The sequence below is a fragment of the Schistocerca nitens genome, chromosome 1 (genome assembly GCF_023898315.1).
Source record: "Schistocerca nitens isolate TAMUIC-IGC-003100 chromosome 1, iqSchNite1.1, whole genome shotgun sequence".
NCBI lineage: Eukaryota > Metazoa > Arthropoda > Insecta > Orthoptera > Acrididae > Schistocerca > Schistocerca nitens.
In genome coordinates this window covers 448,433,989-448,506,077 of record NC_064614.1, presented here as the reverse complement: position 1 = coordinate 448,506,077, position 72,089 = coordinate 448,433,989, and positions in this window count along the sequence as shown.

Genomic DNA, 72,089 nt, shown 5'->3' with positions numbered 1-72,089 from the left:
ACGAGCGTCTTAACCTTCACATACAAAATAGTGATACGCGTTTCCGCAAATTTATTGATGATCAAAATAAAGTCAAACGTCAAGTCATGGAAACAATCACTGCACAGAGACAAGAAGACAAACGTAAAATGTTTGCGAAGGCAAAAACGTATATAGACAACAATATTGCTATAGTGTCCGACGAAATTAATTCCGTCAAACAGTTGAACGCGGAATTAGGTAATGAGATTTCGAATCTTAAATCAAAAACAGATACACACGCAGTAGATATTCAATCAGTGACCGATAGACTCGAACAGTTAGAACTAACACAGGATTCCGATGTTAGAAAACTGAACGAAACTACACGTAGATTGCAAAAACAGATTAAGATCACTGACACTAAAACCGAAGATCAGGTTAAAATACTGACTGAAAAATGTGATGAATTGGCCAGTCGTATTGACATCATTGAAAATACTAATGACAGTAAATCAGACGATACTACACCGGTTTCATTTAATCAAACACCGGAATTTCAAAATTTACAGCAGACAATTAATGAAATCGATTCGTCTAATAACACGTTGCGTAGAAAACTGTCAAGTTTACAACAAGAAGTAACAGAGATGAAAAGTATTTCAGTTAATAACACATCACAGCAGACGCCACTTTTCGAACATTTGCCAGACTCACGCAGCGCGTGTAATTTGAATAATCTACAGAGAGTACGGGACTTAGATTCCGAACAACCACAGTTCAACAGATTCTCTTACAATCCTGAACCTGTTCCATCACACAGAGACGATAATTTCGATTACAAACATTTTCTGTCAGTAAGAAAGTTTAAAGTGTTTAAAAACGACAGAACACAGATTCACCCGCTAGATTGGATTCAACAGTTTAGCTTTGCTTTTCCACCGTCTTGGCCTGTTACACACAAACTGGAATTTATTTGCAGCTTTTTGGAAGGCGAACCGGCAACTCGTATGAGGCCGATCGCGAGACAATGTTATTCAGTAGAGGAATTTCAGAATGCTTTTCTGTCAGCGTACTGGTCGAAAACGACACAGCGGGGAATTAAAGATCAGTTAATTAGCTTACCAAATTATGAAAACACAAATTTTCCCAGTGTGACGCAATTTTTTCAGCATATGGTCCAACAAAATCAGTATTTAAGTGAACCGTATAGTGAATCTGCACTCATTCAATTATGTATCTCTAAATTACCACGGTCATTAAGAGTGTCACTTCTAACAGGTCAACAAAAAGAAAACATTTCGGCATTCAGAGATCTGCTGCAGCTTTTAGAAGTGCAGCAATCTGACTATTCCTTTGTAAACAAAAATTTTTCGTATAACAACCAGGGTCAGCAGGCTTACAGTAATCATGATCAGACACGTAATTTCAATAGGAGAGGTAACAGGCGGTTTAGGACCGACAACCATCAAAACTTTAATAACAGACAAGATTCCAATTATCAATATCGTCAGAATTTTCAGCAACAGGAGCCATATTTTAGTAACAACAGAGGTTTTTCACAACAGCAACAAAACCAGCCGGTTAGCATACCTAACCAACAATGGAATGCACAAGGTCAACCAGGCTTTAATGTTTCGCCGCGTGCACGTGTAGTTCATGATACAACAAATAGTAACGCACGGCAGCAAAGGAACAGCTACGTACAGAAAACACAGTATTTCAATTCCTATCGCAATGCACCGTATAGGAATGACTATTACGACAGACGTAAAAATAATGACGACAATTTTCAGCGTACATCTAACAACAGTCGGTCATACCAACAGCAGAATTATCGACAAGAACCTATTCTCATGAATGAACCCGACAGTAGGTACCATCCAGAGCGTAACACGTCTGGAAGAAATAATAGAACAGTTCAAATAGTAGAAATGCCACGGAATCCCCCTGATAATAATAACACGTCAGATAGAATCTGACTAGATACTGTACAGGACGCATCTTCCAATAACACAAGCACTACTTTTGACACGCAAAATGTTGTTCACGAAAATGTAATTACTTTCGACGACATCCGAGACACTCTTTTACAGGAAAGACCAGTTGTTCAGAAAACTATTTCACATCCTGTCATCGAAATTAAAATTGGTTCATCGAAATTTTCAGCAGTAATTGATTCTGGTTCACCTATGTCAGTCATTAATGAGGAAACTTTTCACGAGTGTAACAAAGAGAATACGTATCCTACATTACCTTTAGGCAAAACGAAAGTAAAAGGAGCAGTATCGAGTAAAGGAGTAGACGTTAAATTACAGACGCATTTATCATTTTGTATTGCAGGTCATACATTTCATTCAAATTTTTGGATTGTTCCTTTATTGACAACAGACGTTATTTTAGGCATGAACTTTCTGGTACAACACGACGCAGTGGTCGATTTTCAAAATTCTTATTTAATGTTGAAGGACGAAAATGTACAATTAGCTTTAGAGTTTCAGCACTCATTATCGACAGAAGAGGAAACAATTAATCGCACAGAGGTCATTTCCGTGCTACGTAACATAGACTGTAATCCCACATTGTTCACGGATACGTACGTACACAACTATAATACTCCAGACGAAACTGACTACGACGTAATGCAGATGATTACTGACAAAGTTAAACAGAGCAGTGCAAATACAGATGACGAACGAACGCAATTACACAAAATTCTTTCAGAGCAAGCTCCAGTTTTCGATAACATTCCTGGTACTATGTCCGGCTTTATGTATGAATTTCAAGTCAAACAGCACGACACATTTAAAGCTAAGCATTATCCTATTCCGTATATTCACAGAGAACAAGTTAAAAAAGAGTTGCAGGATATGCTTGACCAAGGTATTATAGAACCGGCAGTTAGTCCGTACATAAACCCGCTGCATATTGTTAAGAAAAAAGATGGGTCACTTCGCCTTGTACTTGATTCACGTCACATCAATGACATAATTATTAATGAAACAGATCGACCACAGACTTTAGAAGAACTGCTACAGAAATTTCACGGTACAGCTATTTATTCCACATTAGATCTGAAATCGGGATTTTGGCAAGTTCAACTTCATCCGAATTGTAGAAAGTATACAGCTTTTCTCTGTTTTGGTGACTGTTATCAATTTTGCAAATTACCATTCGGCTTAACTATTTCTTCTGCTGCTTTTATTCGCGGTTTGAACACAATACTTCCGACAGAACTTAAAGACAGAATTACGACGTACGTAGACGACATTCTTATTGCAGAAGCTAACTGGTCTGAACATAATCTGATTTTAGAACGACTATTGCAAACTTTCCATGCACAAGGACTTACAGTGAATCTCAGTAAATCGCATTTTGGTAAAACTTCTATAAAATTTCTTGGACACGTAATTTCAGCAGAAGGCATTGCGCCTGATCCAGAAAAACTCCAAGCTCTACGTGACATTACTGTTCCTACGACGAAGAAGCAATTACGCAGTTTTTTGGGCTTAATTAACTTTTTTCGCAAATTTATTCATCACTCTGCTTTAGACACACCTAGATTATGCCAATTAACAGGTAAAAATACTATTTGGTCATGGGATAAGCAAGCACATTCTGAATTCGTGAACCTGAAACATGCTTTGTTGAATGCTCCACTTTTATCGCACCCAGATCTTACCAGAAATTTTTCTATTGCCACCGACAGTTCTAACACAGCTTTAGGCGTACACATTTTTCAGGAAATTGAAGAAGATGGCTCAACAGTAATTAAAAACATCGCATTTGCAAGCCGCATTTTGTCACCTGCTGAACGAAATTATTCCGTTACTGAACTAGAAACATTATGTGTTGTATGGGCTTTTACGAGATTTAGGCATTTTCTTTATGGAAGACACACGACCGTTTACACAGATCACAGAGCTATTCAATTCTTACTTTCGGCTAAATTCACTCACGACAGGTTAAGTAGATGGAAACTTTATTTGCAGGAATTTAATTTTACGATTGTTCACATTCCCGGCACACAAAATGTAATAGCAGACGCACTTTCACGTTCTCTCAGCAACAATCAGCAAGACGTAGCAACCAACTTCTGCAAAGCAAATTTCAGCGTCATGTACATTCAGCAAGTTGCATTTGAAAATTTTATTTCATCGTCATTACAAGACATAGCAAAAGAGCAAAGCAAAGACAATGTGTGGAAAGAAATTAAACACCTTTGGGAAGATAAGAATAATGTTACGATTAGGAACCACTACACTGTACGCAATGACATTCTGTTTCGCCGCTCTCATCCAGACAGCAACAATTGGTTATTATGCATTCCTGACGAACTGGTTAACAAATTAATCTGGTACACTCATTTAAGTTACGCACATTACGGAGCCAGAAAATGTTTTCTTATACTGAGACAGAACTGTTATTTTTCAAACATGGAAAAACGTATACGACGAGTTTTAGCGTCATGTAAAATTTGCCAGAAAGCTAAGTCCGACACCACTTCACACATTCCTCCATTATATCCCATTATACCTGTTAAATTAAGACATATGGCCGCAGTAGACATTTTTGGTCCAATTCCGAGAACTAACAGAGGTTTTTGCTACATCTTTGTCGCTGTTGAACTCACTTCAAAATTTGTTACTTTCACTCCGTTACGTAAAGCTACTGCCAAAACTGTTTCGAAAGCATTTGTAAAGCATTTCTTATTTCATGTAGGACATGTGATGAAAGTAATTTCTGACAATGGATCACAATTTCGTTCTACTATATGGACACGCATGTTACGAGCTAGAAACATTTCTCCGATCTATATATCCAAGTACCACGCTTCTTCGAACCCTTGTGAACGATTAATGAAAGAAATTGGTAAACTGTGTAGAATATACTGCCACAAAAGACATGTTAATTGGGACACACACATACACTCATTCCAAGATGTAATTAATTCCATTCCAAATGAATCTACTATGCTATCTCCGTCTGTTATACTGAAAAACGTTGAACCACCAAACAAAATCAAAGAGTTAGTAAATTTTCCTAGATCACGTCGACTAAGACACCACGAAATAATTGACATTGCGCTGAACAACATCAAACGTGCCGCAGAGCGCCGGAGAAGACAGCAAAAACAGGTTTGTAGACGCCGAGACTTTCACGTTGGACAGAAGATATTAGTACGTACACACTATTTATCCAGCAAATTAAAAGGTAAGTGCAGTAAATTTGAACTTCTATACGCAGGTCCATATCGGATTCGCAGCATTCCTCACCCTAATGTTGTACACGTCGAAACTTTGAGAACCAGGAAAAGTAAGGGGAACCATCATGTGTCAAACATTAAACCCTTTATCGAATGAAACCACTTTACGATGTAACATGCTATGAGGCCGTTTACACATTTTATGACCACTTATGCAATTATATTCACATGACTAATTACTGATGATTATCGTATTTTTTCTTGGCAAGTGCCCGGCAAGGTAAGGTTAGCAGGTCGCTCTTCTTGTCGTTACACACTAGACCGTGCATTTTTTCAGATGAACTTACGCATTTTATGAATAATTATGTAATCCTCTGTAATGACGCATTAATTTTATCAAATTCTCTCTCCATTGAAGTCTTCAATTAACAAGCTGAACACAACGAATATCACATTTTGTCTTTCTTATGTATGTACGATGTTTTCATGTTTTGTTTATATGCATTGTGAACTAGTTAAGGTATAACACACACCATTTGACTTTGACATTTTGCCTTGTGATATCTCAACATCGTGACTGTTTTACATTTTCCTTTTTTGCTGCTGCATTACGATATTCTCTGTACACTTTTTGCCTTTAAACACTGTCTATGCTTTGAGATATTATGTTTTCTGTCATGTTATGTTGTATGCTTAATTGAGTCACCATTAACCAGTCACTATTTAATGGGTATATGATTTAAATGCAAGACATTAATCTTTGTTCATCAATTTCAGAAAGAAATGATGTGTTAAGGAAATAAATTAAACAGAAATGGGAATTTCACCTACGGAATAAACGAAAGAAGATGCAATAAACTAATGAGGACGAGTAAATGGATCAGGATTAACAAGCATTAACAAGAATATACTATACACATCGCAGAATAGCAGTCTTAACTAATTTTTTCTTTCAGAAGACAAAGCGATTGATGCAAGCTGTCAGACAGAACTACAAATCTTAGTTTTAAGTGATGTAATATGCTAGGTATAAGGAATAGTTATGTGATGAATAATGAAGTGATTTTTGCAGATGATAATTAATGCTGACGAAGAATAATGATGAAGAATATGGTACTATGAATAATGAAGTTTTTGTTTACAGGTGATGATAATGATGAAGTTATGATGATATGAATAATGAAGTTTTTTCTTTACAGATGAGGATAATGTTGAAGTTATGTATTTATGCTATGTAGTTATTTAAGTATTTGTTGCAGTTTGCTTTGACAGCAGGTGTTATATTGCATAGTAAGATGACTGAAGGTTTTGGAAAGGACAGCTATGGAAAACATTTTTTATACACATTTCACTACCTGTTAATTCGAAGTTCACTACTTTTCAGCATAGTCTGCGTTTCTTCTTTCAGCTCAATAATCCATTTTGTATTTTTCTTTCAGGAGAAGCTTTTTATGATACTTACTAAACTTGTTACCTATTATACCTGTTCTAGTACTTGCATTTTTTTTTTACCCACTTGTGTCTATCATTTATAAATGTGATAACCTTGCTACAGCTGACTCATGACGAATGACGTTACACAATCTTTTCATTTATAGGAACAACCTAGAAGCAATTTTTTCTCTTATTTCTTCTTGCTTTCCCTTATAATTACCCAAAGCAATGCATTGCTAGCAGAAAAAACAAAATGTATTAACAGTCCCAGATAATGTCACTAGTTTATGATAATTCTGAATAACACTGATCAGCTCTGAATAGTATGTCACTTGAATAATGACTTCTTAATGATACCAAAACATAATTGCCACTATCTATTGTAATGAGAGCACTTATTATGCCCATGCTTATTAATGCTACTAATGTTTTGTACTATTCAATACTTGCTGGCCACTGAGTGCCCATAATTAATGTAACTTATAATGCCCATGCTTATTAATGCTACTAATGTTTTGTACTATTCAATACTTGCTGGCCACTGAGTGCCCATAATTAATGTAATTACTTATTATGCCCATGATTATTAAGGCTATGACTGTAATTAACTGATTTTTCTAATAATGATTTCTTAATGATATGAATAATACTGAATGATGAATAATGTTTTGTACTATTCAATACTTGCTGGCCACTAAGTGCCCATAATTAATGTAACTTATAATGCCCATGCTTATTAATGCTACTAATGTTTTGTACTATTCAATACTTGCTGGCCACTGAGTGCCCATAATTAATGTAATTACTTATTATGCCCATGATTATTAAGGCTATGATTGTAATTAACTGATTTCTAATAATGATTTCTTAATGATATGAAGAATACTGAATGATGAATAATGTTTTGTACTATTCAATACTTGCTGGCCACTGAGTGCCCATAATTAATGTAATTACTTATTATGCCCATGATTATTAAGGCTATGATTGTAATTAACTGATTTCTAATAATGATTTCTTAATGATATGAAGAATACTGAATGATGAATAATGTTTTGTACTATTCAATACTTGCTGGCCACTGAGTGCCCATAATTAATGTAATTACTTATTATGCCCATGATTATTAAGGCTATGATTGTAATTAACTGATTTCTAATAATGATTTCTTAATGATATGAAGAATACTGAATGATGAATAATGTTTTATACTATTCAATACTTGCTGGCCACTGAGTGCCCATAATTAATGTAATTACTTATAATGCCCATGCTTATTAATGCTATGATTGTAATTAACATTTTTCTAATGATGATTTCTTAATGATATGAATAATACTGAATGATGACTAATGTTTAATACTATTCAATACTTGCTGGCCACTGAGTGCCTATAATTAAGACTTTTTATGAACATGTTCTGTAATATTAAAATACATGGTACAGAAATGTTCAATGACTAGAGTATGGATACCGCAAACTACTTATGTAATCACTAATCAAGACTTGTGTGTTAGTTAATGTCCTTCACCTTCTGAGCTAACTACCCTGAATTACTGTAATATCCATTTGTCCTATACATCCTCCTACTCATGGAGCACTATATTTGGTTTTGCACTAATTCTACGTTGGTGTGCCTCTTAAGAGCGTGGTGTTGACACGACATGCTGTCCACCACCGTAAGCGAAGAAGACGTTATTATGGTCCCACTGTTTGGTGTACCTGATGTACTGCCAAATGATAGCATGGAATGATACCACGACGTTTCACTGTCTTGATACGCTGATAAATACTTCTGGGAACGGAACTGCAGATTGTATCACTTAGTTGTGATTCTGTGGAAAGATATGGACTTTCAGACAGCTATGTGCAAACTAAAGTGCTATAACCATGATGCAATCCTTTCCTTTCCTATCCTAATAGTGAAAAACATTTTTAGCTAACATCATTTATGTTCATGGCCTATACATTTTTTTTTCGATTTATTGAACTCCAGTGCGAGTACACTTGTGTCACTTGTCGACATGATTTTTGCCATTTGTTGTCAAAATACTAAAGACATTTTCGATTTGTTTTGAAGTGCAGTATGTGTGCACTCTTGTCATCTCTATTGTATATACTTTTTGTGATTTGATGATTATTTATCCTTGTGTTTATTTGTTATGAAAATGTTCAAAAGCTTTTCAGTGCATGTGCACTTATGTGAATATGTTTTCAACTGAACTCCAGTGCCTCTGCACTCTTCCCAATTTACGATATGATTTGTGTTCATTCTGTATACCTTTTACGATTTATGTCACTTGTTACTCATTGTATATACATTTCGTTTTTTTTTTTTTTACTGATATGTTCTCCACTGCAGTGCATGTGCACTCATGACACTTGTCAACATGATTTTTTTTTGCCTGTTATGAAACTGCTAAAGAATTTTTCAGTGTGTGTGCATTTTATTATCTGTCAAATAATTTGTATATACATTTTTCCTGATTTGTTTTGTACTTATATTTTGTCTTGTCTGTAATGTTTTGTAATTGGTGCATGCGCACAACATTTAATTCATGTATTACATCCAAATATTTTGTAAATGTTAATTAATTAAAGGAAAAATTTGTTACGATGGCAAGTCCAAATGACTCACCATCGCTGCCAAATTTTTGCCCCCCCAGTGGAGGGTTATGAAACACGTATGTTGTGCGGCAGCGATGCTGAGACATTGTAGAATCTCTGACCAGAGCAGTTGCGCTCGACTCGCAGTAGCGAGCAGTCAGTCAGTCAGTGTGCAGTAGTCAGTCCTCAGTAGTGCTTATGAAACACGTATGTTGTGCGGCAGCGATGCTGAGACATTGTAGAATCTCTGACCAGAGCAGTTGCGCTCGACTCGCAGTAGCGAGCAGTCAGTCAGTCTGTCGAGCAGTCAGTCAGTCTGTAGTAGTCAGTCCTCAGTAGTGCTAGGAGTCTGTGAGTAGTGGTATCCCAGAGCAGACGGCGGGCGTCGGCACAGCAATGGTCGAGATTCAGGATGAGGTATAATTTTATTAAATAAGTATTCATGCAGCTTTGCGCTCATCACATAATCTAATCTATATTCGTTGTAATTAATTTTCAAATCGCCCCAATAATAATCTGATTTCAAAGCAATTTTTAACTAAACAATGATTCGAATTCCTTCCATTTCCTTTAAAGAAAATTTTCAGTTAACTTCAAAAAAAAATTAATTATTGCGATGCATCTCCTCGTGGCGCAGAATAAGAGCAGATATTTCACATGCAGTTATACTAAGGTAAGAAATTAATCCTGATTTCGAACAGGGCCACAATGACCGAGATTTCGGTTAAATTGAGTTTTGATTAACAGTGTACTTTCATTGTCATGGGATCATGTTTCATTATTTTATGGGAACTTGCACTTGAGTCAGATAGCGAGCTTTTATTTAATTGTCATTGTCATTAATATTTTGTGGGAAGCTTACACTTAGCTGTGGCTTCATTTCTAATAAATATAGTCTTTCGAATTTGTTGTGGGGAGGTTACAGTATCACATACACTGAAGCACCAAAGAAACTGGTATAGACAAGCGTATTCACATATGGAGATATGTAAACAGGCAGAATACGGCGCTGCGGTCGGCAACGCCTATAAAAGACAAATGTCTGGCGCAGTTGTTAGATCGGTTACTGTTGCCGCAATGGCAGGTTATCAAGAGTTAAGCGAGTTTGAGTGTGGTGTTACAGTAGGCGCACGAGCGATGGGGCTCAGTATCTCCGATGTAGCGATGAAGTGGACATTTTCCAGCATGACCATACCGTGAATATCAGGAATCCGGTAAAACATCAAATCTACGACATCGCAGCGGCCGGAAAAAGATCCTGCAAGAACGGGACCAACGATGAATGAAGATAATCGTTCAACGTGACAGAAGTGCAAGCTTTCCGCGAATTGCTACAGATTTGAATCCTGGGCCATCAATAAGTGTCACCGTGCGAACTATTCAGCGAAACATCATCAATATGCGCTTTCGGAGCCGAAGGCCCCCTCGTGTACCCTTGATGACTGTACGACACAAAGCTTTACGCCTCGCCTGGGCCCTGCAGCACAGCCCTGCGGGATTCATGGTGTCAGTCCCCTCCACCACTGCTTCAGACATTAGTCGAGTCCATGCCATGTCGTGTTGCAGCACTTCTGCGTGCTCGCGTAGGCCGTAAACAATATTAGGCAGGTGTACCAGTTTCTTTGGCTCCTCAGTGTTCAAAAATGGCTCTGAGCACTATGGGACTTAACTTCTGAGGTCATCAGTCCCCTAGAACCTAGAACTACTTAAACCTAACTAACCTAAGGACATCACACACATCCATGCCCGAGGCAGGATTCGAACCTGAGACCGTAGCAGTCGCGCGGTTCCGGACTGCGCGCCTAGAACCGCTAGACCACCGCGGCCGGCGCTCCTCAGTGTATTAGCTTTCAGTCATCTGACACCATGCAGACTTGTGTAACTGTTAATTTTCTACTCAGCAGTGAAGCAAATGGTGCGGGTAATCATAAATTTGCACGAAGTACTGAAAGGGTTGACTAGCTATGAGATTAAATGCGAAGGTATAATAAATCCCTGATTTTATTAACAATAATTGACTGTCTTTAAACGTTGAGAAGCAGTTCAATTAGAAGCGTACTCCAGATGCAACAAAAGCTAAGAATAAACGAAGAAAAATAAAATTGGAGTGTCTTACAGGTGGCAAAATTTAGGGTAGGATGGAACGTGATGGTAAGTTCACTTTTCAAGCTTAGTCTGCACTGGGACAGACAAAGCTCATTGACACACTCTTAAACAGTTCCCAGTACACACGCAAGGGGTATCTACACAGAAACGAAAGGAAAGGAAGAAATCACCTACACAATCCATGTTGTTGTATTGCAATTGGAAATAAACATGTGTTTCTGCAGTCTCCCCATTTCGATTGACAGTGAAAAGTTGGAGAAGCTTTCGCTATCTTTCAGTTTTTAAAGCCTAAGGTTGCTCAAGGAGCAACAGAAAGGGAGAGGCGGGAAACCAAAGGTGATCAGTTACCAAACTGAAGTGGAAGACGTAATTATGGACATAATGAAAATGCACTGGAGATGGTCGAGAAATTTAGGAAGGCAAATGGATCACCGATTGGCTATGGAAGCTCTTCGCTGGTTTCCACGAGATTAGGAAAGGCCGAGATGACGAAGATGATGGAAGATGAGTAGATTACAAAACTTGCAGGAGTAACATGGGTATGAATAGCTGAAGAGTGTATTGCACGGAAAATACGACAACAGGCAGTATTAATACAACAGGATGTCAGTTATCGGATGATGATGATAATTATGATAGGGAGATAATCAGTAGATTTGAAAGGATGATGTGAAATCCGACTACAAACATAATTTGTGATGAATTGTTCAGGGATGGATAGGTAGCAAGTTAGAGTTATTGACACCCTAGGAGCCAGAAGTCAGTACGACTTAATCCAGGTCTAGTACATACTTCTAATGTGCAAAAGTTTCAAATCACCGCACATTCCGCTGCGGTGTGAAAATGTATTCTGAAAATAATAATAAAAGAGTAAATAGTTTTTTTATAAGTACATCAAAACTTACAAGTACGATAACTCCACTGCAAAGAAGGCTGTATACATGGAAGAGACGTGGAAACACCGAAATGTTTCAGATTGATTATATAATGATAAGACAGCGATTTAGGGACCAGGTTTTAAATTGTAAGTCATTCCCAGGGGCAGATGTGGTCTTTGACCACAATTTACTGGTTGTGAGCTGTAGATTAAAACTGAAGAAACTGCGAAAAGGTAGGAATTTAAGGAGGTGAGACCAGGGTAGACTGAAAGAACCATGAGTTCAGAGGGAGCATTAGGGAACTATTGACAAGAACAGTTGAAAGGAATACAATAGAAGAAGAATGAGTAGCTTTGAGAGATGGAACAGTGAAGGCAGCAGATGATCAAGTAGGTATACAGACGAGGGCTAGTAGAAATTCTTGGGTAACACAAGAGATACTGAATTTGATCGATGAAGGGGAAAATATAAAAATGCAGTAAATGAAGCAGGCGAAAAGGAATACAAAAGTCTCAAAAATTAGATCTACAGGAAGTGCATAATGGCTAAGCAGGAATGGCAAGAGGACAAAAGTAAAGACGCAGAAGCTTATATCACTAGGGGTAAGATAGATGATTCGTACAGGAAAATTAAAGGGGCCTTTGCAGAAAAGAGAACCACCCGTACGAATATCAAGAGCTCAGATGGAAAACCAGACCTAAGCAAAGAAGAACAAGCAGAAGGGTGGAGGGAGTATATAGAGGGTCTACGCAAGGGTGATGTACTTTATGGCAATATTATGGAAGTAGAAGAGGACGTAGAAGAAGATGAGATGGGAGATACGATACTGAATGAAGATTTTGACAGAGCACTGAAGGACCTAGGTCGAAACAAGGCACCGGGAGTAGAAAACATTTCGTTAGAACTATTGACAAAACTCTTCCATCTGGTGAGCGAGATGTATGAGACGAGCGAAATACCGTCAGACTTCAAGAACAATATAATAATTCAAATTCAAAAGAAAGCAGGTGCTGACAGGTGTGAAAATTACCGAACTATCAGTTTAATAAGCCACGGCTGCAAAATACTAACACGAATTCATTACAGACGAATGGAAAAACTGGTAGAAACCGATCTCGGGGAAGATCTGTTTGGATTCCGTAGAAATGTAGGAACACGCGAGGCAATACTGAGCCTACCACTTATATTAGAAAATAGCTTAAGGAAAGGCAAACCTACGTTTATAGCATTTGTAGACTCGGAAAAAGTTTTTGACAACGTGGACTGGAATACTCTCTTTCAAATTCTGAAAGTGGCAGGGGTAAAATACGGGGAGCGGAAGGCAGTTTACAATTTGTACAGAAACCAGATGGCAGTTGTACTGGTTGAGGGGCACGAAGTGAAGCAATGTTTGAAGAGTGAGTGAGACACGGTTGTAGTCTTTCCTCGATGTTATTCAATCTGTATATTGAGCAAGCAGTACAGGAAACAAAATAAAAATTTGGAGTAGGAATTAAAATCTAGGGAGAGGGAATAAAAGTTTTGAGGTTTGCCGATGAAACTGTAATTCTGTCAGAGACAGCAAAGGACTTGGAAGAGCAGCTGAACGGAATGGACAGTGTCTTGAAAGGAGGATATAAGATGAACATCAACAAAAGCAAAACGAGGATAATGGAATGTAGTCGAATTAAATCAGGTGATGCTGAGGGAACTAGACTAGGAAATGAGTCACTTAAAGTAGTAGATGAGGGTTGCTATTTGGGCAGCAAAATAACTTATGATGGCCGAAGTAGAGAGGATATGAAATGTAGACTGCCAATGGCAAGGAAAGCGTTTCTAAAGAAGAGAAATGTGTTAACATGGAGTATAGATTTAAGTGTCAGGAAGCAGTTTTTGAAGGTAAATATCTGGAGCTCAAAATGGTTCAAATGGTTCTGAGCACTATGGGACTCAACTGCTGTGGTTATCAGTCCCCTAGAACTTAGAACTACTTAAACCTAACTAACCTAAGGACATCACACACATCCATGCCCGAGGCAGGATTCGAACCTGCGACCGTAGCAGTCGCACGGTTCCGGACTGCGCGCCTAGAACCGCGAGACCACCGCGGCCGGCAAGTATCTGGAGTGTAGCCATGTATGGACGATAAGCAGTTTAGAGAGGAAGAGAATAGAAGCTTTTGAAATGCGATGATACAGAAGAATGCTGAAGATTAGATGGGCAGATTACGTAACTAATGAGGAGGTACTGCATAGAATTTGGGAGAAGAGGAATTTGTGGTACAACCTGTCTAGAAGAAGGGATCTTTTGGTAGAACACTTTCTGGGGCATCAAGTGATCATCGATTTAGTACTGGAGGGAAGCATGGAGGGTAAAAATCGTAGAGGGAGGCCAAGAGATGAATACACTAAGCAGATTCAGAAGGATGTAGGTTGCAGTAGGTACTGAGAGATGAAGAAGCTTGCACAGGATAGAGTAGCATGGAGAGCTGCATCAAACCAGTCTCAGGACTGAAGACCACAACAACAACAACAACATCTGCGTCGTTTACAAATGTCAGAAATGTAATGAAATGTGAGCTATCCAGGTTTAGCGTATTCTTAAAGAAGACATACATTACTAATGGGAGCACACCAAAAAAGCTGCTGTTTGATGAAAATATAGTCTTCTATGGTAAAATGATAAGTTTAGAGATGAGAGTAGAAGTACCGTTTTTCGAGATTATTGAAATTTTTTATGGGTGGAGAGCTGAAATTTGCGAACGACGAGAAGAAAGTGCAGACTATGGCAAGTATGAAAGTGCTGGATGCTATGGCGTAGCGATCAATGTCAGATTCTGTTGAACCGGCCTCTAGAGATGGAAATGCGGATTGTTTCTAGTACATGAAGAGATCACGCAGAAATAAAATGGAGTGCTTGGAAATTTTGGGAGATTTCTACTTTCAACAGGGCAGGCAGTGACAGCTCGTTAGCGCACTACTCCTCACAGGTTTTCTGAACACTTTACGCTGCCCCGACCACTCGCTGAATAAACTCTACACAAGTCTGAAAAAGAACAAAGAAAGTAAAGCTAAAAGGTGTGCAGTATTTATTCGAGAACGAATGAACACTAGCACAAATTGCTGAGCGTTTAAATAGGGAAGAGGCATGCTCTATAAATACTGACGGATTTCTTGGGTTTTATATAACTGCGTGAATACTTTCGTCCAGACTAAAAGCGTTACACGAGTAAAGCCTGTTGTTACATTTTGTATTATGTTTTGATTAAGGTTTTTCGTGTCGGACGACACATACTTATTATGATTGTACAGCTATTGGATTTATTATATTAGCAACTGCTCATTTCTGAGGAATAAAGATGGATCCAGAACACTGACGTCTACTTGTGTCGACATATGCTCCTGGTGGTAAATAATTCATCAAATCGCATTTATTCTGCAAACATAACCTTTCCGCGCTGCGCTTGGCTTGTGACGGTACGCAACACGCGTTGTTTGTATTGAAGGCACCTGTCACACTGTATGTGAGCACCCGCACATTTATTTTTCTCTGTGCTCGACTACCGATGGCCAATTACCTGTGCTCGCTAGACCGAAGAAACTCTAACCGAACGATCTCGGCCTCGTGTCTTACCGAGGACACGGGTGACGTTTTTTATCGCCCTTCGGCGATGCGAAGTCCTTTAACTTTTTATATCGGAGGTGCCTCTGTAAAATTCCGGCCGTATAAAGGTAGAATCTAGCCGTTGTGTAGATGCTCAGTGTGGTCTGCCACGCAACTGCGTGTCAAAATCACCAAGAGAGTGTTTGCAAAGTGAATTGTACGGAGAAGAGATAAGAAATAATTAAAGAAACATTTGCACAGAAATAAAACAAAATTAAAATATGAGGTTAGTTATTGTTTATGTAATTGGGGTTCTTTCAGCATGTACTGGAACACTTTCAAATGGCGGCTTTAGGAAGGGATGCCCAAGCAACTGTACAGGGCTATTACAAATGATTGAAGCGATTTCATAAATTCACTGCAGCTCCATTCATTGACATATAGTCACGACACACTACAGATACGTAGAAAAACTCATAAAGTTTTGTTCGGCTGAAGCCGCACTTCAGGTTTCTGCCCCCAGAGCACTCGAGAGCGCAATGAGACAAAATGGCGACAGGAGCCGAGAAAGCGTATGTCGTGCTTGAAATGCAGTCACATCAGTCAGTCACAACAGTGCAACGACACCTCAGGACGAAGTTCAACAAAGATCCACCAACTGCTAACTCCATTCGGCGATGGTATGCGCAGTTTAAAGCTTCTGGATGCCTCTGTAAGGGGAAATCAACGGGTCGGCCTGCAGTGAGCGAAGAAACGGTTGAACGCGTGCGGGCAAGTTTCACGCGTAGCCCGCGGAAGTCGACGAATAAAGCAAACAGGGAGCTAAACGTACCACAGCCGACGGTTTGGAAAATCTTACGGAAAAGGCTAAAGCAGAAGCCTTACCGTTTACAAATGCTACAAGCCCTGACACGCGATGACAAAGTCAAACGCTTTGAATTTTCGGCGCGGTTGCAACAGCTCATGGTAGATGATGCGTTCAGTGCGAAACTTGTTTTGAGTGATGCAGCAACATTTTTTCTTAATGGTGAAGTGAACAGACACAATGTGCGAATCTGGGCGGTAGAGAATCCTCACGGATTCGTGCAGCAAATTCGCAATTCACCAAAAGTTAACGTGTTTTGTGCAATCTCACGGTTTAAAGTTTACGGCCCCTTTTTCTTCTGCGAAAAAAACGTTACAGGACACGTGTATCTGGACATGCTGGAAAATTGGCTCATGCCACAACTGGAGACCGACAGCGCAGACTTCATCTTTCAACAGGATGGTGCTCCACCGCACTTCCATCATGATGTTCGGCATTTCTTAAACAGGAGATTGTAAAACCGATGGATCGGTCGTGGTGGAGATCATGATCAGGAATTCATGTCATGGCCTCCACGCTCTCCCGACGTAACCCCATGCGATTTCTTTCTGTGAGGTTATGTGAAAGATTCAGTGTTTAAACCTCCTCTACCAAGAAACGTGCCAGAACTGCGAGCTCGCATCAACGACGCCTTCGAACTCATTGATGGGGACATGCTGCGCCGAGTATGAGAGGAACTTGATTATCGGCTTGATGTCTGCCGAATCACTAAAGGGGCACATATCGAACATTTTTGAATGCCTAAAAAAACTTTTTGAGTTTTTGTATGTGTGTGCAAAGCATTGTGAAAATATCTCAAATAATAATGTTATTGTAGAGCTGTGAAATCGCTTCAATCATTTGTAATAACCCTGTATTTGTTGAATACGATGTGTGACGATCAGGATACGTGACCAAACGACCCAAGCATGCCACTACATTGTCTAATAAAATAAAATATTTCAGACATGACATTTGTCCCATTTAGATCACCAGTCTGAATGAAATGAGTCAAATGTGTTCGCCACGTGAAGACACTCGGTCACAGCGACAACAACAACTATAAGATCGTTTCCAAAGTCACCCAGCTGTGAAGTTTCCTCAAGGATCTCGACAGTGCGATCCGCTTCGCACTTTTAAGTATATTTGAGTATTATTTAGGAATTATAATATTGCCGTCGAAGTTCATACACTTACTCAAGGAATTTGTGATTAATAATAGGAGCTCACTTAAAATGAATTGCAGAATTCACTCACAAAATAACAGACAATTTACAGAAAAGTGTGTGTTACTCTGGAAAAAACATCCAACAGATACGAAAAATGAGACACACAGATTATAGATTTTCCAATCCAAATTAAAACTGTTCCTAACAAAATACTCTTTTTATTAGATAGCAGAGTGCTTCACAAAAGTTTAGAGTCAAACAAAATGTGTATAAATGACACAGGAGACTTGGAGAAATGCATGATACACACTGTGCTGTCTTACAATAGATTTATTCAAAACCGGTTTGGATCAGAGTCCATCTTTACAGTGGAAAAATATCTATTGTGACAACTTCACGTGTCATATATGCTATTTAAACAGAAGAGTATACGCCACTGCTGACTTGAAAATGTTATAAAATGATACTTAACGTCATAATACCAACTTAAGCAAGCAGAAAACGTTGGAAACATGTAACAGCAGTAAGTGTACGCATCATTGATCAGGCACAAGTTGGTATTATGGCGTTAAGTATTATTTTATCACATTTTCAAGTCAGCAATGGCGTATACTTTTCTGGTTAAATAGCATGTACAACATGTAAAGTTGTCACAACAGATATTTTCCATTGTAAAGGTGGTGCATGATCGAAACCGATTGCTAATAAATATATTGTATATATTGTGAGATAACAGAGTGTGTATCATGCGTTTCTCCAAGTATATCGATGCTGTTGACAGTTGCCTGAAAAAAGTTTACGCAGGTAGAGCCACATACTGTTTGTATAACTGTGGCAAATTACAAAGCTTATCCTTTTCGTTTTTAATCGTCTTCCTGTGAAGTACATATAACTATATTTGTTACATGGCCAAATATCTATCAGATGAAAATTATAAGGCCCAGTTATCGTAAATCAATGTGCCACGAACGTTACGTTTGCGACGACACAGCCTAGTCATTCTGTGTGTTGTAATCGCTGTTCCACGTATTTTATCACACTTCTGCCATCGTTTAACTCGATGGAGTTTACCTTACGTTATTTTCCTGTTGCTATGGATAGGATGGGTATGGCCCAAAATGATTCATGCACAAGGTTTCTCGAACGGAAAGCTACCATAAGCGATGACATGTGTTGTAGTTGATTGGCAACTGAAATAGGTACTTCGAAGACCGGTTGCGTAGGGTGGTTGTGAACATAACAAGCTGCACACTCTCTAGTGACATCGACGTCGACGGAGCATTACATTTCCCTACTTCTCCATTTCTTAACAAGCTTCGCCCCTAAAGGACGTGGAAATGCCGTTCATATTTTGCGGACACATTGCAGCCTTGCAGGGCAGAATGTCGGAGCCGCGTCTCTCATATCTAGTTACAGATATTCTCACATTTGCATCTCACTCAGTGAGGATAATGATTCTGTTATGTCAAAACGGCTCCACGCATGACTAGTACTTGTCCTCCATAAATCCCGTGCAAGCCTTACGACTGGCTTGAGGCATTAGCAACATTAGCGAACGCCGTTTTCTGTTATAGCCGCCATTAATCTCCCTCAAAGTTCAACAACATTTATCTCTCCAGAATTACAAAGCAGGTATGGTAAAACGCCTCCGTTCTCACGGTAGATGTGTCCATTATTTATGTTGCTCCACGATCTTCATCACGTTACGGGAATTACGTCAGTCTCCGAGAACTGCGCAGTACATCACTTAAGTTACCAAACGACAGCTGCTAAAACGAGAAAGCGTGTTACAGGCTGTGTTATGCTGCTTTAGAAGTTAACGGTCCAGATTACGTGATGTACTCTGAATTAACAGAATCGGAGATGCAAACTTTTTGTTTTAGGTAGCGCTCTGAGAAAAGTGCCTACCCGTAGGCAACAATTTCAAAGAAATCTGAAGGTTTCTTTAAAAATTTTCCGAAAGGAATTTGATTAAATTCGAAACTGCATGTAAACCACTTTTAGAGTGAAACAAATAGGATTATCCGCCGATTAGTTTGAAAGCGTTGCAAGCACGACTGTCAAAGGATTTCTCCGGTTCCGGAAGTAGAAATACAAGTGTTTTCACAGAGAGGCACGTTAATTCTATGGTTCTAGTCCTCCACTAAAGTCCAACAGCTCTAAAGGGATGTCAGGCTCTCTATGGCGTATCTGTTGCAATACCGCGAGGATGAGAAACTTAATAAAACCGAAGACCGCAGAAATATCGAAGTAGTTCCCAGCGCTCACATTCGTGATCACAATAAGAGATGATGATTTACGCGAAATAGACAAGTTATTGACAGTAGTATTGTAAATGAAAACAGTAACTGATATTTAAGCGAAGTACCTATCGTATCAACAGTTTTTTGTTTCTCAGATTTTGTAGTACTTAAAATAGATTTCTTCTTCTGTTATTTCCGTTGACAAGTATTACGAAGATTCCCGTCGTATTTGATGCTAAACTGTAGGCGGGAATTTAACTAGATCCATAAACAAACGGAAAACATTTCGGTGAGGAAATGCGAGAACGTCAGGTTAAAACAACCGTACCACAACAAAGGTCAAAAATTAATTATGATTGTAGTGTTGATCACGCTGCTAAATATTGCATTTTCGGGCAACAACAAAGTTATATTATGTGGCAGGTGTCATTAGAGCACAGTTAATAAAGTCATTTCTTGAAATAAGGGATAAACTAGGCACTCATCTTTTCGTGTTTCCCACGCTGGTCTCGTGAACTCATGCCTCAATCGTCGAAAATCTAGGTAGTGATGTTTCCAAGCTCGGATATTCAAAAGTTTTATAGATGTGTTTCACAAACCATTCTTGAAGATTAAACTTTTGCAAGTTAGGACAATGGTGATGTAAAAACGTAATCAGCACTCCGAATTTAAGTTACACTTCTTTTTTTATTACTTCTTTTGCAATATCACGTAACTCGTTCCAAAACATCACTTCACAATATAAAACATACTTGAAAATATCTTCCACACTGTTAAAGTTCACATTTCATAAACTGACTACAATTTGCGTCTTTTTAATATGACGACCAAAGCTTGACTCTCCAATAACCGCTTACGCGCCCAAAAATAAGAGTTACAAGCACGTCAAAGATCATAGTGACAAAAGAAAGAATACACATAAGAATAAAATCATTGCAATATATCCATATCGATGTATTGAAGTACCTCTACATCAATGAAATCAAATCTGAATATTGTCACAGATATATGTTAACTATTTTACAGAAACACAGTAGAATATTACTGGTATCGAGAGGTTGAGGTGAGGTGCCGTACTGGTTACGTAATACAAGTACCATTACAAGGTGCAGTGCAAAAGATCAACGTGGTAACCTGTCAAGGTTTCATTTCACCCCGTAATCCTGCTAGTTTGCTGTGTTTCACATAATAATTGCAAGATGTGTGCTGTTTGAAATACTTTTGAAGTCTATGATCGGATCACGCCGAGATTCGAAGAAGATTTTAGTCATCTATATTTGTTTCCCGCCGTGAACCGGAACACTGACCAACCTGAATGATATTTTCGAAAGTTTTTTCGTTCATCTACGTTATTGTAACGCTTAGAGCCAATAACAAGCGGTTTGAAGAACTAATTACAGATATGTGGATGAATGTTGGACAAATGTCGAAGTTGTACCTTCGCTATTGACGTAGGTGTTGTAATGTCAAGCCCATGCTTTGGGTGTCTGCAATTCTGTTTTAATTAAACGCACATTGAGACTTTAATTTTTAGAATTTTTATTCGTCTGGGGTTAGTTTATAACCAAAGGGTTCAACTGACTCATTTAGCTCAGTGGCAGGCTGGTTATTGAAAGCTGACTGAAACGTGTTACTGCGCACATGCAGTTCTGAAAGAGAGATGATAGTGATGGGAAACGAAAATGTGTGGCATCAGGCAATGAAACTTTAATATTTATAATCATATGTGTTTAAACATTGCAAATTAATATAAACAACACTAGAGAATGTCTACATTCGGATGAATTAGATTAAATATAGACTGTACTGTTTGCTCCGGTCTGCACTGGGAAGAGACTGACACGCCGCAGAAGACTACTACCTTCCGGGAACTGCCCTGCAGGCACTGGTGTGATCTGGTGCGGCCGATTCAGCAGACCACCTCAGACGACCTGGTGTCACCAGCGGCGAAATGGAGGAGCGCCTTCAATGCAACCAAGAGTCGAACTGTCGCCTTAGCGATATGCCCAGTCTCCATGGACTGGTATCTTGTATAGAGCTGTGAAGTGGGGAAGCACGGTCTAATACTTGGGATGTCTCGGCAGGCGTCCTACTATGAGTCAGCACATGGAAGAACTGGGGAGACAAGTGATGGGGAAGCTATACAAGACGCTACTGTACCCAGTCTTTGAGTACGCAGCCGATGTCTGGTGAAACGCGACTGATATTCAGATGGTAAAAAGTCGAGCTCTCATACTCGCTTGGCTCCTACCTCGGGATTTCTCGTCGGCGTAGCACCATTATGTAGCCGGAAGACCTTACTTGCGTGAGAGGTTTAGGCGATCGGCTGATGGCTTCTAAGAGAAACGTAGGACATCACAAAACCGACACATCCTCACACCTGTTATGATAGTAATCAGAACCGCCGCTCTCACCCCAGAAGGGGCAATAGGGAGCGACCGACCGCCATGTCATTATCCGCCAATGGCGCCATCTCGATGGGGTTCAGCACACCGCAGTCCCGGCCGTTGTCGGTTTCGCGAACTTGGTGTCGCTACTCCTCAACTGGCACCACGATGCTGACAAGGAACCTCTTGACTGCGAAGTCGCAATTCAGTCTTTAGTAACGCTGATTTGAAAGTGTTATGTTAACGATTATGACAAGAAAAACATTAGTTGCTAATGACTCGCCACTTGCATCAGGAGGGCGACGGAATATGAGTGTCCAAGAGCTGTAGGGATCACCCGTCTGCTAGCCACAGTGATCACAAGGTTTCGCACCACCAGGATCGAAAGCGAACTTCTTGGAAGTTACAAACAGTGCACGACTTTCAGCTAGTTATCCACTCTTGAAGAATGCATATAGAATCATATTGATGTAACGGGATGGAGAGAACTGATGGAATATGATGGCATGCAATCGAATGCGAAACAATCGGTCATGGAGCCTATTGTGAAACTGTCTTTCTTTAACGTGTAGCAGCAGACAGTACGGAAATATTTTTTATAGGCACGGAAGAAACAAACATCCGGATGCTGAATTTTTCCAGTGATTCCAGGTGATATGAAATGCAATGTCATACACATTGCAGGAGGGATAGTTTGCTTTAAAGGAGTATATGACGCCTGTCTAAAAAGTATCCAACGTTTGGCCAGAAAAAATATTTCGAATACCTGACAGGGTTGGGACCCTAATCCCCCTCAAAGTAGGCCCCTTGTGCTTGCACACACTTAGCCCAACGATCCTTCCACTGCCGGAAACATCTCTGGAAGTCTTCTTTTGGAATAGTGTTCAGCTCCGTTGTCGTGTTCCGTATTATCTCTTCTCTACTCTCTAAACGGGATCCTTTCAGTGGCGTCTTCAATTTTGGAGACAACCAGAAGTCACAAGGATCCATGTCTGGAGAGTAGGGAGGTTGGCGAACGGCTGTAATTCCATGTTTGGCCAAGAAATTTTGGATCAAGCAGGATGAAATTGCAGGGCCGTTGTCGTGATGTAGTTGCCAGATTTTCGACATGTCTGGTCTTTTGCGCCGAACTGCGTCACGGAGTCGCCGGAGAACATTTTGATAGTACTCCTTGGTCACTGTTTGTCCTTCCAGTGCGTATTCGTGATGCACAATTCCACGGACATCAAAGTAGTCAGCATCACTTTGATTTTGCTTCGCACCTGCCGCACTTTCTTCGGCATTGGAGACTCGGGATGCTTCCATTGCGTTTGCTGTCTTTTTGTTTCTGGGTCGTATGTGTACACCCATGACTCATTTCCAGTTATCACAGGGTTCAGAAACCGATTATCAGTGTTGATGGTGTACAGAAGGTCCTGTGAAACGTCAAAACAGAGGTCTTTTAGTTCCAGAGACAAAAAGTTGGGCACAAATTTCGCAGCCACTCAGTGCATGTTCACATCAACACGCAAAATTGCATGAGCAGAATCTTTACTCACTCCAACGTCTTGGGTAATCTTCCGCACGGTCAAACGACTATCTGCCGTCACCAAATTTTGCACCCTCGGGCCTGCCAGAACGCTGGTCACCCTCCGCTGATGTGCGGCCACTTTTGACTCGGTGGAACCAATCCTTAATTTGTGTTACACCCATGGCATCTTCTCCAAACACCTGGTGTATCTTACGAACTGTTTCGCTTTGAGAATCACCAAGCTTTTGACAAAATTTGATACAGTATCTTTGCTTAATACGTTCAGTCATCTTGAGAGAATCGGTAATCCGACGAACACGTTGTGTAGCACCTCGCTCAGCGACCGACAGGCAGCGGCTGAGGCGCTGGATGGCGAGGACAAAATTCGCGCATGCGCATAAAGGTCTCTTCCTTTACTGTGTGCAGTGGCGCCACGCTATCGTCTCTATTTTGCGCGGGAAAATCAAAGATCGGATACTTTTTAGACAGACCTCGTAATTCTTATACGCAGATCAGAAATCAAGCAAAAGCAAGTTACTTTGACCAGTTATTGGCCAAAAGCAGTGCTCATTCCATAGTTGTAGTTTCTTACGCCCATTTTCCCACTCTTGCTTGCCGTGACGTAAATATTCCCAACGGCTCTTCCACGGTCGAACACAAGAAAAAGAATCGTAGGGGGCAGAGCATCTCAAAGTTCTCGCAGCACAATAAATAACTTTCCAGTCTATTTACCATCCAGATTAACAGTCGGCCAAATTGCATAGAAATGCGTAAAGGCATTGATGTTAGTTGATATTGATACAGCTCCCTCGGTACCTTTAATATACAGGGTTCCTTTAATATGCATTTATTCTTTTCAAATCGCGATTAGTCGGAGTTGGAAACAAATTCCTTACTGATCGATGGGGTAAGTTTGTTTACCTCATCTACAAATTTTCGGGCGGATTACGCAGTTTGTTGTGCATCGTGAAGTTGACGCTTTGTTTGAAATTTCATTATCTTACATCTTCCAACTGTGTAGCACTGTTTGAAGTTACGCAAGCATCCACTGCTTCCCTTGAAATCACTGTAATCTATTTCGCGGGCAGTTTGATGTGCATAACGCAGTAGATCACTATCATGCACATCCTGTAAATATTATCGAGCACCCTTGAAACACGCAAACACTAATTTGTAACAAGTGTGCCTTGTCCTCCCTTAAATGTCTGTAGTTTTTCTTATGCACTACGCGATCATATTGCTGCGAACTTATTCGAAATATTTTCATAATTGTTTTTTACTATGCTGCGGATGATCCTCCATGTAGGTCATTATATTTAATACCCGCTACTGTGCGTGTGTGTGTGAATTCCTAAGGGACCAAACTTCTGAGGTCATCGGTCCCTAGACTTACACACTACTTAAACTAACTTATGCTAAGAACAATACACACACCCATGCCCGAGGAAGGAGCCGAGCCTCCGGCGGGAGCGGCAGCGCAATGCGTTACATTGCGCCTCAAAACGCGCGGCCACCCCGCGCGGCATACCCGCTACTTGGACGATTGTCCTTTACTACGTTTCACTGGAGACGAGATTTGTGGTTCCCTGTCTGACAAGGATAACGAACTAAATGGCTCTACACCTGTTTCAGTACCACTTTCACTTGTTAAGCACGTATCGTTATCGTTGTACTGTCCGCGCAGTCGAGCGTATACGACACCACACATTCCAGTGACTCATCTTGCAGTAACGCTAATATTTCATCTGCCACGTCTTTCACACTCTTCGAAATTCCTTGGGTTCCTTTATGACGAAATGTCAACTTCGGAAACTGTTGATGCTATATAATGCGATGTTTACTTGGTTTATCGTTGCCACTGTTCTCAAATGGTTCAAATGGCTCTAAGCACTATGGGACTCAACTGCTGTGGTCATCAGTCCCCTAGAACTTAGAACTACTTAAACCTAACTAACCTAAGGACATCACACACATCCATGCCCGAGGCAGGATTCGAACCTGCGACCGTAGCAATCGCACGGTTCCGGACTGCGCGCCTAGAACCGCGAGACCGCCGCGGCCGGCGCCACTGTTCTGCTTTGTACCAACATCACTAGCGCTGTAGCACTGTTGTTACTCGTCGACTACGCAGTTCAACTACGCTTCGTAGCCTCATGGTGTGCTCACCAATGGATAGCTACAGACCCGCTCCCTGTTTCCATTAGCAGCCAATATTGTGGTTGCGTGGTAGACAATATGTAGGGCGTCGACTGCCGTAAACTTCATTGGCCTTTTGCGACCTCGCCCCAAGGGGTACCTCGAGAGCTAACTCTTCTAGTTAGCCAACCAAGGAAACGGTACCGGGAATCGAACCAGCGTCCAGCATATAGCAGTCCACCATGCTGACAATCAGCGATGGAGGCGGACCTCGCCTGTTAAATGTGTGGTGCATCTCGGACCACATTTGCTATACAAGATGGTGCCATTTGCAGAGTCTGGACCGGGTGGCAGTGGCAGTGGAAATCAAAGGAAAGGTTGCCATCTCGAAGCATCAGGGAATCGCGAGGTCTCTTGATCCTCCAAGAGTCCAACAGTAGAGAATACTATGTATGTTAAGTGTTCCTCCAGCCTCCAATGAAACTGTACTCTCTCGAAAAAGTATTCTAGTACCGTTATTCTTCCTTTCCGCGGTTTACATTCTCCAGCTAGTAGTGGTTGCCCTTACAGGGTAGTAGGTTTTTCCCAATATCGTTGGTGGCACTTCGTGATCCATCAAATTTCCAAGGAAAAACACTGCAACTAGTATTTCCAATGTTTGTCTGCCACGTGCTTCTGGGAACGGGAAACTTTTTTATACTACGGCCATCTTCCCATCGACTCACGTCTTCGGTGTGATTGTTCCAATCTGCCACTGTCGCTCTCCAGGGACAGAAGTTGTCCGTGTGTAAGCGTGTAGCATAGGCCTTAACAGCCGATAGAAGTGTGCTAAACCGTCTAACAGCTAACGGGTGTTTCCAACGAGATCTCTTCTCCACTTTAGCAGCACTATTTTCCGAGGAACTGTCGTTGTGGAGCTGTAACATATACGGCACCTAAATCAGTATCTGGAAACAAAAAGTAAAGAAAACCACTCGCATATTAAATCACTTCATACCTACGTTTGCCACCCGATGTACATGTTCACCTTGTTGTTGACGTAGAGTGTTCTTGAAATAACTAAATTTGACTTTCTAAAGTTACCAGTCAATGCTTCAAAAACTGTTTATTGGCTGAACAGGTTTCATCACTTCAGTAATTTTCAACAGCCCTATAAAACAAAAATTATATACAAAAACACACTTGGCAACATTACATTAACATGGTGCAGCTTTCGACTAAGGAGTAACAAGATATCAGTTTTAAATTATGGACTTCAGTCAAGTGTTTTTGTTTCTTCATTGAAGCGCCGAAACCATTTAGCCAGTAAACAATATACTGTATGTGTGAGCTTGTACATATTTCTGTCGCGGGAGCGCAGCTTTGCTACAATATGTAACACACACACCTCAACATTCATCCATCTGTAAAATTACGCTGACTCGCAAAAAACGTGAAACTGCAGATGCGCTCCCACTTTGTCTGGCTGTTATACGTAAAGCAGGCGACAGTTTCTCTGACTCTTAACAACTTGACCAGACAAAGTCCATGAACAGTCTGTATAACTCGCTGTTGCTGTCCTTAGTAATGTAGAGTCTACGTCTCTAAAATGTTTTTGCTTACAGCACAAGGGGATTATACTTGTCTGTTCTTCCGGGTTCTTTTTACTTTCGCCGGTATACCAAAAATGAAGACCCTCACCTCCTCTGTTAATTACTGTTAAAACTTCCGGGTTGAGAGGTCGTGGTCGATAAGTCAAAATTTTAATATCATTTCGTCCTTGTGTGTGGGGGAAATTCTCAGAGATAGAATTGATTCCAGTGTTTCTACTCTGAAGATGTCACGTGTAGACGCGGGCGAAACGTCAATGAATGATTTTATGCTTCGTTCATGGCCTTTTGGCTCAGACGTTTTAACGAACTACTGTGTGGCATTCGGATAGATGTGCAGTAATTCCGAAGAAATATTTCAATACTTTATTTGCTGCCATTTCCAATGACAGTTATCTGAAATTATCACTAACGACACCAATACTATCCCTGTGTTTGCATCCTTCGTGATTGTATCTATACGGTTTAAGGCATGTTTCATTGTCTAACTGTTCCTCTCGTAATTTTGCAGGCATCCTCAGGAGCTATAAGGCCTTCGTTGGCTAGTTTTCAATAGGTGAGCTTCTTTGAGTTCGAAAGTAAATTAACCAAGTATTTATAGCCTCTGAAGATGTCTCCAAAATTAGGACGCGAGACTTTAGGCACAGAAACATGCCTTAGACAACATTCCAATGCCCGTACAACTAAAATCACAAAAGATTTAAATACCGACCATGAAAACCTCACCGTACAATCCCTGTAGTTGCAGTAAATTAAGTTTCTTTCCACTGTATTTGCAATTTTTTCTTGTTCACTAGTGATCAACTGAATTAGGGATCGCTTTGTGATAGCGTGTGTCAACCCCTTTCCCCCTGATGAAGACAGCGAGTATGACTGGCGAAGATCCCTCAAGACACTGTGAAGCCACGCTTACTCGACAGCTCATGCAGCTAGACTCTCAGATATGATTAGTAGCGTTCACGGCAGAGGATTTGTTGGTTGTGCAAATGGTATTAACTCCGAGTAGTGTACCGCACATTAATCTCACTCAATTTGCTATGGATTCCAAGACATTTACAAGGATTGTAGGAAACACTTCATTCCCTAAACTTATTTCTTCGTTAGTTTATAATGCATTCATATTTTCTTGCGTCTTCTGCGTGTCCGATAACAACGATGGAAGCGTTCTGAGCCACCAAACACGTCTGCACTCCCTATGGTGCAGTATTGTTCTGCTGTTGCGTTGGACCTTCTAGACTTCCGGTAAACGAATCAGCAATGCTCATTTGACTGGTCTATCCAAGACAACAGTCCTAATACATTCCTGTAATGACTCTAGTATCATGGCAGCGTAGAAGATGGAGAGTAACGTTTAGGTATCTATAATATGTAACTTAGAGGAAGAAAAATAGAATTTACTGATGGAGAATGGACGGCATTAAAGATCAACATTACCTACAGCTCAGCCTAATATTCATGGCCCAGACACTGTTAACAAATCACAGAAAAAAACACAGAAAATACATCAGCGACTCAAGAAGCGCAAATATTCCACGACCGTTTTTCTCAAAACTGTCACGTATCATAATTAAACTAGAAAGAATTAACAAAGCCATATAAAGTAAATGTAAATTAACCTCGAACTAGAAGTGAGAGTAAAAATATGATAACAGTTTACGTTAGTGACTGCAAGATCTAGGTACTATATTTCCATATGAGTGTATGGCATTATCGGCCGGAGGCCCTATCCGGGGAAGTTGGGCCGCCAAGTGCAAGTCTTATTCCAGTCGACGCCATATTGGGTGACTTGCGTGCCGATGATGAGGCTGAAATAATGATGAGGACAACAACACCCAGTCCACAAGCGAAGAAAATCTCCAACCCGGCCGGGAATCGAACTCGGACCCGCTTGCATGGGAGGCAAGCACGTATCCACCCAGCTAAGCAGGCGGACTATATTTCCATTTTAATTATTCTTCTGGGGCTCTTTCTACATGTAGTTGGGAATCTTATTGAGTGCAAGTTGAACGGAGGCCAATTGAACAGGGGAGACAGCCAGCGGCGGCCATTAAGAGGGGCCGCAAGGCTTACCAAAGAGCAAACACCGCCTGGGGAAGGAGGAATACTTCCCGCGCCCGGGTTCCCGGGTACGATTCCCGGCGGGGTCAGGGATTTTTCTCTGCCTCGGTATGACTGGGTGTTGTGTGATGTCCTTAGGTTAGTTAGGTTTAACTAGTTCTAAGTTCTAGGGGACTGATGACCATAGATGTTAAGTCCCATAGTGCTCAGAGCCATTTTTTTGAAGGAGGAATACAGGAAAAAACTGGTTCAAAAAATGGTTCAAAGGGCTCTAAGCACTATGGGACTTAACGTCTGAGGTCATCAGTTCCCTAGACTTAGAACTACACTACTGGCCATTAAAATTGCTACACCAAGAAGAAATGCAGATGATAAACAGGTATTCATTGGACAAATACATTATACTAGAACTGACATGTGCTTACATTTACAAGCAGTTTGGTTGCATAGATACTGAGAAATCAGTACCCAGAACAACCACCTCTGGCCGTAATAACGGCCTTGAACACCTGGGCATTGAGTCAAACAGAGCTTGGATGGCGTGTACAGGTACAGCTGCGACATTGTTGCTCGCGTTGGTCGAGATCCAATGACTGTTAGCAGAATATGGAATCGGTGGGTTCAGGGGGGTAATACGGAACGCCGTGCTGGATCCCAACGGCCTCGTATCACTAGCAGTCGAGATGACAGGCATCTTATCCGTATGGCAGTAACGGGTCGTGCAGCCACGTCTCGAACCCTGGCCGGCAGGATTGGCCGTGCGGTTCTACGCGCTACAGTCTGGAACCGAGCGACCGCTACGGTCGCACGTTAGAATCCTGCCTCCGGCATGGATGTGTGTGATGTACTTAGGTTAGTTAGGTTTAATTAGTTCTATGTTCTAGGCGACCGATGACCTCAGAAGTTAAGTCGCATAGTGCTCAGAGCCATTTTCTCGATCCCTGAGTCAACAGATGGACACGTTTGCACGACAGCAACCATCTGCACTAACAGTTCGACGACCATACAATGTAAACTTTCACGGCCGGTATTGTCTTCACTTAAAACTTCCGGGCTGATAGGCCGTGGTCGAAGTATAAAACTGTCTCCTGACGTTTCGTCTCCGACTGCGGGAGACATCCTCGGAGGTAAAGCGGCGACCTGCGAAGAGAACTCGAGGAAGCGCTGATTATATAGGCTGTACAAAAAAATGGTTCAAATGGCTCTGAGCACTATGGGACTCAACTGCTGAGGTCATAAGTCCCCTAGAACTTAGAACTACTTAAACCTAACTAACCTAAGGACAACACACACATCCATGCCCGAGGCAGGATTCGAACCTGCGACCGTAGCGGTCGCGCGGTTCCAGACTGTAGCGCCAGAACCGCTCGGCCACCAGCGGCCGGCATAGGCAGTACAGAGGGCGCCACTGTTGATCACGTGGCGTCGGCTATGAGATTGTCTCTGGTAATGCCAACATTCTCGATTGAAAGTAATCGATCGTCACGCTTGCGGTGCAACGTTGACATCCAAATTTTATCCAGTTTAACACCTTCGTCTTTCCTGTTAAAATTATTACGATGTTTATCAATCTCGATAGCCTCTCTATACAAGCGTGAATAATAATGCGAGGTTTTTGATATGACGCTCGTCTCGCTGAATTTTATTTCATGATCACCTTCCTGGTAAATATGTTCCGCTACGGCCGATTTATCCGTGTGACCCAGGCGGCAATTCCTCTTATGTTCAACAAGACGGGTGTTCACACTTCTCTTTGTGGTACCGATGTAAGCCTGTCCACAACTACAAGGAATTATATATACCCCCGGTGTAACCAAAGAGTGCCGTGCATCTTTTGCCGACCTTAAAAATTCTTTTATTTTCGTAGTAGGTCTGAAAATAGTTTCCACCCCATACTTGCCTAAAACTTTCCCAATGCGATCTGTGACCTTGCTAATGAACGGAAGAAAAACTTTGCGCATGGACGACTGTTGTTCGTCGTTACTCCTGATTCTCTGCCTAGAGCGAAGTGCTCGATCTATATCCTTACTAGAATAGCCATTCTTCACGAAAGTTGACCGTAGATGTTCAATCTCATCTTTTAAATAAACAGGTTCACAAAGTTGGTGCGCCCTGTCTACCAAAGTTTTCATTACACCTCTTTTTTGTCTAGGGTGATGGTTTGAATCTTTGTGTGGATAACGATCAGTATGTGTGGGCTTTCTATACACCTTATGGAAGCGGCTAGGATTTTACGTACATGTAAGCCACCTAATTTATCGCAGGCTCAAAGGAAGGCGCTGAGGGATATAAATGGAGATAAAAATATTATTGTTCTTAATGCAGATAAGGGTAATGCCACCGTCATACTGAACAGTGAGGACTATCATGGAAAAATCAATGATATTTTGGTTCCCTCCAATTACAAAAAGCTCCAGAAAGATCCGACTATGATGATTTTAAGAATGACAAATCGACTGGTGAAAGCGTCTTCATTTGTTTCCGACGATAAGAAGCTGCTTTGTAAAACAGAAGCGTACCCACCTAGACTTTATGGCTTACCCAAAGTTCATAAACCTCGGATTCCGTTTAGGCCAATTGTCAGCGCTATAGGCGGACCAACACATGAGTTAGCTAGACACCTTGCCTCAATGCTGCAGCCTTATGTTGGTAGGACGGACAGTTATATTAAAAATTCAGCTCATTTCATTGACAAGTTAAAGGAAACGAGCGTGGGCCCGGATGATATCCTCGTCAGTTTTGATGTTGTGTCGTTATTTACCATGATTCCGGTAAACGAAGCTATCTTATGCAAAGCGGATATTTTTCCCACCGATATTGTGGCATTATTCCGACACTGCCTCACCACATCCTACTTTCAATACAATAGTGACTTTTATGAACAGATTGACGGGGTTGGCTATGGGCAGTCCTCTCAGTCCTGGTGTGGCTAACTTATTTATGGAGACTTTTGAACAACGGGCGTTGCAGACTGCCAGTAAGAGACCAGCCAGATGGTATCGCTATGTCGATGACACGTTCGTAGTATGGACACACGGAGCAGAGGAGTTGGATGCCTTCCTGACACATTTAAACAGCATTAATCCGAAAATCCAATTCACTATGGAGACAAAAAGGAATGGGCAATTGAACTTCCTGGATGTGTCTGTGATTAAACGACCGGACGGAACGTTGGGCCATAAGGTGTATAGAAAGCCCACACATACTGATCGTTATCTACACAAAGATTCAAACCATCACCCTAGACAAAAAAGAGGTGTAATGAAAACTTTGGTAGACAGGGCGCACCAACTTTGTGAACCTGTTTATTTAAAAGATGAGATTGAACATCTACGGTCAACTTTCGTGAAGAATGGCTATTCTAGTAAGGATATAGATCGAGCACTTCGCTCTAGGCAGAGAATCAGGAGTAACGACGAACAACAGTCGTCCATGCGCAAAGTTTTTCTTCCGTTCATTAGCAAGGTCACAGATCGCATTGGGAAAGTTTTAGGCAAGTATGGGGTGGAAACTATTTTCAGACCTACTACGAAAATAAAAGAATTTTTAAGGTCGGCAAAAGATGCACGGCACTCTTTGGTTACACCGGGGGTATATATAATTCCTTGTAGTTGTGGACAGGCTTACATCGGTACCACAAAGAGAAGTGTGAACACCCGTCTTGTTGAACATAAGAGGAATTGCCGCCTGGGTCACACGGATAAATCGGCCGTAGCGGAACATATTTACCAGGAAGGTGATCATGAAATAAAATTCAGCGAGACGAGCGTCATATCAAAAACCTCGCATTATTATTCACGCTTGTATAGAGAGGCTATCGAGATTGATAAACATCGTAATAATTTTAACAGGAAAGACGAAGGTGTTAAACTGGATAAAATTTGGATGTCAACGTTGCACCGCAAGCGTGACGATCGATTACTTTCAATCGAGAATGTTGGCATTACCAGAGACAATCTCATAGCCGACGCCACGTGATCAACAGTGGCGCCCTCTGTACTGCCTATATAATCAGCGCTTCCTCGAGTTCTCTTCGCAGGTCGCCGCTTTACCTCCGAGGATGTCTCCCGCAGTCGGAGACGAAACGTCAGGAGACAGTTTTATACTTCGACCACAGCCTATCAGCCCGGAAGTTTTAAGTGAAGACAATACCGGCCGTGAAAGTTTACATTGTATGGTCGTCGAACTGTTAGTGCAGATGGTTGTTGTCATGCAAACGTGTCCATCTGTTGACTCAGGGATCGAGAAAATGGCTCTGAGCACTATACGACTTAACTTCTGAGGTCATCGGTCGCCTAGAACTTAGAACTAATTAAAACTAACTAACCTAAGGACATCACACACATCCATGCCGGAGGCAGGATTCTAACGTGCGACCGTAGCGGTCGCTCGGTTCCAAACTGTAGCGCCTAGAACCGCACGGCCAATCAGGCCGGCCAGGGATCGAGACGTGGCTGCACGACCCGTTACTGCCATGCGGATAAGATGCCTGTCATCTCGACTGCTAGTGATACGAGGCCGTTGGGATCCAGCACGGCGTTCCGTATTACCCCCCTGAACCCACCGATTCCATATTCTGCTAACAGTCATTGGATCTCGACCAACGCAAGCAACAATGTCGCGATACGATTAATCGCAATCGCGATAGGTTACAATGCGACCTTTATAAAAGTCGGAAACGTGATGGTACGCATTTCTCCTCCTTAAACGAGACATCACAACAATGTTTCACCAGGCAACGCCGTTCAACTGCTGTTTGTGTATGAGAAATCGGTTGGAAACTTTCCTCATGTCAACACGTTGTAGGTGTCGTCACCGGCGCCAACCTTGTGTGAATGCTCTGAAAAGCTAATCATTTGCATATCACAGCATCTTCTTCCTGTCGGTTAAATTTCACGTCTGTAGCACGTCATCTTCGTGGTGTAGCAATTGTAATGGTCAGTAGTGTACTTTAACCTAAATAACCTAAGGACATCACACACATCCATGGCCGAGGCAGGATTCGAACCTGCGAGCGTAGCAGCAGTTCGGTTATGGACTGCAGCGCCTAGATCCGCTCGGTCACAGCGGCCGGCCTAGAAAAAACTGGGACCAGTTTATTGCGTCCAGAGATGTAAGTTCCACCAAGGAGATGCCATATATTTTGTGTCTTGAACTACGGAGAACCATTGTATGGTGTTTTTAACATGGGCAGTCCGCTAGCGCCAAGTGTAAGCGCCGTAGCCACACAATGAGGGAGCACAGTATCTGGGTGCTCCACCCTCTTTAGGAGGGTAGTATTCTGGGTAAGAAGTGCTGAGATACCATCAGCGAAGTTGAGTGAGGCGGAAAGTCATCCAGTGCTTTTGTGTTAAAGACCACGGGACCTAAAGCCGACAGGCTGGCGCCAAGTCAGTTAATGACTCTGGTACGAAATAGTAAAGAGCAGCTGCCATTGCATTATACAAATAAATGCTAAAACGCGAAATAGGACAGATGTTGAAAGTCAGAAGCTGTATATTTCTGAACTCCATCAGTAAAAACCCACACACCCGGTTAATTATGTTTGGATTGAGTACGGAAGAGAGAGTTGCATTATTACTACGAAGTCGATGGGTGGGCACTCGGAAGAATCACTGTCATTAGTGCTCAAAATCATGCACAAGGCTCACACACAAAAAGACAAAGTAAAAATTCTGCTTTTTGCTGGGAGCATACAGCGGAAGTTACTGGCATCCGAGATTTGAAGGGTGTGCTTCAGCCGAGTTAGGGACGTCGGTTCTGGGCTCTGAGGGAGCGAAAACTTCGGTGCAGGCCAGAGGACTTCCATTCACTGTTACCGGTAACGCTAAGTACGGTGAGTAACTGCAGCGGTCGCAGATCGACTGGTAGTACGATAGGGCTTTTACGTTTCTAATTCAACTGCACTTTATTAGTAATCTCGACCTCAACATGCGCTCAATCAAGACAGTGGTCACATGCACGATTCCTTCTGTAGTTCTTTTTTTGTTCTCTGATTAACATTTGGCAATCACTGAGCAATTTCTGCGGTATTAATCGTTCCCCAAAATATTGAGTTGGCTTTAACATATTCACCTCGATATCAGTACCTGATGTTAGCCAAGGTGCTGTTATTTTAATTCCATCGTAACTTGTATTACTACTTAATGAACGTAACGATTTCATGTCGTTGTGAACTTGTGTTTAATCTGAACTCCACTGCAAATTGTACTATTAAATAGGGTTTCTGTAGCTACCATCGCTTTTTCAGCAGTTTGATGAAACTCACTATTTTATAATCTCGTGGATTACATCATCTATGTTTCACCTATGACAGGGCCGCCTCTTTTTATTAAATCAAATTAGTTAAGTCATTCATTGTGCGACACCTGTAAGAAAATTCACGTGATTCTGTGGGGAGTCAGCTGATTATCGGTAAGGTCACCCAGTACAACTCTTTCTGACATCTACAGGGATACGTGGACGGCTCAGCCGTAACCTCACACGAGCGCTGGACTGCTCCTCAATTGAAACGTGCAGTGTGGTCCGACGCGTCTACTTTCATATCTTTCTCTACTGCAGGACGTATTTACATATGAGGAACACTATGTGACCATACTGTGTCTTCCAACTGAAGTGCCGTGTTGGTTTGCGCTGTTAATCAGTGTACCTAACGCTATGTTCATTCAGTGGTGTAGGTACTGCTGCCTGTAGGGAACTGCTCTTGAGAATGCTCACACTTCACTGGAGTTTTGTGGAGATGTTTAATTAGTATGAAATGAAAGAACAAGACCGTCCTGTCCTCTAGATCAGACTGGTCTAAATAATATGAAGCTTTTGCAGTCTGCATTCCAAACCAATGAAGAGTCCTTTCCGCTACCGCTGCAGCATAAAGGGAATCAGAACACATTATATGACAGGAATGGTATAAATTTGCATTGAACAATATACACGTTTAAATGAACTGATACCATGGAGAATTATTCAGGAATTACGTACATCGATGCTGAAGAAAATTCAACTACACTCCTGGAAATTGAAATAAGAACACCGTGAATTCATTGTCCCAGGAAGGGGAAACTTTATTGACACATTCCTGGGGTCAGATACATCACATGATCACACTGACAGAACCACAGGCACATAGACACAGGCAACAGAGCATGCACAATGTCGGTACTAGTACAGTGTATATCCACCTTTCGCAGCAATGCAGGCTGCTATTCTCCCATGGAGACGATCGTAGAGATGCTGGATGTAGTCCTGTGGAACGGCTTGCCATGCCATTTCCACCTGGCGCCTCAGTTGGACCAGCATTCGTGCTGGACGTGCAGACCGCGTGAGACGACGCTTCATCCAGTCCCAAACATGCTCAATGGGGGACATATCCGGAGATCTTGCTGGCCAGGGTAGTTGACTTACACCTTCTAGAGCACGTTGGGTGGCACGGGATACATGCGGACGTGCATTGTCCTGTTGGAACAGCAAGTTCCCTTGCCGGTCTAGGAATGGTAGAACGATGGGTTCGATGACGGTTTGGATGTACCGTGCACTATTCAGTGTCCCCTCGACGATCACCAGTGGTGTACGGCCAGTGTAGGAGATCGCTCCCCACACCATGATGCCGGGTGTTGGCCCTGTGTGCCTCGGTCGTATGCAGTCCTGATTGTGGCGCTCACCTGCACGGCGCCAAACACGCATACGACCATCATTGGCACCAAGGCAGAAGCGACTCTCATCGCTGAAGACGACACGTCTCCATTCGTTCCTCCATTCACGCCTGTCGCGACACCACTGGAGGCGGGCTGCACGATGTTGGGGCGTGAGCGGAAGACGGCCTAACGGTGTGCGGGACCGTAGCCCAGCTTCATGGAGACGGTTGCGAATGGTCCTCGCCGATACCCCAGGAGCAACAGTGTCCCTAATTTGCTGGGAAGTGGCGGTGCGGTCCCCTACGGCACTGCGTAGGATCCTACGGTCTTGGTGTGCATCTGTGCGTCGCTGCGGTCCGGTCCCAGGTCGACGGGCACGTGCACCTTCCGCCGACCACTGGCGACAACATTGATGTACTGTGGAGACCTCACGCCCCACGTGTTGAGCAATTCGGCGGTACGTCCACCCGGCCTCCCGCATGCCCACTATACGCCCTCGCTCAAAGTCCGTCAACTGCACATACGGTTCACGTCCACGCTGTCGCGGCATGCTACCAGTGTTAAAGACTGCGATGGAGCTCCGTATGCCACGGCAAACTGGCTGACACTGACGGCGGCGGTGCACAAATGCTGCGCAGCTAGCGCCATTCGACGGCCAACACCGCGGTTCCTGGTGTGTCCGCTGTGCCGTGCGTGTGACCATTGCTTGTACAGCCCTCTCGCAGTGTCCGGAGCAAGTATGGTGGGTCTGACACACCGGTGTCAATGTGTTCTTTTTTCCATTTCCAGGAGTGTAGTTTCGGCCACCAACGAGTCACCCTACCCGCTATTTCACTGGAGTTTGTTTGAACTGATCCAAACCACGACTCTTTTGCCTGTGAAAGACGAAAGTTGACGCCCAGAGGCTACGAAGAGCTTTTCGAAACTAGACCAGACAACCATTTAAGAATTTTGGTCGGGAGACCAAGCTAACAATTTCATTACTTAAATTATTGGCTATTAAAAATACTTGGCGTCGAGACGAGTATACGGTGAACGTCTTATTGTTGTGGGATACATTCATTACATATTACGACGGAATAAGAACATACGATGAGGTATGAATGCAGCAATATAGGTTACTTAGGAATAAAATTGAAAGGAAGCGCAAAGAAGTTAAATATAAATGTAGAAGACAAACACGTAAAGACATTGAAAAATACATGATTACAGAAAACACCTCACAACCTACGAGAACATTAAACGTACTTTCGGAGAAAGGAAGTGTAAAGATGTTAACCTTCGAGGAGTAAATGGAAAACTTCGATTAAATATAGAAACAATGTCACACAAATGATAAGAGTACATGGAAGGCAGTGTGATATTCTAAAGTGTGGACTAGTAGAGGAGGAAGTTGACGTGAAAGAAATAAATCACCCAGTAATGTGGTCAAAGTTTGATAAAGCACTGAATGATCTGAGGTCAAACAAGTCAGGTGTAGTCGATGAGACACCTTCGGAGTTACTGAAATTTGCGTTAGGTACAAGTGCTAAACCGTTATTTTATTGGTATCAAAACTCTACAAAACGGCTTACTCACAATCAGCTTTCCACAAAACCATTATCATCAGTTTACCAAAGAATACATGCTGAGAGAAATACGAAAATTGTCGGACGACTTGTGAGACAAGTCGTGCTCGTAAACTGTTGAGCAGAGTAATGCACGAAAGAATAGAAAGGAAAATTACAGACTTACTGAGTTAAGATCAGTTTGGTTTCATGACGAGAAAATAGAACAGAAAAGCAATTATGGCACTGCACTAGGTAATAAAAGGCAAACCGAAAAAAAAATCAGTATACCCTCCCTGCAGTCGTAGATCTACAGAAAGCTTCCCAAATTAATATTCAAAATTTCTAAAAGGTCGTGGCAGAAGTAAAGAGACATAAAAATAATCTACAACATTTACAAACCCCAAGTGGAAGTAATAAGCGTGGAAGGTGAATAAAAACAAGTTCTTATTAAGGACAGTGTGAGGCAGGGCTGCAGCTTACCGCCACTTCAGTCTGTACATGGAAAAGCAATAAAGAAAGTGACTGAAAACTGTGGAAGGGAAATGAAAGTTCAAGAGGAAGACGCGTAGCAATGCTTAGGTTGGAAGGCGCATAGCAGTTCAGGCCGAATAGGACGGACTTACAAGACGAATGTAGCACATATTTAGCACGGAATGTGAATTCAGAATGAACAGAGCGAAAACGAAGGGGAAGAAAAGTATTAGAAAGGAGAATAAAGAATTGCTTGATATCGAAATTTGGAACGAGGCTGTAAAAAATGGTTCAAATGGCTCTGAGCACTATGGGACTCAACAGCTGTGGTCATAAGTCCCCTAGAACTTAGAACTACTTAAACCTAACTAACCTAAGGACATCACACACATCCATGCCCGAGGCAGGATTCGAACCTGCGACCGTAGCAATCGCGCGGTTCCTGACTGAGCGCCTAGAACCGCTAGACCACCGCGGCCGGCCGAGGCTGTAATAGAGCGATGCAATTGTAATGGAAGGAGTGAAATAATTATCCTATTTTGGAAGCTGGGTTACACATGATGGCCGAATCATGGAAGAAATCGAAAGCAGATTCAAGCAGACAGAGAAAGCTTTCTTCAGTCAAAATGCTCCACCGATGTCAGACGCTGATGTGGAATTGAAGACGTCTTTCCCGAAAGCAAGAGTCTGGAACACAGCGTTATATGTCAAGGAAGCCTGGGCCATCGGAACCTCACAGAAGAATGAAAGCATTTTAAATGCGGTGCTGTCGAGAAATGTTAAAGATTAAGTGAATAGATAAAGTAAAAAATTAAGAACTACAGAAAAGAATAGGAGAATAAATAACTCTGTGAAAGACACTTATCAGAAGAAGAGACACGTTAATAGGATCTCTGCTATGATATCTAAAAAAATGTTAACCCGGCTATGGAAAGAGAAGGAGAGGGGAAAATAGTGTAGGCAGAGAAAGACTTGACAGGCAAAATAGATTACAGGGGGTTTTGAGTGTGATAATGGGGTAGTGGGGTAGAGATGGAAAGTTAGCACAAGATGTGGAAAGGTATCAAACCCATCCAAACCCGTGGTAACGAAAAAACATCGAACATTTCATGCGTATATATTTGCGTAGCAGCAATCCTTCGAGGAAATAAGTGGATGACTGCGGATGAACTTAAAAATGGACAGCCGCATACACCGGTGCAGAACACATCCCTCAGGAGGAAACGCACGGATGTCCTATGTCTGATAACAGGCTTTGGGTCTCTGACAGATCAACAATGGTCTGTTGTCACCCATAAAGCTAAGCCGAGGCTTCTCCGTTAGATCCTGCAGTAGTTGCAGTGCTCATTGCAAACGTTTCCTGCAGTGAAGGATGGAGTAGCGACAAACACTTAGATGTTCGTCTCACAAATCCACCACTTTCATGAAGGCTTATGCGTACTGCAGTAGATGATATCATCATTCAAGTGGGTACAAGGGGAATTATATATTTGGAATGCGGTCGCTGTCCTATTATTCCAAGTGCCTAACAGCAAATATTGGACATTATTATAAGAGGTGATCAAAAGGTTTCGTGGCTGTACAGTCCAGAATCGGTATGCCTATAACAATCCCTATAACAGTTTCCGCAACGAAACTATGTCTCGAAACCTGGCAGAAAATCCAAAGAGATTCTGGTCGTATGTGAAGTGTGTTAACGGTAAGAAACAATCAACGCCTTCTCTGCGTGATAGCAAATCAGATACTATCGAAGACAGTGCTGTCAAAGCAGAGTTACTAAACACAGCCTTCCGAAATGCCTTCGCAAAAGAAGACGAAATAAATATTCCAGAATTCGAGTCGCGAACAGCTGCCAACATGAGTAACGTAGAAATAAATATCCTCGGAGTAGTGAAGCAACTTAAATCACTTAATAAAAGTAAGTCTTCTGGTCCAGATTGTATAACAATTAGGTTCATTTCGGAGTATGCTGATGCATTAGCTCCATACTTAACAATCATATACATCCGTTCGCTTGACGAAAGAGTCGTACCCAAAGACTGGAAAGTTGCTCAGGTCACAACAATATTCAAGAAAGGTAGTAGGCGTAATCCACTAAATTACAGGCCCATATCGTTAACGTCGATATGCAGCAGGATTTTAGAACATATGTTGTGTTCGAACATTATGAATTACCTCGAAGAAAACGGTCTATTGACACACAGTCAACATAAAACATCGTTCCTGTGAAACACAACTAGCTGTTTCTTCGGATGAAGTGTTGAGTGCCACTGACAAGGGATTTCAGATCGATTCCGTGTTTCTGGATTTCCGGAAGGCTTTTGACACTGTACCACACAAGCGGCTCGTAGTGAAATTGTGTGCTTATGGAATATCGTCTCAGTTATGTGACTGGATTTGCGATTTCCTGTCAGAGAGGTCACACTTCGTAGTAATTGACGGAAAGTCATCGAGTAAAACAGAAGTGATTTCTGACGTTCCCCAAGGTAGTGTTATAGGCCCTTTGCTGTTCCTTATCTATATAAACGATTTGGCAGACAATCTGAGCAGCCGTCTTCGGTTGTTTGCAGATGATGCTGTCGTTTATCGACTAATAAAGTCATCAGAAGATCAAAACAAACTGCAAAACGATTTAGAAAAGATATCTGAATGGTGCGAAAAGTGGCAGTTGACCTTAAATAACGAAAAGTGTGAGGTCATCCACAGGAGTGCTGAAAGGAACTCAAACTGTGGTTACACGATAAATCAGTCTAATCTAAAAGCCGTAAATTCAACTAAATACCTAGGTATTACAATTACGAACAAATTAAATTGGAAGAAACACACAGAAAATTTTGTGGGGAAGGCTAACCGAAGGCTGCGTTTTATTGGAAGGGCACTTAGAAAATGTAACAGACGTACTAAGGAGACTGCCTACACTAAGCTTGCCCGTCCTCTTTTAGAATATTGCTGCGCTGTGTGGGATCCTTACCAGATAGGACTGACGGAGTACCTCGAAAGAGTTCAAAGAAAGGCGGCACGTTATGTATTATCGCGAAATATGGCAGAGAGTGTCACAGAAATGATACAGGACTTGGGCTGGAAATCATTAAAAGGAAGGCGTTTTTCGTTGCGACGGAATCTTCTCACGGAATTCCAATCACCAACTTTCTCCTCCGAATGCGAAAATATTTTGTTGACACCGACCTACACAGGGAGGAACGATCACCACGATAAAATAAGGGAAATCAGAGCTCGTACGGAAAGATATAGGTGTTCATTCTTTCCGCGCCATATACGAGATTGGAATAATAGAGAAACGTGAAGGTGGTTCGATGAACCCTCTGCCAGGCACTTGAATGTGATTTGCAGAGTATCCATGTAGCTGTAGACATGTAGATGTCAATCAGACAAAACCGGCGTGAGAATTGAGGTACTTATTCCTATCGACCCACCAGGTTGAAGATACCCGTTTGGTTAAACACTGTGTCCTGCGAGGAGAAGAGGTCCGTAACTGTCTGCTGCACATCCTCGTTCGACAGGAATCGTCGGCTCTTCAACGCCTTTTTTAAGGGACCACAGGCGTAATGATCGTGTGGGGAGAGACCAGGCCTGCAGGGCGGGTTCTCGAGTGTCTCCTACTACAGTTGGCGTAACTTCTGCGTTACGACATATGCATCATGGGAGCGTCTTATGTCGAATTGCAACTAGCACGTAACTTGGTGCACCATTCTACAACGGTAATTGTCGACAGACACGCTGCCCCACACACATTCTTCATTCTCCGATGGGTTTCTACCGCTGTTTGTCCTTCGGCTGCCAAGAGGAGAACAACAGTCCGTTGGTCCTGTCCGGAAGCATTAGGTAACCGTGCCGCCAGTAGTTCATGTTTCCGCATTTACTACACGAACGTCAAAAAGATACGAATGCGACACTGATCCTTAGCTTATATGTCGCTGCTTATACCGGCATCGAAGTCGCGCCTCAAACGGAAAGTTTTTGATCGCCCGTTATACAGGGTGCTCAGAAACAGTCCGAAAAGCTTGAATGGTTGTTGCAGGGTTGGTTGTGCTGAGAAATACACTGAAGCACAAAAGAAAATGGTATAGGCATGCATATTCAAATGCAGGGATATGTAAACAGGGACAATACGGTGCTGCAGCCGGCAACGCCTGTATAAGACAAGTGCCTTGCCCAGTTGTTACGTCGGTTACTGCTGCTACAATGGCAAGTTATCACGGTTTAAGTGAGTTTGAACGTGGTGTTATAGTCGGCGCACGAGCGATGGGGCACAGCATCTCGCAGGTAGCGATGAAGTTTGGATTTATCCGCCGGCCGAAGTGGCCGTGCGGTTAAAGGCGCTGCAGTCTGGAACCGCAAGACCGCTACGGTCGCAGGTTCGAATCCTGCCTCGGGCATGGATGTTTGTGATGTCCTTAGGTTAGTTAGGTTTAACTAGTTCTAAGTTCTAGGGGACTAATGACCTCATCAGTTGAGTCCCATAGTGCTCAGAGCCATTTGAACCATTTTTTTGGATTTGTCCGTACGAACATTTCACGACTGTACCTACCGTGAATATCAGGGATCCGGTAAAACATCAAATCTCCGACATCGTTGCAAGAAAGGGACCAAGGACGACTGAGGAGAATCGTTCAGCGTTACAGAAGTGCAACACTTCCGCAAATTGCTGCAGATTTCAACGCTGGGCCATCAACAAGTGTCAGGGTACGAACCATTCAACGAAACATCATCGATATGGGCTTTCGGAGCCGAAGGGCCACTCGTGTACCTTGATGACTGCACGACAGAAAGCTTTACGCCTCGCCTGGGCCCGTGAACACCGACATTGCGCTGTTGATAACTGGAAACATTTTGCCTGGTCGGACGAGTCTCGTTTGAAATTGTATCGAGCGGATGGGCGTGTACGGGTATGGAGAGAACCTCGTGAATCCATGGACCCTGCGTGTCAGCAGCTGGTGGTGGCTCTGTAATGGTGTGGATCGTATACAGGTGGAGTGATATGGGACTCCTGATACGTCTAGATACGACTCTGATAGGTGACACGTACGTAAGCATCCTGTCTGATCACCTGCATCCACTCATATTCAGTCTGCATTCCGACAGACTTGGGCAATTCCAGCAGGACGATGTGACACCCCAAACGTCAGACTTGCTACAGAGTGTCTCCAGGAACACTCTTCTGAGTTTAAACACTTCCGCTGGACACCAAACTCCCCAGATATGAACATTATTGAGCATGTCTGGGATGCTTTGCAACGTGCTGTTCGGAAGAGATCTCCACCCCCTCGTCCTCTTAGGGATTTATGAACAGCCCTACAGGATTCATCGTGGCAATACCCTCCAGCAGTGCTTCAGACGCAAGTCGAGTCCACGCAACGTCGTGTTGCAGCACTTCAGTGTGCTCTCGTGGGCCCAACACGACATTAGTCAGGTGTACCAGTTTCTTTGGCTCTTCAGTGTAATATAGCCGAGCGGTCTAAGGCGCTGCAGTCGTGGACTGTGCGGCTGGTCTCGGCGGAGGTTCGAGTCCTCCCTCGGGCATGCGTGTGTGTGTTTGTCCTTAGGATAGTTTAAGTTAAGTAGTGTGTAAGCTTAGGGACTGATGACCTTAGCAGTTAAATGGTTCAAATGGCTCTGAGCACTATGGGGCTTAACATCTGAGGTCATCAGTCCCCTAGAACTTAGAACTACTTAAACCTAACTAACCTAAGGACATCACAAACATCCATGCACGAGACAGGATTCGAACCTGCGACCGTAGCGGTCGCGCGGTTCCAGACTGAAGCGCCTAGAACCGCTCGACCACTCCGGCGAGCTTAGCAATTAAGTCCCATACGATTTCACACACATTTGAACATTTTCTGCAGTGTAATAGGCCCATAACTGGCCGATAGATGAAGAGTAGAAGATCGATCATGGGGAGTTTTTGGGAAAGGAAAACGCAGGGAAATAATTAGCATTAGCTAAATTTGGTCCATTGAAGACACGAACGGAAATAAAAAATAAATGAGTAAATAAATAAAATGAAATAAAAATGGATGGAGGAAGGCATGGTACGTCGCGGGACACTATAGAGTGTGACAGTAGCGGAGCAGAGTGGGCGTAAGGCAGAGCGCAGGGAGCCCAGGCAGCAGGTGTGCCTGGTGTGACGTGGACAGCGGCCGCCCTGACCTGGGACAACGTGGTCGGCCGCCCGGGCCGCGCCACGCCGCCAAAGCCGCAATCGGAAAGCCGCCGCCGCCGCCGCCGCCGCCGCCGCGCCCGCGGCCGCACCCGCCCCCACGTCGGCCGCTGCCAAGGCCAGCGCCTCGCCACGCCACGGCCGGCCGCCTTTCCTCTCGCCAGCAGCCGGCGCTAATGACTCGCCGTGTCGACACAAGGGGCGGCATTCTTAACGCCGGGCCACTACGCACCGGACCCGTAGTCCAGTCTTTACCCGAGGCACTGACTCAGCGCTGAACTGAGGCCAGCAGTAGCACTTGCTCAAGTTTAGCGTTTAAGTGTCTGTTGGAAGTTGTAGCTCTTCCTGTTTGTTGTGCTTAGTAAGAAAAACTGTAGAAGAATTCTTCATTATGATAGGCAGTGTTTTATAGTTTCGTTATTACCCATACGTGTTCCATAACATCGCGTGCTACCGGCAATGGGATTCTTGTACACAACACTGGCCATTAAAATTTCTACACCACGAAGATGACGTGCTACAGACGCGAAATTTAACCGACAGAAAGAAGATGCTGTGATATGCAAATGATTAGCTTCTCAGAGCATTCACACAAGGTTGGCGCCAGTGGCGACACCTACATCGTCCTGACATGAAGAAAGTTTCCAACCGATTTCACATACACAAACAGCAGTTGACCGGCGTTGCCTGGTTAAACGTTGTTGTGATGCCTCGTGTAAGGAGGAGAAATGCGTACCATCACGTTTCCGACTTTGATAAAGGTCGAATTGTATCCTATCGCGATTGCGGTTTAGCGTATCTCGACATTGCTGCTCGCGTTGGTCGAGATCCAATGACTGTTAGCAGAATATGGAATCGGTGGGTTCAGGAGGGTAATACGGAACGCCGTGCTGGATCCCAACGACCTCGTATCACTAGCAGTCGAGATGACAGGCATCTTATCCGCATGGCTGTAACGGATCGTGCAGCCACGTCTCGATCCCTGAGTCAACAGATGGGGACGTCTGCAAGACAACAACCATCTGCACGAACAGTTCGACGACGTTTGCAGCAACATCAACTATCATCTCGGAGTCCATATCTGCGGTTACCCTTGACGCTGCATCACAGACAGGAGTGCCTGCGATGGTGTACTCAACGACGAACCTGGGTGCACGAGTGGCAAAACGTCATTTTTTCGGATGGATCCAGGTTCTGTTTACAGCATCATGATGGTCGTATCCGTGTTTGGCGACATCGCGGTGAACGCACATTAGAAGCGTGTATTCGTCATCGTCTTGTTCGCATTGACGGCACTTTGAACAGTGGACGTTACATTTCAGATGTGTTACGACCCGTGGTTCTACCTTCCATTCGATCCCTGCGAAACCCTACATTTCAGCAGGATAATGCACGACCGCATGTTGCAGGTCCTTTACGGGCCTCTCTCGATACAGAAAATGTTTGACTGCTACCCTGGCCAGAACATTCTCCATATCTCTCACCAATTGAAAACGTGCGGTTAATGGTGGCCGAGCAACTGGCTCGTCACAATACGCCAGTCACTACTCTTGATGAACTGTGGTATCGTGTTGAAGCTGCATGGGCAGCTGTACCTGTACACGCCATCCAAGCTCTGTTTGACTCAATGCCCAGGCGTATCGAGGCCGTTATTACGGCCAGACGTGGTTGTTCTTGGTACTGATTTCTCAGGATCTATGCAATCAAACTGCGTAAAAATGTAATCACATGTCAGTTCTAGTATAATGTATTTGTCCAGTGAATACTCGTTTATGATCTGCATTTCTTCTTGATGTAGCAATTTTAATGGCTTGTAGTGTAATTTCTTCATGAAAAATTATTGTTTCTATTAATGTCTGGTATAGGTTGTACGAGTTCTTAGCACACAAGTACAGTCAAAAGCAGAAGAAAAAAATACGATAAACCACGAAGGTATTAACCGAATGGGACGCAAATAGGTAGATGTGATGTTCATATACAGACAAACAAGTGATTACAATTTCAGATAAATTGTATGATTTGTTCAACAGAAAGAGCTTGAGAAACTGAGCAAGTCAATAACACGATGGTTCCCCTCTGTCCTTCATGTAGGTAGTTATTCCTCTTGGCACTGATTGATTGAATTGTTGGACGTCCTACTAAGAGATATCATGCCAAATTCTGCCCAACTGGCGCGTTAGACCTTCAAAATGCCGTGATGGTTGGAGGGTCTTGGCCATAATGCTCCAAACGTTCTGCATTGGGGAGAGATCCGGCGACTCTGCCGGCCAAGGTAGGGTTTGGCCAGCACGAAGACTAGCGGCAGAAACTCTCGCTAGGTGCGGGCGGGCATTATCTTGCTGAAATGTGAGGCCACGATGGCTTGCCATGAAGGGAGTCGCGAATGACAACCAAAGGGGTACTACCATGACAATAAATGGGTTCGTACGGCGGGTGACAGTCAAGTTGCTACCTCAGCGCTGTACGGATCCTCTCCAGACACGTCTCCGCTGGTCATCGCGGCTCAGTTTGAAGCGGGACTCGTCACTGAACACAGTTCTACTCCAGTCAATGATATTCCAGTCCGAAAGTGCCCAACACCACTGTTGGTGTACAGACGTCAATACTAGTCGCCTCAAGAGGAGCCTTGAGCTCAGCCTCTTTTATGTGAGCCGCCTACTAGTAGCCCGTATTTTGTTCACCAAAGGTCAGTGCGTAACTGTACCAAATGCCTTACTGACGTCAAGGAACATTGCATCAGACTGTACGCCGATGCCTACGGCGCAGTGGATGTCATGGACCAACAGAGCGAGGTGAGTTTCACAAGATCTCTGTTTGCGGAATCCATGTTGATTTTTATAGAGGAGATATTTTGGTCTCGAAAAACTTTATAAGACGTGATCATTAAATAGATTCCATAATTCTGTAACAAACCTGTTTACCAGTACACCCACTACCGGAAAAAAGTCCAACATCCTCAAGGACAAGGTCAGTGTATTGACAAGTGAGATGGAATATGGTTCATCACTGTAGGAGAATGTTATAACAGATTCAGACCAAATGGAACACACATTTTACAGTAGCAGTTGCCCAAACGTCTTATCAGTACACAATCTATCCCTCTCTGGCGGCAACGCAGGCGTATATACTCGCATTCGAACGACCATAGAAGTTCCGAATGTCATCCTTCCATGGAGTTTCCGAAGCATCTCGGACCTTATAGGCCTATTGCAATTTGTCGGGGGTGAGGGCACTGTGAAATAGGCAGTTCACTAAGGACACGCCATATATGGTTACATTCATCACACGCATACAGACATAAGCTACTGTCATCATTGAAGACGGGGGTCTGCGTTGCTTCACGTCCGTAGGTATAACCTTTAAATACCCTACACGTGACCCCTGGGTGGTGCTAAGAAAGCAACAACGATAAGATGAGACCGAACTGTCTGAAAAGACCTCTCGGTCAAAGAATGACGAAGGACACGTGCGGTCCTATTCAGGACCCACAAGCTCGTAGAATTGGACCATCTCTGCGCATCTGTCAACTGAATATCGAAGGGATAAGTCGAGCAAAATGTGAGTATCTTTCCAGGCTCACACAGAAATATGCAGTTGATATCATCGCACTTCAAGAAACGCACACAGCTGACGAACCACAGCTACAGAGTAGGGGGAAAATACCGGGCTTTAAACTGATAGCCTCTAATCACCATCAAAATTATGGCCTTGCAACTTACGTCAAGAATCACATAACAAACTACCAGCTGCTGTCAGAAAATTCTGAAAATGACATTTTTACAACTGCTGTTAAAATTGAAAACCTAACGATAGTTAACGTGTACAAACCCCCAGGGACTAATTGGCCTAATCCCGTTCTACCGTCTCTGCAACATCCAACTATATACCTCGGTGATTTCAACAGTCATCATCACCTGTGGGGATATATGGAGAATGACCTCAACGGTGAAGCGCTTGAGGACTGGATGGAAACTGAAAACCTGAATTTAATTTACGATGCTAAAGATCTGCCTACCTTCCACTCAGCTCGCTGGTCCCAAGGCTATACCCCAGATCTGTGCTTCACAACTCAGTCTCATAATTCCCTAAATCAAGTACGACGAACTGTGCTCAAGGAATTCCCACATAGTCAACACAGACCTGTTATATTGGAGGTGGGGATGTCTATACCTGTTGTACGATCACATCCTAAACCGAGGTGGAACTTCAAGAAAGCCAACTGGACTGAATTTGCAAAGCAAACAGATTCCAATATCAGATGGATCAAACCAACGCACAACAACTACAGCAGATTTGTTGGGGTTATCAAAGGTGCAGCCAGACGATGTACTCCTAGAGGGTACCGTAAAGAGTATATCCCTGGTTGGAGTTCCGAGAGTGAGGAGTTACTAAAAGAATATGAAGACCATCCTAACTCTGACAATGCAACAAGCCTCCTACAGTCCCTGGATGATAATCGAAGAAAGATCTGGCATGAAACTGTGGGGTCCCTAGATTACACCCATTCTAGCAGAAAAGCCTGGTCTATCATCAGGAAATTAGACTCTTCAAACCCCACAACAAAAAGATCAAAAAATGCCATCAATTTGAATGACTATGCTAAACACCTTGTGTCAGTTACAAAGAATATAAAGGACAAGCAAGCCAAAAGGGATATCAAACTACAGTTGAACACCAAGAAAAGAGCAGCCCTACAGTCTTCCGAATTCTCTACTCCATTTCAAGAAGAGGAAACTAAAGCTGCAATCAAAAGTATGAAACTTGGAAAAGCAGCTGGATATGATGGAATATACCCAGAATTCCTGGCTCACTGTGGACCAGCTACAGTAAAATGGTTGACCAACTTCCTTTCAAACATCCTGCAAACTGGAAACATCCCACATCTGATGAAGAAATCAAAAATATTAGCCATACTGAAACCAAATAAAGATCCCACAAAAGTGGAAAACTATCGTCCAATAGCACTCTTAAGTATCACTTATAAACTCCTTGAGCGTCTGATCCACAACAGAATCTGTGAAACAATCAACCATCATATTCCTATCGAGCAAGCAGGATTTAGACCTGGGAGAAGTTGTAACGATCAGGTACTATCTCTCACTACGCACATTGAAAATGGGTATGAGAAGAAATCAGTAAGTGTGGCTGCCTTTTTGGATCTATCTGCTGCCTATGACACTGTCTGGCGAGAAGGACTCCTTTTAAAATTTGTGAGTGTTACCCCATGTCGTAAACTCACGGCCTTACTCAACAATATGCTAAGCAATAGGTACTTTCAGATCTACTCAGATAATGATAGGAGCAGAATGTTTAAACTAAATGACGGCTTACCTCAAGGGTCTGTTCTGGCTCCCCTCCTTTTCAATTTGTATACACACGACTTACCAGAAACATCTTCAAGGAAATTCATATATGCTGATGATATTTGTCTGGTGACTCAGTGCTCCAACTTTGCTGATGCTGAAACTACTCTATCCACTGATCTGGAAGCCTTAGACAAATATTTCAAGAAATGGTGCCTCCACCTAAATCCTCAGAAAACAGTTATATCTGCATTCCACCTACGTAACAGACAGTCAAATTACAAACCAGAAGTTGTATTCAGAGACCAAGTGTTGCCATACTGTAGTACACCAAAGTACCTGGGATTAACACTAGATAGAACTCTGTCTTTCAAGCAGCATTTATCAAATGTGGCTGCTAAAGTTAAAACTAGAAATAATATTCTTCAGAAGCTTGTTGGTACATCATGGGGAGCCAATACTAACGTCCTGAGATCTACAGCATTAGCTCTGTCATATTCTGTTGCTGAATATTGCTGCCCAACCTGGATCAACAGTGTTCACACTAAGAAGATAGACGTGCAACTCAATCAGGCAATGCGATTAATCACAGGATGTATTCGGAGCACAAACACGCTGTGGCTGCCGGTTCTAAGCAATATCCCACCTCCAGCCCTAAGAAGATCAGAAGCTCTCCTAAAGACGTGGAAAAACATTCAGCAGAACCCCCAGCTCCCCATCCATCAAGATATTGTACAAGGAACACACCAACGCTTGAAATCGAGGAAACCACCATGGCGCACAGCACTCGACCTTGAAGGATCTGCTTTCAACATTAACAGTTCATGGAAACTCCAGTGGGATCAGTCTTCAGTAGCCAATAAACATCTAGTCGAGGACCCTTCCAAGCAGACGCAAGGATTTGATCTTCCAAGGCGTCAGTGGAGGATCATTAACCGCATTCGAACTGGACAAGGCAGATGTGGCTATCTACTGCACAAATGGGGATGGGTTGGCTCTGCAAATTGTGACTGTGGTGCCCCCTCACAGACGATTCATCACATTGTTGCTGACTGCCCTCATCGTACTTTCAGAGGAACTTTAATGGACATTCATCGTACATCGGATGAAGCAGTCAAGTGGATTGAAGAACTAGACATAGAGCTGTAAAATTGTACAAACTTGTGATTGTACATTTTAGTCCTGAAAATATTGTATATAAATGTAAATCAATGTACACATCATACGATAAATAATAAATCATTGAAGACAACATGACGCCCTTCCAGTTTCCAATCAAATCTTTCACGACACCAGAGTAACCATGCTTGGCAGTGTCGTGGTGTTAGTGGTATACTGGCCGGACGCACACGTGATCTTAATCTTGCTGCCTGCAGACCGTCCCCAGTCGGCCCTGATGTAACAGGAGCTGCAACGTGTGTTCGGATTTCGTTCGTGGATGATGCTCGGTCGACCACCGCGGTTCACACAATGCGTCGAGCTTCTCGTGCGTCTGTAAATAGCAGTCGTTCGGGCCCTGGTCTAGAGGCGTTGAAAGCAGCAATACACCAGCAATACAATGTGCCCGACATGTGCAGCAATCCGTCGGTAAGTACATTCAGCTTCCCGCGGGACAAAAATGCAGCCCCTTTCAAATGGCTGAAGATGTTCAGCAGGAGTACGTACTCGTCTTTGGAGCATGGTTGTATCCTAGAATGAATGCTCAAACACTGTTCTCTAAACTCAGTACAGTTACTGCCTGCAGCGTGGAAACAGAGGGTGCACAGACAAACCTGCTGAGTGCCAGGCGATCGCCGGTGACAGTGACAGGTGAATAACTAACATTGCAGTCTCTCAGTACGCACGTATTACACTCTGGTGGCACTGAGCGCAGTTCTTGAGGATGTTCCATTCTTTTCTGGCAGTGTATTCTTTTTACATATTCATTCTCCTCTCCAAGAAGTAGAGCAGGCTGTTTTATGTCTGGCCCATTAGATAGTCGCGGTATTTTTCAGCTAATTCAGGGCGATCTGGTAACGGGACTGAAGGGATTCCCAATTGGAAGAAATAGGGGGATGGGGGGCAGCTTACCAGTTCCGGTATTTCCTTGACACTAAAGAAAACTTCTCTAAAATCTTGGTCGGAAGTGGGGGACTGGAACTGTTTTAATTTATTTCCGGGGTAATGTCAGTCATTTTGTTATGAGTATATATGTTTTATATGTGCCTGAGTGTGTTACCGGAAAACACCTGTGCATTCTTAAGGATTTCTTCCAGTTACCATTCGCAGTGCTTCAAGGGATTTCAGATATTCCAGACAGAGTATCGAACTCGGCTTACTCATCTCCCGTGCCTTCAGTGCATTAACCCTGCGACGTCTCATTCGCTGCGGAGTTATTGATCCAGAGTGGCCCGACGAGTGCAGCAAGAGAAGCGCATAAGGAACATGTTGCTCTATAACGAGGCGAGTAACAACACGTGAGCGCGGTGCGCAGCTCACGGCTCACGGTCCGCTGAGCACGGCGTCCAAGCGGGAAGAGAAACGCGACAGGGGCGGAGCCCGGGAACAGGTAAGCCTAGGGTGCGCACAAACGGCAGGGCAGGGCAGGGGCGGAAAGCGAGGCGAAAAGGAGGGGCGGAGGTATGGGGCTCCCGCGCCTATCCTGGGACCAAAATGATCGCCATCTCAGCTAACGAGACCTGTTGGCCATCGTACATATCGCTACAGAGTAACGAATACGCCAGAGACTCGAAGTCAGTCACTCACTGATCAGTCTGGCCTGGCAACGGAAGACCGCAAAACGAAAGCTGAAATTTTAAATTTAGCGTTTGAGAAATCTTTCACGCAGGAGGATCGTACAAACATACCACCGTTTGAGTCTCGTACAGATTCCCGTATGGAGGACATAGTGATAGACATCCCTGGGGTTGTGAAGCAGCTGAATGGGTTGAAAATAAATAAATGGCCAGGTCCTGATGGGATTCCAATTCGGTTTTACAGAGAGTACTGTACTGCATTGGCTCCTTACTTAGGTTGCATTTATCGCGAATCTCTTGCCCAACGTAAAGTCCCGAGCGACTGGATAAAAGCGCAGGTGACGCCTATATATAAGAATGGTAGAAGGACGGATCCTCAAAATTACAGACCAATATCCTTAACATCTGTTTGTTGCAGGTTTCTCTAACATATTCTCAGTTCGAATATAATGAATTTGCTTGAGACAGAGAAGTTGCTGTCCATGCATCAGCACGGCTTTAGAAAGCATCGCTCCTGCGAAACGCAACTCACCCTTTTTTCACATGATATCTTGCGAACCATGGATGAAGGGTATCGGACGGGTGCCATATTCCTTGACTTCCGGAAAGCGTTTGACTCGGTGCCCCACTGCAGACTCCTAACTAAGGTAAGGGGATATGGGATTGGTTCCCAAGTATGTGAGTGGCTCGAAGACTTCTTAAGTAATAGAACCCAGTACGTTGTCCTCGATGGTGAGTGTTCATCGGAGGTGATGCTATCATCTGGAGTGCCCCAGGGAAGTGTGGTAGGTCCGCTGTTGTTTTCTATCTACAAAAATGATCTTTTGGATACGGTGGATAGCAATGTGCGGCTGTTTGCTGATGATGCTGTGGTGTACGGGAAGGTGTCGTCATTGAGTGACTGTAGGAGGATACAAGATGACTTGGACAGGATTTATGATTGGTGTAAAGAATGGCAGCTAACTCTAAATATAGATAAATGTAAATTAATGAAGATGAATAGGAAAAAGAATCCCGTAATGTTTGAATACTCCATTAGTAGTGTAGCGCTTGACACAGTCACGTCGATTAAATATATGGGCGTAACATTGCAGAGCGATATGAAATGGGACAAGCATGTAATGGCAGTTGTGGGGAAGGCGGATAGTCGTCTTCGGTTCATCGGTAGAATTTTGTGAAGATGTGGTTCACCTGTAAAGGAGACCGCTTATAAAACACTAATACGACCTATTCTTGAATACTGCTCGAGCGTTTGGGATCCCTATCAGGTCGGATTGAAGGAGGACATAGAAGCAATTCAGAGGCGGGCTGCTAGATTTGTTACTGTTAGGTTTGCTCATCACGCGAGTACTACGGAAATGCTTCAGGAACTCGGGTGGGAGTTTCTAGAGGAAAGGAGGCCTTTTTTTCGTGAATCGCTACTGAGGAAATTTAGAGAACCAGCATTTGAGGCTGACTGCAGTACAATTTTACTTACATTTCGCGGAAAGACCACAAAAATAAGATAAGAGTGATAGGGCTCGTACAGAGGCATATAGGCAGTCACTTTTTCCTCTTTCCGTTTGGGAGTGGAACAGGGAGAGAAGATGCTGGTTGTGGTACGATGTACCCTCCGCCACGCACCGTATGGTGGATTGCGGAGTATGTATGTAGGTAGAAATTACGTTTCGTAATTTCTCCAAACGTTTCGTTACTCGCGTGTTTCCTTCCTCACAGGCAGTTCGTGGAAAGCTCGCGTCCAGTCAATTAGTTTTCGTATTCCTCCAATGCGATACCCACCGTCGACACCAATGACGATAACTTTTCGTCCACTACATGCTTGATAAATTTTAACGTGGTCACTTCGTTAAAAACTCCTCCCTCCGCCGCTCACTGGGGATGCCAACTGAATGCCTTCTTCAACAGACCCTCCTGCAACTGGTGGGATGGGGTCACGCCCTGGCACGTTGCCGAAAATGTTGGTAGCATGCAGACAGGCATTTTTCCCGAACCGAGCTGACAAAACTCTATTCTCAACTCACCGCTTTCTCATCCACTGCTTTCACCTCCTACGGATTAGATCGTGGTAGATACGAGAACAAAGAAGAGAGGCTGTTACACTGACAGTTTCATCATAGGGCGTCCATCTCTGCCTGTTACATAAAAATAGTTAGCAAGTGTTGATGAGCTGAGGAAGTCTGCCGACGCTGCCACGACACCGGGTGCCACTTCTGACTCTCGGCCACTCTCAACCAAGCCAGGTAAGAACGTACGTCGGTTGTTCAGTTCTCCGCATTTCTCATCCTCTCAAAGTTTTCTGGCTCTTTCCAGTATTTTCTTTATCTTTCTGCCCTGAATATTAATCTGAAAGTGTATTAAAGTGAATCCTTCAAGTAAGTAGCAGGCCAGTTTCAGAAAGCATGATTATTGTGCTCCTTACCGCATCAGCGAGAGAGCTGAATGACTAATTACGTTTTCGGTAGAAACTTCGCGAAAATCATATGAGGCAATACCTTTCCTACACAGCGGATAGTGATAATATTTTGTCAGTCATTTACTTTCTGTATAATTTTCTCTGTTTTACACAGTACAGCTGTGCGGTTTTTCCATATGTCTATCTTATTACCAATCTGATACAGCATTGTTCTCTGCCGAGTAATTAATTCAGCAGCGGTAATACACTGCAAGGAAACTCCATGCCTGCAAACGAGAGATCTTACCGATTGCCAAAAGCCAGCGGTTTAGCAGATAATTACTCGCATGTCGTCTTCTCCGCATCCGTGCCGAGTAGGTAGTTGACTCCTACAATTTCTTACTCTCAGCGAGCCAAGTCGGTCGTGATACAGAGTACCGAATTGGTTTTTTCACGTGTCATGTTTCCTTTCGCGCATGCAGTACGTATGCGCCGTGGTTCGATTCTGGAGTATTCCTAAGCTCCCGATCCCTTACTGCCACCTATGTTCACAAGCATACTGTGAATTCAAATGCCGTACATTAGTGATAGATGACTCGAGTGACTTTTCGGGAACTGTTTGTCTTCAGCGTTGATTAGTTAGACCTACCTCAGTTTGTTACAGAGTGTTCAGTACGGTAGTAAAAATAAATGATGATCTCAACTGCTTGGAGAGATTATTTCTACCTCAAAACTATTATTAGGCAGAGTTCTCGCTAATGATAATGTAGTGAATTTCCTCATTGTGTAGAGAAATCATCATGTAGCGGGAAAGCAGCAAACAATGTGGTTTTTTCAAATAATAGCAAAGAAATAAAGCAGTTTGTGTTGCAGTGACGTTTAGTCAGAGGACTGTGCACAACAAATTAAAGTCAAAAAGTTTATGCTTAACGACATTCAATAACAGAAGTAACGAGCTATGAATGCTTTGTAACCGCTATGTGCCTCGGCAATACCGGATACATACGGCAGAAAATTTAAGCATTGCATTCACAGCCTTACAGCTTACGAACGGTAACACGTAAGTAACAAGAATTCACTTTCGTCAAGTAACGGAGTCACAGCAGGTGATCTGCACTGACAAGTTATACTTGTATGCCTGATATCAGTAACCAGAAATCAATTAGTGGTTTGCTGATGGTGTTCCTTGTGAATGTGATGAAGAGTTATAGATTCTGTTGAATGAAATGAACGTATACGTCTACTAAGAATATAATGTGGATTGGGAGTAAACTGTAGAAAGATGAAAGTATTGCTGGCCATCAAATTAAGATTAGCGATGAACTTAACACAAAAAATGGAAACCAAGTAACAGGCAAACTGAAGGTATTCTACATCTTGACTTGGGGTGCAGTTTTTCTGAAACTGCTCTGTAACCTTGTTAACCACCGCGGCCGGCCCCCACTTCAGACACTCGCCGCGGACAGACTGGCGTGGGCCCCTACCGAGGGTGCTTCACAAATACAAACGGAAGTTAGATGAAGACACTCAATCCATTTAAATTTTTGATGCTGCATGAAAGTATGCTCACAGTTAAATCAAGTACCCATGAGTGCAGATATGAGTATTCATCTTTTCTTGTAACGTTGATGCATTAAGTTGTTCTGAAAGCCGTGCTGATATTCAAGACAATAAAAGCGAGTTAAAAGCCGTGAGCTGTCTGGGGAAGTTAACCTTGCATTACTGAGCAACTGTTTCACCAGGTATCCAGTCTAGCTTACCAAATTCCCAACCAGACTAACATTAATTATAATCTTTTAATAGTCATCTTACGACAACCGGTGATATATATATATATAAAGAGAATTTAAATAAAAAGAAATAAATCAGTTTATATTTGGACATTTATTTTAACATTGATCATTGTTCCGTTAAAATTTCAGCATATTACACTTGATTCATAACTCAACTGGTGCCTTATTTAGGATTGTGAAAATGTGAGTTTGTAATCTTAAGGAAAACATCAAATATGGAGCCAAGATTGGGAGACTACATACAACACTGCATTCATAAAATAACACACGAAGAACGTTGAAACATATGCAAGAGGAAATTAACCACAACGAACCGATTCAATTTTCACTCAAAGAAGTTACGTTCGTAGAGCAATCCTGTCCGTCATGAAATTACAACACACTGGTATACTAAATTCATACTAACTCTCTGTGAAATCTTCCCGAAAAAAATAGCTCAGGGCTACTTTGATGCTTACACCACATGCTTCACGTGGTCAACTTGGTTTACACAAAGAGTGTAACTCCACAATAATTTTGATAATTAAAATAAATTACTACGAAACGCAATTTACAAAAGAAAAACCTTGAACTGGTTACCATCGTTTTACTATTAACCTGATGGGTCAAACAATTGTATAAGCACGTGGTACTGGTCTCACAAAGTACACCGCACGTGGGTTGAACATAAAGAAAAGTTGCTATATTGAAAAATTTTGTCAAGATGAGACGTTATAATCTCAGGCACATTCGCATTTAAGACTGATGATCTTAGTTAGAGTTACGGATCATCAACACGTGGTTCCACTTTACTCACAAAGTAGTGACAAAGCAACTACTGGAAGATATTCTGAACTTCACACTCGAATTACACTGCGTTGCAATTTAAGATAACATAAGATATTTTAGATCTAAACCTGAAATAAAGGTGATTAAATTTTCAGTTAGGCTGAACTTAAGAAATCCATTGTCCTACAGACTTAGCAGAGACGCGCTTAGCCTGAGATCTTACCACTTCAGACAAAATGGTTCAAATGGCTCTGAGCACTATGGGACTCAACTGCTGTGGTCATCAGTCCCCTAGAACTTAGAACTACTTAAACCTAACTAACCTAAGGACATCACACACATCCATGCCCGAGGCAGGATTCGAACCTGCGACCGTAGCAGTCGCACGGTTCCGAACTGCGCGCCTAGAACCGCGAGACCACCGCGGCCGGCCCCCACTTCAGACACTCGCCGCGGACAGACTGGCGTGGGCCCCTACCGAGGGTGCTTCACAAATACAAACGGAAGTGACCAGGGAGGCAGCTTCCTATACCAAAATGATAAGGGATGGCCAGGACCATACTAAGAATAGAAACCTCTTTGCTTTTAGAAACTGTAGCTACCTGTTCCGACATTGGTCCTACTGTTCCCTAGCAGACAGGCTTGTCTGCTGCCATCAAGCATGCAACTAGGAATACCTTTGCTCATTCATTCTATCACACAGAAGGGAAGGGGGATGACAGTATCTTATCATATATATATAAAAGAAAGCCGATGTAGTTTCCGTATGAGAGTGTGTGACATGAATTACATATAAACTGTGTTTTAAAGTGTAGTAGTGTGACAGATCGTTCTTGTTTATGTGTAAAAGTAACACGTTTCACTGCTCAGTCTCGTCCCAGATAGAGTCAGAAACACCACAGTAAATTTAGAAGAGGAATTTATGCCGTAAATGACAACAGATTTAAGAAATAAACATGATCCAACAGAGACTTTTCATTCTTTAATCCCGTATGGTGCCATGTTGTTGTTTTTTTTTTTCTTCTGCAACTTGAGATGGTCAGCCAGCTATGAGAATGGTCAACAACACCAAAGGACGGTGCAGTAAGTGGACAATAAAAATGTATCTTCTGAAAGTCAGGAGTGAGACAGGTATAGGAGATAGATAGAGCACAAAATTTTCTACAGATGCGAAAACGACAGGCGTTCACTGAGGCAGCAGTTGGCCGAGAGAGAATGCCCAGCATGTAAAGCTCCAGAAAGTTAGAAATTTAAAGAATGCCCTTTAGAAAAGATAGAAATTACAGTGTCAGGAAAAAAAACACAATGCATGGTAGCCCAAGGAGGTCACATGTGTAGATGTTCAGATTTCGTCAGGAAGTCTATGATTTGCTCATAGTAACTATTTTGGTAGCAGGGATGAGAACTCACGAGTGCATAAGTATAGCTGTTTTGATTGGAGGAAACGCAAAAACCACACAATTAGAGAGACTTTCTGTCTGTTGCCCCTCTCTAAGAGAGAACTGAGTAATGTTGGTTAAGCATGGCAGTTGTGCTAGGAGAAGTGAAATTGTTATAATTATTACAAACTTTTCGCCGCGCGGGATAGCCTTGCGGTATGAGGCGGCTCCCCCGTCGGAGGTTCGAGTCCTCCCTCAGGCATGGGTGTGTGTGTGTTGTCCTTAGCGTAAGTCAGTTTAAGTTAGATTAAATAGTTCGTAAGCTTAGGGACCGATGACCTCAGCAGTTTGGCCCCATAAGAACTTACGACAAATTTCCAATTTTACAAACTTTTCACTGGTTAGAACTCAGAATGTGTACTGCGATTGGCCACTGGCACTGGCACAGGCAGAACCAGCTAGATTTCGTGGAGGAGAAGAGAAAGGCTTTCATGTCAGATCTCCGTTGGAAAAAGACTGTTTCGTCTCAGGATATGATAAACAGTACTTCATCTTAGGGCACGAAAGAATACTCGTCTTCATTGTAGAGCATCAGAGACAGAACAGAGATGCCTTCACTTGAGACCTGATCACAAATACCGGGGCCAAACTTAGAATTCTGAAACGCTATTGCAGCCATCCTCTGCACCTAAGTATCAGCAGAGTGCTGAGCATGAGCCGCAATTGCATACGTCGTGATGAGGGGAACACGAAGTTATTTGTTTCAAGTCAAAGTTTTGTTCTCCTTAATTAATTTGTAGCCAGTTATCTGCACTCAGTATGCGCCATGGCGAGAGAACAGGTGAATACTTCGACTTTTCTAGGTCTTTTCTTTGGACTATCATCTCATTCAGCAATCACTGAGAATTTTCGTGGACGCCATTTTCGTATCATTCTGTTTCTATCCTTGTGTCATTTTTTAATTATATGTATTATTCATTTCGTGATTAGAATCATATAAATGGACCTTACAATAAATCTGATTATCTTAATGACCGTAAGTTTCATTTAGTAGCTTGATGGAAACCCATATCAGTATTTCTGTGTGAGTTGTGGTACCCATATTTCACGTTCAGTTGAGCCACCCCTGTTTATTTCAGATAGTCAATTAGTTATCCGTTGCAGGACTTGGCTTTTTCATTTCATATGATGGGGAGCGATCCGTTCACAGTGAGGTTGGAACACTTGCGCGGAGTAGCACCTGCACCGGGTGACACACGCGCGGAGCCTGGAGCTCTCGCCAGGATAACCGGCTTTTGACAGGTACAGGTACGTCAAGAAGTCTAGCAGTTTAGCCCAGCTGCTCATGCAAGCTGGTTTGCGCTCACATCACAGCAGTGAGCAAACACTTATCGCTTCAGGGAGGCGCATTAGAGCGTTTCATGGCAAATTTATTGTTAAGACTGTTTTATTAATGAGAACTGACAATGAAATTCAAGCTCCTTTTTAATACTTTGATGATGAAACGAAAGTGAGGACAGCTGGCATGATATTTCTTACGGGCCGCGCGGGATTAGCCGAGCGGTCTCAGGCGCTGCAGTCATGGACTGTGCGGCTGGTCCCGGCGGACGTTCGAGTCCGCCCTCGGACACGGGTGTGTGTGTTTGTTCTTAGGATAATTTAGGTTAAGTAGTGTGTAAGCTTAGGGACTGATGACCTTAGCAGTTAAGTCCCATAAGATTTCACACACATTTGAAGATTTATTACGGCTTCTGCAAGCTTATGACGACTGCTGTTTCAGGACGAAACTTAAATTTATATTTAGCTACAATTTTATTTAAATGTTAAACATAAAAACACAGAATATCCATGAATATTACTTATTTTGCTTTTCATTAAAGGAACAATGTTACCATTTTGCGAGTAATGCTAATTCGAAGACAAGCTCTTAAGTTGAAGTCTGCCAGTGAGCTCCTGTGGCTGAATTTCGTTCTCTTCATTCCGAAAGAAAGCAGGTTCTGCATGTAAGTCTAAACTTCAGCATAATCGTAGCTACAAACATGTAAAGTAGTGAAAATTTACTTTGCGTAAACAGAAGTCTACGAGACTAATCAATCAAACGTCACACAGTAGATGTGTAAGTTCTAGCTGCAGCAGAATTTTCACACTGTCAACATAACCCGAAATTTAGTGAAACTGCGCAGTCCTTTGCAACCTGAAACACAGTATGGTAACTAGATCAAACTGTAAATTCATTCTGTGAGTGTTCCTTCTGAAAAGAGAAATTGTATTTTCATATTGAAAATGTTGGGAAAATTATTGCGATATCTCTTTCTGTGTTCCCATATGATGAATACTTTCGTCACTCATATTGCTTAACAACGGAGCTCTGTTTTCTTTCTTTTCATTCTGTTTTTGATTTCTTCACTTTGGCTTCTTGCTGTTCGCCTTCCAAGAGTCCATAATCCTTTGCATGGAAATCTGTTGCAATATTGTTCTAATCTGTATTTTTTCGGAGTGTTCAAAGTTTTGGGTTGTTGTTGTTTGTGGGAAGAGACCAAACAGCGAGGTCATCGGTCTCGTCGGATCAGGGAAGGACGGGGAAGGAAGTCGGCCGTGCCCTTTCAGAGGAACCATCCCGGCATTTGCCTGGAGCGATTTAGGGAAATCACGGAAAACCTAAATCAGGATGGCCGGACGCGGGATTGAACCGTCGTCCTCCCGAATGCGAGTCCAGTGTGCTACCCACTGCGCCACCTCTCTCGGTCAAAGTTTTGAAGCACATTAATAGAACACTAAACGTATCAAGACAACATAGCATACAATAAACACACAGACTATGCATCCTGTATTGATATGTAGATGTTGATGTGTCTAACCGCTATGAAGTTCCTAACACGAACATCATGCTGCTTTTCATCCCTGTAAAAATAGTTACTCTCCATTTTAAGAAAAGACTGCATTCTAAAACTTAAATTTAAAAAAAAATGTAATTGCTATTTCACATCTTAGAAGTGTTTACTGTTAGATCCCAAAACAGTTTGGCTGTATTCGAATTACAAGGACGTGTAAGAAATGTCTGAAATACTGACTGCGAAGGGGCTGTGGCACACCGAAAGATGCCGAAGATAATTTTTGATATCTGTCACCATCAAACCGAATCATCTTTACTTTGACCTTGGGATAAACTCAAACTGGGGGAAATAACTTGCAAGATTTCCAGAAAAACTGAAATGAACCAGTTGGCAGCCAGTCGATGGAGATCAATTAATTAGCCTGTTGAGTGTGTAAATATAAATTTAGGGAATAAACTGAAGTTCTGTTCAGTACAGTCAACAATCTCCAAGGCTTACAATCAGATAACCCTACCACTGTGCCTCCTCAAGAAGATTGTGGACAGATTTTTATTCAGAAAATTCAAGGAAAACGTTACCCTGATCTTGAAGTTACAATAAGAAGCTTTATATAAGCAGGAAGGGAAAACGTTATGGTACCGGTAAAATTTAATAGTTATGTGTCATGTAGCAACATTCCTTTTTTGTTAAACTGTTAGAATCCATTTTGCCGTAAGTTTGTTTTTCTAAGCTGAGTTCCAAATGTTTCATGATAGACATTAACCAATCTGAATGAAATGTGAATGGAGTGGAATGAGCGTTTGGCGTCACTGGCCGGGAGGCCCCTTACGTGGCAGGTCCGGCCGCCTTGGTGCAGGTCTTATTACATTTGACGCCACATTGGGCGACCTGCGACCCGGATGGGGATGAAATGATGATGAAGACAACACAACACCCAGACCGTGAGTGGAGAAAATCCCCGACCCAGCCGGGAATCGAACCCGGGCCCGTAGGACGGCAATCCGTCACGCTGACGACTCAGCTATCGGGACGGACGTCCAATGTAGTGAAAATCATGCACCACAGGCCTAACGACCGATGTCTCTTTAAGATTTTACTTATGACATCAATTCCTGATTCATACCATGCTCCTGGGGCTCATTAGGAAGTTTGGGGCAAGCAATCAAAAAGTCTCCTAATCACTGTGTTTGCAGCTACCTGCAAGTCGGACTTGCAGTTGAGTGGTATACTGCTTGGCTTGGAAAGTGAGGTATCGGGAGCCAGAATCCTGCGGTTGACCAAGCCTTGGGCAATTGCTGGGGTAAACAGCTTTTCACAGATACAGGCACACTAAAGCACACCGTGCTGCAGCCTACGACGTGTTTTACTAGGAATCAGTTTCAGTGTATGTTGAAATGTTGCAAAACTGCGACCAGTCACTTTTTCATGATAATTTATTTTGCCTTTACCAGTTTCGGACTAGTTTATCCATCTTCGGGCAGAGGGATATAGAATGGATGTAGTTGCACATAATTTGTCTGCGTTTCGGTTGCAAAGACTTTGCATTTCCTGTCCACCCATAAGGCTTTTGATTCTAAGAATCTCTCAGGGGGAACGCTACGATAATCCTCTTGAAGTGGCATGGGCTTTGAAGTAGTCGTTTACAAAATTCAAGAGACTTTTATTCGACTTTGTGTCGTTTGCATTGAACAACATGAGGAGACAGTCTATTTTCGTCCCCCATTAAATTTATTTAAAATATTTACAAGATTACCAAAGAGTATGACGTACAGTAAACTACTTTTCAATATTTACAGCTGCCATCGATTTGGAGTCTTTTTAAAGTCTTTACAATAGCCTCGTCAGTGAAAACAGCAGACTTATTTCTTCTTTTCCCATTGAAATTTAAAAGTAATCTGTCAAACTGGTGGCCGTGGTACACTATCACCTCGTACACTTTTTGCTAATGAGGAAGCATTTGGATGAACTTTTGATATTAACGTATCAAACTTCAGTACCACACATAACTTGGCATACGCTCTTTATCGAGGCACTGGTTCATCAAATGATCGTAGAAGTCCTGCAGCCGCGTGGTCTTGGGCGCCTTGCCACGGTTCGCGCGGCTCCCCCCCCCCCCCCTCCGGGCCCCCCACCCCTCGTCGGTGGTTCGAGTCCTCCTTCGGGCATGGATGTGTGTGTTGTCCTTAGCGTAAGTTAGATTAAGTAGCGTGTAAGCCTAGGGACCGATGACCTCAGCAGTTTGGTCCCATAGGAACTTACCACCACTACCAAGTCCTGCAACTTTGGGTCTGCAGGATTTTTCTCCTGAATACACGGCGAACTATCACCTAACATTTCCAGTAGAAAAGGTACTACAGTTGAATGCACAAGTAACAGCGTACTTCTTCGTTTTCCATACCGGCAGGAACAGGGCCGCAAAACTGGACTTGTTTCCGCAAACGTTGATTAAAATAATAATTGCAGCCCATAATCTGTGTTTCAGAAAACAAACTTCTAGCTGATTGGACGATAGCAATATGGAAGCCCATCGTCAGAGACTCAGGGATCATCCAGGGACGTTGGTTTTAATAGCTTTAAAAACACTATCAAAAGTTTCTAGCTTTTTTCAGTAGGGAAGCGTAAATAACTGGAATAGCGTTTTTTTCCTTCCAAGAACGTGTAAGATCTTCTTGGAGTATAAACAACTGTCCCAACTGCTTATTCGAACTCTTGAGTGTACCATCCACAAAGAATGATTCACAGCTTGCTAATCATGATTTCACTTTTAGCGGGCACACATCAATAGTCTCTCATTAGGTCCGCTGTTGTCACGTGGAAGTAAAAAGAAACTGCTACCATCATTCGTCAATAAATTATTTTCTTGAAACAATATTCCTTCAGAATCGCTCAGATCTTGTGTAGTTTCTACACATTTTCGTCTAATGCTATTCAGCAGTTATGTCGCACTTTAATGTGATGGTAACGATATTACTAAGTCGTAGCGTCGAATGAAGAGCTTCCGTACTTCTCCAAAGTAAACTGATGAAACTGTAGCATCTGCTTTTTTTAACCATTTTTGTCCTCACAAAATATTTTCGAACTTGGTTTGAATACCTGGAATCCAAACATGCCTAGCTTCGCCTAAAACTGTGCTGTTTTTAGTGGGTAGTCTCACTTTGCATTTATTTTTGTAACGTTTTCCCATCGCCAGTTGCATCTTCCTTGTTGATATGGTCCACCAACCAATGATGTCCGTTGTAAGTAAATAAATCATTGCCTTTGCTAGTTCCGAACTTCATCTCCACATCACTTAGAATACGAAACACTACTTGCTAATTAGAGATCAACTACAGTACTAAACTCTAGTACAAAGCCACGTACCGCAGCCGTATGTCAATAAACGAGTTCGCCGATTGCTTCTGGAACAGCCAGTTTCAACGTCCACTACCTAAAGTGTCCTTGGCTCAGTAGAAATTTCAATGTATTCCATTTCCGCTCAAGTGTTACTCCGTACATGTAACACGGTTCCTCGAATCCCGGTCGGACCACCTGTTTTTCTAGTCAACCTTTAACCTAGCCTTCACCTCTCAGTGATTTGAAGATTTGGCTGGAATGACACGTGGTCCGAATTCTACGTTACACTGTAAGTCTCTTTTCCCCAGCAGGTAAGGGACACGCAAGTCGCCAAAGTGGTGTGCAATTGAAAGAATTGCCCCAGGCCCTTGAGCGACACGGAATCTGCAGTTCAGATACATACTGCTGTAATGATGGGAATATTTCTTTTATTGGATTTTTAGTTTTCAGAAGTTCGAATGCTAGTATGTTCAGTACTTGACATTACCGGCGGAGTGTAATGAATGTTGAGCACTACAGACGTGCAGCTGTGAACACGCTGCTCTTGAGTTTCCACTCGTCATCCACTAAGGGTCTGTGAAGCAGTTAATTAGCGCAACTGCCTGACAGACATCGTGAGCAGCGGTCGCAGTTACACGACTGCAGTCGCAACACGCCTCCTCGACCGGTTTCCACGAGCGGATGCGCTCAACTTACGTAAAGTTACTCTCTACGGAATAGCCGTCAAGAAAACCTCCGGCCCTAACTAGCTACACAACCAAATTTATTTTTCAGTTGTCAACCATTTCCCAAAAAATAAATCTCATTAAACACAATAACAATATTTTTTGCGCCTGTTACCTTTTTAACAGTAAAAGCAAATAATAATAATAATAATAATAATAACAATAACAGTTCAAAACTTTACGCATCCGTTGCGGTGCACCATGATTCACACGAATGAATTATAAAAATATGGTTCCTGTCAGGGGATATACAGGGTGGACCATTGACAGTGACCGGGCCAAATATCTCACGAAATAAGCATCAAACGAAAAAACTACAAAGAACGAAACTCGTCTAGCTTGAAGGGGCAATCAAGATGGCGCTATGGTTGGCCTGCTAGATGGCGCTGCCATGGGTCAAATGGAGATCAACTGCGTTTTTAAAAATATGAACCTCCATTGTTTATTACATATTCGCGTAGTACGTAAAGAAATATGAATGTTTTAGTTGGACCACTTTTTTCGCTTTGTTGTAGATGGCGCTGTAATAGTCAAACGCATAAGTACGTGGTATCACGCAACATTCCGACACCGGCCGCGGTGGTCTCGCGGTTCTAGGCTCTCAGTCCGGAACCGCGGGACTGCTACGGTCGCAGGTTCGAATCCTGCCTCGGGCATGGATGTGTGTGATGTCCTTAGGTCAGTTAGGTTTAAGTAGTTCTAAGTTCTAGGGGACTGATGACCACAGATGTTAAGTCCCATAGTGCTCAGAGCCATTTGAACCATTTTGAACATTCCGACAGTGCGGACGGTATTTGCTTCGTGATACATTACACGTGTTAAAATGGACCGTTTACCAAATGCGGAAAAGGTCGATATCGTGTTGATATGCGGTTATTGTGATCAAAATGCACAACGGGCGTGTGCTGTGTATGCTGCTCGGTATCCTGAGCGACATCATCCAAGTGTCCGGACCGTTCGCCGGATATTTACGTTATTTAAGGAAACAGGAAGTGTTCAGCGACATGTGAAACGTCAACCACGACCTGCAAAAAATGATGATGCCCAAGTAGGTGTTTTAGCTGCTGTCGCTGCTAATCCGCACATCAGTAGCAGACAAATTGCGCGAGAGTCGGGAATCAAAACCGTCGGTGTTGAGAATGCTACATCAACATCGACTGGACCCGTACCATGTTCTTATGCACCAGGAAATGCATGGCGACGACTTTGAACGTCGTGTACAGTTCTGCCACTGGGCGCAAGAGAAATTACGGGATGATGACAGATTTTTTGCACGCGTTTTATTTAGCGACGAAGCGTCATTCAACAACAGCGGAAACGTGAACCGGCGTAATATGCACTATTGGGCAACGGAAAATCCACGATAGCTGCGACAAGTGGAACATCAGCGACCTTGGCGGGTTAATGTATGATGCGGCATTGTGGGAGGAAGGATAATTGGCCCCCATCTATCGATGGCAATGTAAGTGGTGCAATGTATGCTGATTTCCTACGTAATGTACTACCGATGTTACTACAAGATGTTTCACTGCATGACAGAATGGCGATCTACTTCCAACATGATGGATGTCCGGCACATATCTCGCATGCGGTTTAAGCTGTATTGAATAGCATATTCCATGACAGGTGGATTGTTCGTCGAAGCACCATACCATGGCCCGCGCGTTCACCGGATCTGACGTTCCCGGATTTCTTTCTGTGGGGAAAGTTGAAGGATATTTGCCATCGTGATCCACCGATAACGCCTGACAGCATGCGACAGCGCACTGTCAATGCATGTGCGAACATTACGGATGGCGAACTACTCGCTGTTGAGAGGAATGTCGTTACACGTATTGCCAAATGCATTGAGGTTGACGTACATCATTTTGAGCATTTATTGCATTAATGTGGTATTTACAGGTAATCGTGCTGTAACAGCATGCGTTCTCAGAAATGATAAGTTCACAAAGTTACATGTATCACATTGGAACAACCGAAATAAATTATTCAAACGTACCTACGTTCTGTATTTTAATTCAGAAAAACCTACCTGTTACCAACTGTTCGTCTAAAATTGTGAGCCATATATTTGTGACTATTACAGCGCCATCTATCACAAAGCGAAAAATGTGGTCCAACTAAAACATTCATATTTCTTTACGTACAACACGAATATGTAATAAAAAATGGAGGTTCCTATTTTAAAAATAACGCAGTTGACGTCCATTTGACCTATGGCAGCGCCATCTAGCGGGCCAACCATAGCGCCATCTGGTTTCCCCCTTCAAGGTAGACAAGTTTCGTACTTTGTAGTTTTTTCGCTTGACGCTTATTTCGTGAGATATTTGGCCCGGACACGATCAATGGACCACCCTGTATTATCGAACTTCGGACATGTTTTAAGTGCGCAAACGTGTGCGTCAATTTGGCACCTCAGTGAGATTAATACTCCAGGAAGCATTACGATACATGCAACGACTTGTACCGCTGTTGCAGATGATTGTGACCTCCTTAGAAAATAAATTTAATTCTTTTAGACAGTCGGGTTAAATAGCCCACGATCATTCAAGATTTTTTCCGAGCTCCAAAAGTCTTGAATGCGATCCACTTGGCCTGGCGAGGTCAAGCGAGAACCTCCGCAGCCCCCCCTGATATTATTCGAGAGCAGTTGGCTGCGAGCCACCACCGGGTTCCATCCTCTCCCTCCTTTCATCCTCATCAACAACAGAAAAACGCGACAGTACAACGCTCTCGTCCCAGCCCTGAACATGAGACAGTTAAACGTATGACACTTGACACGCAAACTGCCCGAGTACAGTCAACCAGAAAGGCTTCTGCCGGCGGTGGGCGGCAAGAGGAAATAAATTACTTGCAGCTACAACTAGATTCTGTGACTTATCTTGCTGAAACACTGTCACGAGGGCTTCAGTGCCTGGCTGCAGCATTCGTGTTAGATTACAATACAAAACCCATGCCATACCTAATTATTACTGCCAGTAAACCATAATTTCATGTATAACCAGTTACCGTCAGAAATGAGGGATACAAAATTACTTGAATCTGTTTAAGTTGCGGCACAAAGTCACACAAAGGGGCGTGACCATTTTATGAACTTTGGGCACGTCTTACATCATTCCTTTATTAGTTCACTAAAATCAACAGGCTACTTGTTGTTAAAAATTATATTTGATGTCTCGGACGTGGCCTCTAATCACAATGTCTACCAGGTCAATATAATTGTTGTGAAAGTACAAGCACAACGTATACATTAAGAATAGAAATATTTAGAAAGAACCACAATTAATTTTACATACCATATAAAACGCCTTAGTATATAGTATAGTGTGACATAATTATATTCTCGTCATAGTTGCTCAACTGATGCCAGACAGTCGTTTCAGAAACCAACTACCAATACATACCATCGGGTGGCGTAGTTGTGTAGCTGTAGTGGCGCTAAAAACTTACATTTATAGCAGAAGCAAAGCCGGCCGGGCTGGCCGAGCGGTTCTAGGCGCTACAGTCTGGAACCGCGCGACCGCTACGGTCGTAGGTTCGAATCCTGCCTCGGGCATGGATGCGTGTGATGTCCTTAGGTTAGTTAGGTTTAAGTAGTTCTAAGTTCTAGGGGGCTGATGGCCTCAGAAGATAAGTCCCATAGTGCTCAGAGCCATTTGAACCATTTGAACTATTGCTGTTGTTTTGGTCAGACAGCTTTACGAATACAGCCCTGCTCACCTTCTCCAGGCCCATGCTTATTGTCTGCAGCTGTAATGCACGCTGATGCTTGTGTTTCAACCCTACTTTGGCGTACCGGAACCGGTGCCTAACAGCAAGTCATGACATTAACAATGTTAACGACGCAAATCCTGCAGTAAACAATCTGAACATCATTTATTTAAAGTTGGGTAGGCATACGGTAAACAGTTTTTTGTCTACACTGGCTGAAGCACCGAAAGTTTGATTACACTACTGGCCTTAAAATTGCTACACCACGAACATGACGTACTACAGACGCGAAATTTAACCGACAGGAAGAAGATGCTGTGATATGCAAATGATTAGCTTTTCAGAGCATTCACACAAGGTTGGCGCCGGTGGCGACACCTACAACGTGCTGACTTGAGGAAAGTTTCCAACCGATTTCTCATACACAAACAGCAGTTGACCGGCGTTGCCTGGTGAAACGTTGTTGTGAAGCCTCCTGTAAGGAGCAGAAATGCGTACCATCACGTTCCCGACTTTGATAAAGGTCTGATTGTAGCCTATCGGGATTGCGGTTTATCATATCGCGGCATTGCTGCTCGCGTTGGTCGAGATCCAATGACTGTTAGCTGAATATGGAATCGGTGGGTTCAGGAGCGTAATACGGAACGCCGTGTTGGATCCCAACGGCCTCGTATCACTAGGAGTCGAGATGACAGGCATCTTACCCGCATGGCTGTAACGGATTGTGCAGCCACGTCTTGATCCCTCAGTCAACAGATGGGGACATTTGCAAGACAACAACCAACTGCACGAACAGTTCGACGACGTTTGCAGCAGCATGAACTATCAGCTAGAAAATCATGGCTGCAGTTACGTTGCATCACAGACAGGAGCGCCTGCGATGGTGTACTCAACGACAAGCCTGGGTGCACAAATGGCAAAATGTCATTTTTTCGGATGAATCCAGGTTCTGTTTACAGCATCACGATGGTCACATTCGTGTTTGGCGACATCGCGGTGAACGCACATTGGAGGCGTGTAATTGTCATCGCCATACTGGCGTATCACCCGGCGTGATGGTATGGGGTGCAATTGGTTATACGTGTCGCTCATCTCTTGTTCGCATTGACTTCACTTTTAACAGTGGACGTTAGATTTCAGATGTGTTACGACCCGTGGCTCTACCTTCCATTCGATCCCTGCGAAACCCTACATTTCAGCAGGGTAATGCACGACCGCTTGTTGCAGGTCCTGTACGGGCCTTTCTGGATACAGAAAATGTTCGACTGCTGCCCTGACCAGCACATTCTGCTGATCTTTCACCAATTGAAAACGTCTGGTCAATGGTGGCCGAGCGACTGGCTCGTCACAATACGCCAGTCACTACTCTTGATGAACTGTGGTATCGTGCTGAAGGTGCATGGGCAGCTGTACCTGTACACGCCATCCAAGCTCTATTTGACTCAATACCCAGGCGTATCAAAGCCGTTATTACGGCCAGAGGCGGATATTCTGGGTACTGATTTGGCAGGATCTATACACCCAAATTGCGTGAAAATGTAATCACAAGTCTGTTCTAGTATAATGTATTTGTCCA